At 40.6% G+C, this 72,089-nt stretch overlaps 1 pseudogene; it reads right to left on the bottom strand.

The window, feature by feature from the left end:
* Positions 1–32,058: 32,058 nt before the first annotated feature.
* Positions 32,059–32,176, bottom strand: LOC126103438 (5S ribosomal RNA; annotated as a pseudogene).
* Positions 32,177–72,089: the final 39,913 nt, after the last annotated feature.

Below are 72,089 nucleotides of genomic sequence, written 5' to 3'. Positions count from 1 at the left end.
AAACTATTTCAAAAAATAAACTGTTACTCATCTGATGGTTGACGGTGCTGTCCAAGAATTTGGTCCTTTTTATCCACACCAACTCTTCCCATGTGGTACCATTCATTTGTTCTGTACATCCATAATATACGTTTTTCAAAACAAGTTTTGCTTGGCAGTCGTCTTACGTTCACCTGAAACAGTCACTTGTTTAACATAGTTCCATGTTTCAAACATCAATCCCAGCTCATCTCCACCAAATGTAACATTCTCCTTGGATTGTTAACACTTAACTTAAATTTCATTTGCCTGGGATTCATTAATGATTGAAAACAAAAGTTCCAAGCTTCACAAAATTTATTTACATTAGTTGACAAACGAACTACACACTCCACACGTAAACAAAACACTGACTAACTCTGACTGACCTTTCGCAGCATCACTGCGTCCCTTTATATAGAATTTTAACTATAAATTTCAAAATAACACATTATTAATTTTGCGAAAATTTGATGTTACAATTAAAATTTACAAAATGTAAGGAAACTGGTGTTACATCCGAATAAGGTATAAAATGCAATATCGAATGACATAATTGTTGTAGTATTATCTGTAGTTTTCCATAAGAAAATCAATCTGAACTTTAATTACAATAATATCTCTTATATTATTTTAGTTATGTAATTAATTACAGTTTGGATTTGGTTACTAACATTCAGTGACAGTACAGAACTCGTGCTCTATCCAATTACGTATGTAGAATTCACAAATAAGGCCTCAAATTCTGGAAATTGAGAAGTTTTTTGATGCAAACAACTGGAGAGTTAATTAGAAATGTAATTACAAAGAACATTAATTGCTAAGAAGGACATAAAAATAGATAAAAAATGAAAATACATCACTTGGTAATAACTTTTAAGCTGTTTCTCAAGATAATGATGTTTTCTGTGTTAACTCATTAATCAAGTGTAATTATGGTAATTCCATATGATCATTACATTTCATGGTAATTAGAGGTGTTAGTTATTTATGCCAACATTTCCACAGCCTCTTAACATTTGTCACTATATTTTTATTACTTCAGTTTCTCAATTAGATATTTGATTTAGCATTTGTACATAATGACAACAATCTATTGACAATTACAACAGTATGCGTCCTTCCAGAATATTCTATATGTTTTCACAAAAATATTCAGTGCTTAGCAAATTGGATTAATTCATACCAATAAAGGTACACATACAAGGCCTTAGGAAGCACTTAATCATCCGATAACAACCCGGATGCATATAAAAAGATGGTATCAGACACTTCATATTAATGTTGTGGGAGGCTGTATCGTTATAATGCGACAGGCATTTACATATACTGACGTTTGTTCGGGAGTCGTGGTGTGTGGGACAGACATTGCACACCCTTTCCTCTTGTTCAAAAATTCTTGAACGCCTGATGTAGAGCTGTTGCTCCATTGCAGTTTGTGAGGCACAACTTGACATGCTTTGGTCGCACCTCCACTGCTTACCATTGGCTGCTCACAATTGACTGGTCAATTGCAGATATGTTGTTTACAGTGGTTTGTTCCAGCTGCCACCACAGTTACTACACTGATGTTGCTTGTATGCCAGTAATAAGTTCACTCTCAGAACTTGAGTGCATACTGTACATTCATTTTCTCTCGAGTTTTTAAAAGTCCTGCGGGGTATCTGTAAGGCAGGCAGTGGGATAGCTGGGTGTCTCATGCATGCTTATTAGATTGAGATCTGTGAATGTTATTGGCCATTCATATTCTTCATGTAATGTACTGCTCCAAATATTTAGCAACTTGATATGCCCTTTTTCTTCTCTTAATGGATGACTATAAATGCTCCAAGAGGACCATGGTATCTTGGAAAATAGTTCCTTCATCAAGTTTCTGTGCAAATCGTCTAACATGTTATTTTCTTACTCAAATTTCTGTACAAATTATGTCATGGGTGGTACACAAGTGTTTATAAAAGCTCATCCATCAGGAGAGAGGCAGCCCATGCTGATAAATTGGTGACCAATACAAACACACGTGCGCGGTGAGAGCACACTCACACACGAGTATCAAGATACAGCAATCAACTTCCATAGGTCATGAGAGCACATTCAGTGTAAATTAAATTTTCTGCGATGCTAAGTAGGTACAAAAATCAGTGGTATTTTGGGACATGAACATTTCACAAAGGCATCAGTAAATCACAATTTCAGGTGCAGGTTGCTCAGCAACTGCTACAAGTACACAGTTTATGTAACACTTTGCCATGCGGTTACTGCTGGCTACAGCAGGTGACTCTGTTGTTGAAGGCAGCGACCTCTTGGCGGTAGTATGTTAACATGGCACATCTGTTTTGTACTCTCTCATGAGTGTATTGGTTATTGTTCATCATTGTCCTGCATTAACATCATTTATGGTTTCAACTGAAACAATTAGAAGTGTTATTCATCCAGGAATGTTAGCAATATGACTAGTGGCAAATATAAATGCTCTCTTATTCTACAAAACATTCTGTGTGAGATGTGAGTTATTCCAACTCGTAAGTGCTTGGGAAAGGATGAAAATTCAACCATATTATACTGTTCACCTATTTTGACTCTCTTACCAATTTGCATGTTGTATGCTGCTACAGTTCATTAAGTAAAGGAATCTCTGCTGATTTCACTAACTATACATAAGAAGTTTAACACAGTTATTCCATAATTTCAGTTTAGAGCCTTCACCTTAATATCTAATTTGTACAGTAGGGCAGAATTATTGTCTATTGTATGCTACAGGTTTCTAGAATGTCTTAGTCCTTAATTATCTTATGCTGAGATGTACACTAGTTTGTTTCTCTTCAAGTCTTCTTAGTCCTGAGTTATGTTATTCTTTCTGTAGTTATGAGCAGTTTGAGATGCTATTTGCAGGCAACAAAACAAAGCATTTAATGATACTGTTGTTTGGAAATCATTTACAATGGTGGTGCTATTGAAAAAAAATCCTGTAGATGCTATACTCATGTTGTTTGTCAGAAGATGGTTTGATATTATTAGCTCATGGCATTGAAATGGTGTACATAGGGAGTACAAGACAATGTAGCAGCATAAGGACCAAGTGAACTGCAGGCATCATGACTGAAGATGTCCTGCTTTTTTTAAAAAAAGTGAGTAAATGTAGTAGTCACAGTCAAGCTACAGTAGCCCATTACAAACAGTATTGTAAGGTGCTTAAAAATGTTATTAGGAAGGCAAAGAGTGTGTGGTATGCAAATAGAATAGCTAATTCACAGGATAAAATTAAAACTATATGGTCAGTTGTGAAGGAAGTGTCTGGTCAGCAGCACAAGGTCAACGATATAAAGTCAGTTTGCAGTAAAAATATTTCTGTTACTGATAAATCAGATATATGTACAGTATTTAACACTCATTTTCTGAGCATTGCTGGTGAAGTAAATTAAAATTTAGTTTCTACAGGAAATCATACAACTTTCTTGGCAAATGCCTTTCCGTGATTGATGTCTGAAATACTCTTCTGTGACAATACGAGAGAAGGAAAGTTGCTACTCACCATATAGCAGAGATGCTGAGTCGCGATAGGCACAATAAAAAGATTCACACAATCACAGCTTTTGGCCATTAAAGCCTTTGTCAGCAGTAGACACACACACACACACACACACACATGCATGTGTGTGTGTGTGTCTACTGCTGACAAAGGCTTTAATGGCCAAAAACTATGATTGTGTGAATCTTTTTATTGTGCCTATCACGACTCAGCATCTCCGCTCTGTGGTGAGTAACAACTTTCCTTCTCTCGTATTGTGACATTCCATCCTGGATTTTCCATTGTTTGATACTCCTCTGTGATACAGACAAGAGGGAGATTGAGTCAATAATAAAATCACTGAAGACTAAGGACTCTCAAGGTTATGATGGAGTGCCTAGCAGAATATTAAAGTACTGTGCTGCACATGTTATCCCTGTATTTAGCCATATTTGTAATTTTTCCTTTAGGAATGGTCAGTTTCCTGAGCGATTAAAGTACTCGGTAGTAAAGCCACTTTATAAAAAGGGAGAAACGGATAATGTAGATAATTTTAGACCTATTTCTATGCCATCATTGTTTGCAAAAGTTGTTGAAAAGGCTTTGTATGTAAGGATAATTGATCATTTTATATCACACGATTTGCTATCAAATGTACAGTTCAGCTTTAGAAGTCGTTTAATAACTGAAAATGCTATATTCTCTTTTCTCTGTGAGGTACTGGGTGGGATAAACAAAAAGTTTCAAACGCTTGGCATATTTTTTGATTTAAGTAAGGCATTTGATTGTGATGATCACAAAATATTGCTCCAGAAGATGGACCATTACGGAATACGGGGAGTAGCTCACAATTGGTTCACCTCTTACTTTAGCAACAGGCAGCAAAAGGTCATTATTCACAATGTTGATAACAGCTGTGATGTGGGATCTGAATGGGGTACTGTCAAGTGGGGGGTGCCTCGTGTTGGGACCACTCCTGTTCCTTATTTATATAAATGACATGCCCTTTAGTATTACAGGTAACTCTAAAATATTTCTGTTTGCTGATGACACTAGCTTGGTAGTAAAGGATGTTGTGTGCAACATTGGCTCGGTTCCAAATAGTGCAGTACATGACCTCAGTTCATGGCTTGTAGAAAATAAACTAATGTTAAATCACAGTAAGACTCAGTTTTTACAGTTTCATACACACAATTCAACAAAACATGACGTTTTAATTTCACAGAATGGGAATATGATTAGTGAAACTGAACAGTTCAAATTTCTAGGTGTTCAGATAGATAGTAAGCTGCTGTGGAAAGCCCACATTCAGGATCTTGTTCAAAGACTTAATACTGCCATTTTTACTATTTGAATGGTATCAGAAGTGAGTGATACTTCGACACGAAAATTAGTCTACTTTACTTATTTTCATTCACTTATGTTGTATGGTATATACACTACCGGCCATTAAAATTGCTACATCACGAAGATGATGTGCTACAGACATGAAATTTAACCGACAGGAAGAAGATGCTGTGATATGCAAATGATTAGCTTTTCAAAGCATTCACACAATGTTGGCACCGGTGGCGACACCTACAATGTGCTGACATGAGGAAAGTTTCCAACCGATTTCTCATACACAAACAGCAGTTGACCAGCGTTGCCGGTGGCACAGTGGTTAGCACACTGGACTAGCATTCAGGAGGACGATGGTTCAATCCCACGTCTGGCCACCCTGATTTAGTTCCGTGATTTCCCTAAATCACTCTAGGCAAATGCTGGGATGGTTCCTCTGAAAGGGCACGGCTGACTTCCTTCCATGTCCTTCCCTAATCCGATGAGACTGGTGACCTCGCTGTTTGGTCTCTTCCCCCAAAAACCAACCAACCAACCAACCAGCGTTGCCTGGTGAAACATTGCTGTGATGCCTCGTGTAAGGGGGAGAAATGCATACCATCACGTTTCCGACTTTTATAAAGGTCGGATTGTAGCCTATCGTGATTGCGGTTTATCGTATTGCAACATTACTTCTCATGTTGGTCGAGATACAATGACTGTTAGCAGAATATGGAATCGGTGGGTTCAGGAGGGTGATACGGAATGCCGTGCTGGATCCCAATGGCCTTGTATCACTAGCAGTTGAGACGACAGGCATCTTATGCACATGGTTGTAACGGATCGTGCATCCACGTCTGGATCCCTTAGTCAACAGATGGGGACGTTTGCAAGACAACAACCATCTGCACGAACAGTTCGACGACATTTGCAGCAGCATGGACTATCAGCTTGGAGACCATGGCTGTGGTTACCCTTGACACTGCATCACAGTCAGGAGCGCCTGCGATGGTGTATTCAGTGATGAACCTGGGTGCATGAATGGCAAAACGTCATTTTTTTGGATGAATCCAGGTTCTGTTTACAGCATCATAATGGTCGCATCCATGTTTGGCGACATCGCGATGAACGCACATTGGAAGCATGTATTCATCATCGCCATACTGGCATATCACCCGGCATGATGGTATGGGGTGCCATTGGTTACACATCTTGGTCATCTCTTGTTCGCATTGACGGCACTTTGAACAGTGGACATTACATTTCAGATGTGTTACGACCCTTGGCTCTACCTTTCATTCGATCCCTGCGAAATCCTGCATTTCAGCAGGATAATGCATGACTACATGTTGCAGGTCCTGTATGGGCCTTTCTGGATGCAGAAAATGTTCAACTGCTGCCCTGGTCAGCACATTCTCCAGATCTCTCGCCAATTAAAAACATCTGGTCAATGGTGGCCGAGCAACTGTCTCGTCACAATACGCCAGTCACTACTCTTGATGAACTGTGGTATCGTGTTGAAACTGCATGGGCAGCTGTACCTGTACATGCCATCCAAGCTCTGTTTGACTCAATGCCCAGGCGTATCAAAGCCATTATAACAGCCACAGTTGGTTGTTCTGGGTACTGATTTTTCAGGATTTATGCACCCAAATTGTGTGAAAATGTAATCATCACATGTCAGTTCTAGTATAATATATCTGTCCCATGAATACCCGTTTATCATCTGCATTTCTTCTTGACATAGCAATTTTAATTACCAGTAGTGTATTTTGGGGTAACTGTTCCCATTCTACAAGGATATTTTTGGCCCAGAAACAGGCGGTTCGGGCAATTGGTTAATATTTGGCAGAAATCAAACCTGCATTTGGATCGGGCTTCCTTACCTATAGTGCAAAAAGATGTGCAGTATACTACTGCATCCATTTTCAATAAGCTGCCACTCGAATTCAAAAATCTTAGCAATAGTCCATGCACTTTCAAATTGAAACTGAAGAATTTCCTCATGGGTCACTCCTTCTATTCTGTCGAGGAGTTCCTTGAAAAATTATGCTGATTCTTATTGTATTGCTGATAGTGTTTACTTAAACTTATTTAGTCCCCCTTAAACATCCCAACAACCAACCAACCAACTTAAACCTATGGACTGACTTTTTTCAGGTTCATGAACATTTATTTTTATCTGTTGTTACTTTTATGTTGTAATTTCATGTACTGACACTTTCCATGACCTTGGAGGTTTGCTCCTGAATTTGGTACTATGGAATTTGATGTGTAAATAAAATAAATAAATAAATAAAATAAAGGGAAGCATTAAAAGTGGTACAAGTGCATTATGATTGAGTGCAATGTGTTGTGAATGAGCTACATACAAAATTCTGTACACAACTTTTGTTTCACAAAAGTTAACTTTGCATTTGCAAAATATGTCTATGCCGTATGTTGTGTCCATTGTAACTTCTTTCAACAAAGTCAGTCACTACCGCACATTATCTTCAATATCTGCCTCACACAGCACATGATAATTGGCTTCCATTTTGACTGTGCATAGCTCACTACTGGAATCTACCATATTTTTGCCCTTTACATCTTTATTTTTCTTTCTGTGACTATAGTGACCACCTGATGCTTATTGACTTCTTCTGCACTTATCAGTTCTTCTTGTTTTTCTCTAAATTGTTGGTTTGGATTGCTATTATTTGTTGTAGTGTTAGTCATTCAAAAGGCATTCCAGTGTAACTGACCAAAATACATATCACTTTTCTGTATTCATTATGCCATGCTCTTACTAGTACTCACATATTATGTCCTATTTTGTATACTATTGGACAGGGTAGCAATGCCTTTATATTGTTGTTCTGATCTTCTTCATGATGAGAACAGTCATTTCTCTTTACGTTTTATCTGTGTGAAAATACTTCCTTCACTTGATTTGTAGCCTCAGTTATTGTGCTTATTAATTTGCCTTTTAATCAGATCTGTCCATGTACTTCCCATTGTACAGCATTCCACTCTTTATATACAATTTCTTTATAGTGGTTCCTTTCCTTTTGATTTCCTAGGAATTTGGTAAATGCTCTACTAAAATCTAGGTTACATAGATGGCAGAAAACAAAGTGTGGAATTCCATCCCATTAATTTTTGTCCTGTATTTCACCAAGAAAGCAGTTTTGAATTCAGAATATCACATACACTCCTTTTTTAATCATGTTCCTCAATTTTATGCTTTTCATTCCACCTGATTAATAACATGAGGATTTTTCTTTGTCTCAGTCTCTGCTCTGACTGTGTACCTTTAAAGTCCTGTATAAATGCATTGATGTGCATCATTCACCTCAGAGTAAATTTGTTGAACATGCTGTTTTTAGCCCTCTGACTGCAGTGTACATTCAAAGCACAACATGAACTAGATGTGGTTGAAAAATCAGTCATATGCAGACATGTGATGGGTGTACTTGACTGCTGTAGAAATTTTGAGATTCACCCTTACTTTCCTGCAGTAACTTCTGTGTCTGTCTGATGTAACTGTTGCTGGCACTCCGTCACCACATTATGTTATCACACCATACTCATCATATTGTAATTCAATTCACTTTACATTATTTTATGATCTCTCTGATATTAGTGTTATTAACAAACACTTAGTACATTCAGTTTTGCTATAAGTCCAAAAAGAAAAAAAAATACTGATCCAAAAACAGTTGTATTGAATGAAATGACACGCTCTTTGTTTTTCCATGCTTTGAATCATACTAGAACAATTGACTCAGCAGTAAATAATTTGATTTAGTCTTGCATTTTTAGAATGTACAAATTTGCTGCACCTATGGATTTGTTTATCTGTCTATCCAATGAAAACATATCATGGCATACATGTGCAAGGATTATATAGAAAGTAAGTTCTGATCACGTTCACAGATGACATGAATTGTCACACCAAACTGCACACCCATTTTAGTTGAGGTGACTTCTGAGGCAATAATGTTGTGTTATTTCAGTGTTGTGGTAGGAATAATTTCCATTATTAGGAGAAAATGGCAGCACTAATGTTGTCTCCTGCAATTGTGAGCTGCTTGCACTTGTCACATTTCTGCACTTTCAGAAGCAAACTCTAGCATATACCCATTGCCATGTGCACCCTAAATATGGATCCAACATTATGAGCAACAGTCAGATGATGGTGCAGACAATTCATTGAATACTAATACGCCTGATGAGAAGACTGTGGTGGCCAACCACACCTGATGTTGCCAGAGCTGATGGAAAGATTGTGGCAACCAATTTCCCAGAATCAACATTTCATACTTTTGGAACACACTGGTCAATTCCCCCAAACCTCTTCCTCATTGCTATATGCTGTTATCATCTGATGGCTTGATTTTCACCAAGTATGTACAAAATAGGTATGAAGGCAACTGACCGAAAAAAAAAAAACTTAAGTTCTGGCCACAGCATTGACATTCCTGTCTTGGTAAGAAGAGAAAGGCGACCAGTGTCTCCCATATCATCAACAGCTAAACAGAAAAAAAAAATTAATGCATTGGGAGCAGAGTGGTTTACCTGTCAAAACCAAATTGAAGCAAATAATCTCTGTTAAAAAGTCACATGCATTATGTTATAAGACTGCAATGGGGTCAGCCAGATCAAGGCTTCATGCTGATTGGTACTATAAAACATTGTGAAATCCACAAAGTGCTTTTGAAACAAGATATATGGACTGCTGAGTGAAGGCATTGTGATTTCCATTATAAAGCACAACCCCATACGCCCTACATCACACACAATCAGTCACTGCAGTTCATACAGATGTTCAACCACCCTATTCCTGCTCTGAATAACTCATGCCCACAGTTGCCGCTAGTAAACTGCACATCTTGTAATCATTATAACTGCAGATCAAATAATTTTTTACTGATAGAGGATCCCTTCCATAGTGAACCCCAGTATCACCTTATACAGCAAGATAAAACAAATACAAATTTTTAAAGACCTGATGGAAAAATCTGATTCCTCTGAGAGAACTCTTCAGAGGTGGATTGTGACTAAAATATTTCACCTCCAACAGTCAGAAAACACATCATATTGCTAATTTCATGACTCTTTATCATATTAGAATTTCAAAATTGTAAGTCTGTATCAAAAGGAAATTAATCTACACAGATCTCTACATATCACTTGATCCTTGTGACTTTACTCATTCCAAAATGCAAACAAAGAAAAATAATCACAGTGAAAGTATTTTATATGCCAGATTATATGTTTTTACCAAATTTGAACTTTCTATCTTAACTCTGCGCAGGTCACAAAGAACTCTGTAACGCATGTAGTAACTTCAGAAATCCTTACTTTACCTTCTTGAAATACGGGTATGTGTGCGAGGGAGAGAAGTGAATGCTGCCTGGCTGAATGTACAGGGACTGGATGATGACAAGACAAGGCTGCCAGGCGCAACATCATGATGGTGTGGGGGAGGGAGGGGGAGGGAATGGGAAGCAGAAAAGGAGAAGAGCAGAGATGCAGAAAAGACCAGTAAGTGGGTTGGGACAGAGCAGTGCACAATGAGGGCAAACAGATGTTAATTGAGAGAAGGTGATAGCACAGACAGGCAGAAAATGTTGGGTGGAGTGTATGGGGACAGAAGCTGACCATAGGTTAAGGTCAGGATGATTTCTGTAGCAGAATGTGTCGTAAGGATAATTCCCATCTACGCAGTTCTGAAAAGCTGGTGGTGGAGAAGAGGACCCAGATGGTCTGGGTTGTGAAGCAGCTGTTGCAATCGAGCATGTTATGTTCAGTTGCATGTTGTGCCACAGGGTGGTTCACTTTGCTCTTGGCCACAGTTTGATGGTGGCCATTCATCCTAGTGGAAAGCTGGTTGGTAATCACACCAATATAAAAAGCCATGCAATGACTGCAGCAGAACTGGTATATGACACAGCTACTATCACAGGTACTCTGGTCTCTGCTAGGATACAATATACCTGTGGCAGGACTGGAATAGAAAGTGTCACAGGCTTCTCCTGTCCCATCAGAGACCGTATCACCTGTAAAAGAACCTATTATTATCCAGCTCTGCTGCAATCATTGCACAGCTTTTTATATTGGTATGACTACCAACCATTTGTCTACCAGGATAAATGGCCACCACAAAACTGTGGCCAAGAGCAAAGTGGACCACCCAGTGACACAACATGTAGCTCAACATAAAATTCTTGATTTCAATAGCTACTTCATAACCCAGATGATTTGACTCCTCCCTTGAGGTTTTTTCCTTGTTGTGAGTTGATTTTAAGTGATTGATATATTGCGAAATGCCAAGACTTTACTCATTCCCCGTAATAACAGTTACCTTCTTTTCCAAATTTCCCAGTCACCATCTTGTTTTCTCTTGGTGATGTGCTCCTGTTATGCAGTGCCATGTATTTAATTGTTGACTTCTTTTCAAATTCCAGAGAGGTGAGGGCTATAAGAGAGGTTCTACATTTAAATAACTCACTATGAAATCACAAAACATGGTTTTCGTAGATATTCTATATTCAAATAAGTTCTCAACTCACAACAGCTGATAATTAACAAAATTATGGACTATTGGGTGGAGTAGTAAATAAGTAGCTTAAGAGGAAGTCTAGTGAGTCAGCTTTGAAGGTTAAATGCGGCCTCTCAACTGTGTGATTTAAGTCACTGGTCACTGATCACTCCATTAGTGGAATCTGGTTCCACAAATATGATATGATGTTCAGTCTGCTTGGGAACCTCTGTAGACTGGTTCTAAGTGGAGAAAAAAAAAGGGGGGGGGTAATCTTCCAGTAGAAGGAGGTTGTGTAATGCCACTCCCATTTTTTGAGCAAGTCTGTGGGAGTATAGTGGTAAATCATGGCAGCAGATGCTGACAACTGGCAAGTGTGAGGTATTGGCATTACATTAATAGTAAAAGGGCCATTTATTCATTGTGAGATGAGCCAGGCTTGGCTCTGCAAAACCTGCCAGCACAGTGGTAAGACACAATTCTTACAATACAGGCAAGGGGATTTCTCTGTTGACAGGCTTTTGTGGTATTATCAAAAATGACTAGAAGCTGTACACTGGCATAAGAAGTGTGATGCTATCTGGATATAAATAGTGGCCATTTTGTAGCAGATTCATTCGCAGCCCAGCAGTACTCTTAGGATGGGGAGGCTGTGCCTGATGAATGGATGACACGTCACTACCAGCAGCAGTCATGAGTTCAGGCTTCTGTCATGTTATCAGCTTCCTGTCCTAAGACTTGGTGCCACAGTGTGGCAAGGCTATCCCAGCCCCATTACATTAGTGAGCTGTACTCCAGTTCAGGGAGCACTGGGTTGACTCCCAGGCAAGGCAGCCAGCATCCACTGCCACCGGTGCAGGCACTGCCACGCCACAACATCACCCAATGGGACACAGCCCCCCACCTGGGAGCTAGCAACCATTGCAAGAATTCTGGTTGCCTTCAAGCACCACTGATGCCGTTCGCTTGTAGCACACCTCATATAACCGGGTTGCATGCCACATACTGGACACTGGCATCAGCAGTCCTGGGCACGCGTATGTCAGCGAGCCGTCTGGGCACTAGCTGTCACCTTGCTGGCCAAGCAATCCTCACCACATGCTGAGAGGAGCATGTTCACTGCTCTGTGTTGGGAGAGCGCAAATGTCTGCATGTCTGCATGAAATAAAGTGTTTACTTTGATAGCCATGTTTCTCCCACCTCCAGCCAGCAACCCCTCCACAGTCATCTGCTGCCAGTCATACTGCACTGAAACCACCCCACTAACCCAGGGTTCAGCTGTAATACATTGATATAAAAAAGTGAGAATCAGGAATTATCAGTTTTCTGTTGCAAAAATGTGGCACTGCTATATTCACTAACAGTTTTAACAAAGAGAAGTTGCAATTTAAAATCCTCTGTTGAATATCAGCCCTTCTCTATTTACAAGTGCTTCAGTTTATTCTTAAATTATTATTGGTCTTAAAATCATATGGTAACCTATTAAAAAGAATGTATTTCTGAAGCCTTTTTATAACTTGTAAATCTGCAAAAGTTTTCCCTTCTCCATGTGTTGTAGTTCTGTACATCATTATTCATTGCATTAAGTTCTGGATTTTCACAGACATGATTCTTGCAGGATTTACATAGAGTATATGGCAAGTACTTTATATCTCCTGAAAATTGCTCTATAAGGCTCTCCCTTGTTTACCTTATCTAACACTTATCTTGCCTTTCTTTGTAGTCTAAAAAGCCCGGCTGATTAGATTGCAGGTGTCACACCTTAGGTGTTGATACCATATTGCGAATGTGATCTACCAGTTTGGAATATATTTACCTTAAAATATCATGGTTCAAGAAGGCTGAGACCCATTATACTAAATACATATTTGTAGAGACTTTCTTGCTAACATGATCTATATGCTCCTACTATGACAGGTTTTAAAATTAATAAAATTTAATGTTTATTTCTATATCTGAGTGCCAGTGAAGGTGTAAATGGAATAATGTTTACATTTAGATTATAGTGAAGCAGAAACTGTATTGTCACTGCCTTCATTTTATTTACTAGTAGCTTATTTACAGTAAGGTAAGTTGACAGAATATTGTAGCTGATTTCATTATTGTTGACAGCAGTTTTCATGTCACTGCTCCAGCTGACAAAGGATGTCCACCCACATGGCTTATGACCTTGCAATTTTGGGATTGAATTAATTATTAACATTCACAAGAACCAGAAAAGGCCTTAATAGACTTCCCTGGAGAATTTCACGTTGAAATATCACGTAGGCTGATTTAGTTTGTTTAGTCCTATTATAAGATGTCTCAACATACTGTCTCCTGTGTTTTAAATAGAAGTTAAATAGTTTTAGGGCTACTCCTCTCATCCTATAGCCTTGTAATTTATGCAATAAAATGACATTATTCACAGCATCAAAAGCTTTACTCATGTCCAAGAAAATACCTGTTATTTTTTTCTCCTTTATCCAGTTTGTGTGTTATTTCTTGTATCTTCTTCTGTCTATCCATAGTGGACATTGGTGCCCACATGACACGTTTATTCTAAAAACTGTATTATGTAGTAGTTGCTCTGCACTTTGTAATCCTCTCTACTGGTTTATGTTATCCAGCCAAGTTATTCTCCTTCACCCTTTCCTTCTTTGACCCTGGATCTTCCCTTCTATTATCAGTTGCAGAATAATATATTGATGTTTCTTGAGACATAACCCAGGTATGCACTTTTTATTGTTTCAAATTATGTTAACATTTTCGCTATTTGGGTAGTCTTGTATTTCATGTATAAAGTTTTCTGTTCCTGTTGTAGTGGACATAACTTTCCTGAAACAATATGTAGCTTGTTGACTAGATTATATTTGATGAAATGAACTCCTTTACAGAGAGGACTGCTATTTATACAAACATTGAGTATTCCAAAATATACAAGCACTAGCGAACCCAGTTATGCTTTGCAGTTGCTAAATATGTATTGGAATTGGATATATTTTCTAATCTGTGGTATCCCTGGGAATTGAGTCAGAATGCAAATTTCAGCTCCTCACTGCAGCTTTACCCACTTTGAAGGAATGGAATTTGATACTATAATTAATAGTAAAGAATACAAATGAAAAAGATGTGTTTGTTTCCATTTTTGTTTTTAAGTTTTTTTAATTTTTTATATGTAATACAATTACAAAATCTCAGAATACACAACCTTTTTTTGGCTTCTATGTGGTAAGAGTATGAACAGGTTTTCTGAACTACCAGTTCATTAAAGGACACACACAACTGACAACATGAGAAACATTCTGATCATAAATTAGTTACAGTGTATTTGAAGGTCTGACCTTGAGTCTTCTTTACTGTTACTACAAATAAAACCTTGAGTCACTTAAACTGAATGGGTAAATCAGCTGGGATTATTGGTACGTGTGGTATGAGAAAACATTTCCAACTGCTGGATCTGTGAGGATAGTAGCTTTGATGATATTATTTCACATAGTTTTAATCAGTGAATTAGTAGCATTACAAAGTTTTGGATGATTCAGATTGCATAGTAGTTTTCTAATCATAAGTTGATAAGCTGTAAATACAACTTTCCTAATATTCCAGTTCTCTGTGAAAACAAATTGTGAGGAAGAAAACAAAACTGCACATTGTTGTGTATGCAATTTTTATTTAAAGTCAGTTTTAAGTGAAAGCCTGCACATTGTTGTTAAAAAAATATATATCCTATGTCCATCCAAACATATATTAAAGTATCATGTAAAAATTTAAAGTAAATTAGTCAAGAATTTTTTGATATTTTTCTAATAACATTGCCCCTTTATATATAAGTATACATTGCAAATGTATTTTGAGAATATCTGAGAAATTATAAATACTAAATAATAAATAATACTGGTGGGGCAGTTCAAACTCGCAATCTGCAGCATGCCAGCCTGGGATGCTAACCACTATGCCATGCTGCACAAACTACAGCTCTTGACATTTCTCTCTTTCTTGGTGAAACAGCAACCTGCTGTTCTAGAAGTTCTTATTGAAACTGGTTATAGCAAACTGGACCTAGGCCTTGTAAATAATCCTTTGAATGGCTGTGTTGGCAGATCATCATGTTCTGGTCATCTTGTCACATCCTCTTCACCATGATGAGCATCGAAGGTTACTCCCTCTGAACAAAGCTTCATGATCATTGAGGAGGTGTTCAGTTTCCTGAATGAGAAGGCCGCACCACTTATCTGCATCTCATGAATATGGTAGGGCTTCATACAGAGAACATGGATGATGTCTTTGTGATTTTGTTTTCTTGATGAAGAGTCATAATCCTCATCTTAATATATGATGTATGATAAGCAGTGAAGGATTTGATACAACCCAAAGTAGTGGTGTTAATAACTTTTTCAATAGGCCCACATTCTGCATAGGCATAAAAATAGATACCAGATCTCCCAGGCTGTATCTCACGGGCCAGTGATTGGCGTTATAGCACACACGATCTTCTGCAAGGGCAGCCAGGGTCTGTACGTGAGCCAGCTGTCTTGCTTCTTTGGTCCTGGTGATGAGTAATATCATCCAGTTGAAATGGAAATAGTGTACCTATTGTTGTTTTGATCTTCTGACTGTGGAGAAAAAAATTCTGTGAATTCTGTAGCATCTTCTTTTGCCATGTTCTATACGAATGTCACTACAGGCAGTATTGTGTCTTAGTATCTCTGTTTGACATCATTGTACAATGAGAGCATATCTGCCAATATCTTATTAAAGCATTTTGAGAGGCCACTTGTCTATGGGTGATAGGCAGTTGTCATCCTGTGTCTGACATCACAATATGAAATTACCTTTGATACTAGCCTCAACAGAAAAACTTTTCCTTGATCAAAAGTGAAATGAAATGATCATATGGCTTTTATTGGCCGAGATATCTCCTTCAGGGTTTAGCCACTGTATTGCAAGTCTCTTTAGTTGATGCCACTTCGGCCACTTGTGTCACACTGATGATGAAAATGATTCTGTGATCAGAAATAATTACATAACAGGTTCATCTCTCTGAACTGACACATTCTACAAGGAATTTGCAACTTCTGGAGCTTCAGCATTTGGCATAGCTTCTGTGACAGCATAGTGGTCAAGGTAGTCAGTATAAACTATTATCCATCCATAACCCATTTGCCGAATTCAGGAACTTCCCCAAGAAATTGATTCCAGTTTTGTGGAATGTTTCTGCAGCAGGTGGAATTGATACTGGATATTCCACAGGTGATGCATCTCTTGGTGGCATTTCTTACAGGGCTCACATAGTGTCTAATGGATCAGTGAAGACCTGCTCTTGGTGGTATTTCTTACAGGGCTCACATAGTGTCTAATGGATCAGTGAAGACCTGGCCAATGACACCTGCATCTGGTTCTGTATAGAGTCTTCATGAATCTCTGGTGACAATATGTTGGAGCCATGGGCACACTTCAGGACAGCTACTCATAGATGAATTGGGATGATGAGCAACCACTTCCACCTCATTGTATCATATGTTCTCTTATACAACATCCCATTTATTAATTGAAATTCTCCTGTGTTAGATCCTCCTTCTTCAAGGCTTCTGTGATTTTCAGCCATGCTGGACCTTCCCTCTGTTCATCAACAGTGTCATTTAATGCTGTGATTACTGAGGTATCACCCACACTGCGGTATTCTGTTAGAGGATTCTTTGAAAGGCAGTCAGCATCCTTGAGTTTGGGTCCACTTTTTTGTATCACTGTAACATCACACTCCAGTGGCCTCAGTGCCCATCTCACCAGTCAAACTGAAGGTTCCTTCAGGCTAGTTAGCCATCATAGGGAATGGCGATCCATCACAACAGTGAATAATTTGCCAAATCAATATGGCTGGAGCTTGTTGATGGCCCAAACTATTGCCAGACAGTCCTTCTCAGCTTTAGAGTAGTTCCTCACAGACTAGGGGAGCATTCTGGAACCATAAGCTATCACATTTTAAGCACCTTCCTGAATTTGCACTAGAATTGCACATATCCCATAACTGCTATCACTGATTTCAGTACAGTCTCAGCATTCTCATCATGTGATGCTAGGACTAGAGAAGATGTCAGCATCTCCTTAAGGACATGGAAAGATCTTTCTTGCACCTTGTTCCAGAAAAATTTGGCATCTACATGAAGTAGTTTTGGCACAACCGACATGAGCACTGGCGAACTGGTGGATGATCCCCAGTGTTGATAAAATGTTTTACCATGGGCTGCTTTGTCTGTTTCCTCTACACTGCAGATCTGAAACCATCCAAAAATTAGTGCTGGATGCTAATTTGAAGGACTGTGTTCTGTCATTGACAGTTATTCTTGTGATATATATTCCTGTCAGTTCCTTCAGCAAAATTGCTTTTGTGTCATGGAATTTCTTCTTTAGCTGGTGGTGACAATAAGTATTTGAAATTACAGAAAAAGAAGGCAGTTGTTGACAAGCGCACGCATAGCTTGGGCATCAAAGATGATGCAGTGAGATTTCCTATCATCTCAGTAACTGTCCCCCGTGGAATTCTGTGTGGTAGAGGGAGGCATTTTTTAGGTGTGTCACAACTTAACTAATTTTCTTCACGCAGTCCTTTACTAACTTAGATTAAATATCATCCCATCTGCAAGACATTTTAACTCAAAGTTTTGAAATGGCAGCTTGGAGATCCATCTATGTAATACAATGGATGAAAAAATGATTGGCAAGTGTTTTTAATATTAAAACTGGGAGCCCAGTCACACATTTCAATTGTACTGAGCTTTGGTATGAATTACTCACACACTTCTTTTGGGTAATTTGTTACATCATTGTTTTCTTTTAACTTAATGCATTTGTGTTCATGATATGCCTTCTTCCACACTATTTATAGATTATTTCCCAGGCTGGTTTACTAATACTTTCCTTTCAGGTTAGTCAATGAGTGTGTCTATTTTTTCCCGAATAGTTTGCATTTTGTTAAAACATGTTATAATTTAGTATTTCTTAATCATACAAAACAATCTTTCATGTCCTCTTTCAGTTCAATGATTTCAGGAGGGAACTTCTCAGTTTCATGATTTATAACTTTATTTAGTTCTTTTACTGCAGGACACATTTAGTTTAAAGTTTTATTGAATAGGTTATAGGACTTTCCCATTTCTCATTAATATCAGTTGCATTGTATACTGGTTCCATTTTTCATTCTCTAATACTCTCTTCGATTACCGGTAATTATAATTGAATTTTATTTTGTATATAAACATGTCAGTTTTTATTATGTCTGCATTCCCTACATCAATTTCCATGGTAAGGTATCAGTAGTCAGATTTGTAGTTTTTTAAGGTTAAATGTACTTTCTCTTAACACGTTCCACATCATTACAAAGTGTCGTATTCATTACCTATGGGACAAGTACTAATCTAATCTAATCTAACCTCCCATGTCCATGAAAACTTAATCAGAGCATTTTTTTGTACCACACCTATAGTAATTCTTATGGAAGCTAAGTTTATGTGATTATAATTATAACACTATAATAAATCATCATAACACAGATAATTAATATTATTATTTATGTGTCTGTATTGATGTTTTCAGCAAACAACATGTATTTTTTGTTTGCTAATGCCTTCTGCAGAAGTTCTCTAGTCGATTAAAAAATCCCTCAGTACTGCTTTCAGGAAACCTATAAAGGATTGCTATAACAAGGCTGTTTTTCCCTAGTTTTAAGTTTATTGCCACAACTGCAAGTGCCATTTTGGTACTCAGGTCATCAATTAATTTCACTTTTTCAAATCTTGTGTTACTTCTGCTTTAGCAGTCTGCCCCACCATGTTGTATATTAATAACTTTGCAGACGATATTAACAGTTACATCAGACTTTTCACAGATGATGCAATTATCTGTAAAGAGGTACCCTCTGAAAGAAGCTGCACAAATATTCAGTCAGATCTTGATAAGATTTCAAAGTGGTGCGAATATTGACAACTTAGTTTCCTGTGACTATAACATAAATAAGACACAATTGAAATTAGTCAACTCGTGCAAAAACTTGGATGTAGCAATTTGTAGGGATATGAAATGGAATGATCACATTGTCTCAGTCGTATGTAAAGCAGGTGACAGATGTGGTTCAGTGGTGAAATGCTAGGGAAATTTAATCAGTTATAAGGGAGACTACCATCAAATGGGGTGATTTCACATAATTTTGAGGTTATTTTCACCATAACATGCATATATTATGTTATATAGCATTGTTTGTTGAAGAAGGGGTGAGGCGTTTGTGTAGTGAATAAAATATGCTAAAAACAGAAATTCAGAATCAGAGTCAGAATTTTTATTGTTCTATAACATACAGAGTTAAATCACAAGACTTAATGTACAGGGGACTCGTCAATAATGCAATTACAATATATGTGTATTACAGAGCAATAATTATTAATTTATAATTTACAGAGACTGTGTGTAGCCTAACAACAGTATTACTGGAAAAAGAGAGAATAACTAGTACAGTCATTTATTAGACATAAAACTTCTAAGCTTAATTAACAAAACACTAGCTTTCTTGCTCAGATTGTCGTATTAACATTAAGAATTTCTTCTAAGGAATAATAACATTTGTGTACTAACAATTGTCATAGTTTTTGTTTTATTTACCCCATCTCCATGCTGAGGATTTTTTTCTTTTTTAGAATGTTGTAAATTTTAATGTCCATGTATTCTGGTGTTTGTGCAAACAGCTTTAATCTTTGAGTGGGAAGCATGAAATTCTCCTTGTTCCTAGTACTGTATTGATGTTTAAAGTTATTGTCTATGAATAACTTGGAGTTACTGTATACAAAAATAATCAGATCATAAATGTACAAACATGGAGCACTTAATACTTTTAAATTTCTTAACAGTGGTTAACAGGATACTTTCAGTTTTGCATTAGCTATATTTCTAACAATTGATTTTTGTAATTTTATGATTCTAGTAATTTTGCTTGAGCCTCCACAAAAAAACCTTATAACTGATTCAAAGTAGCTGTGGTAAACTATTTTTCTTGTCTCCATGCTAGTTGAATATGACAGAATCTTCATTGCATATGTCAGGCTGTTTAATTTACTTGCTAAATACTTTATGTGTGAATACCAGGATAGATTTTGGTCCAAATGCATGCCTAAAAATTTAACACAGTCCACTTCTTTCAGTTCTTGGTTTCTACGACTAATGTGGAATTCTTTTATCTTAGAATTTTTAATTTTAAACAGCAGCAAATGTGTTTTCCCAATATTCAATTTTAGATCTTTCTATTTTATACAGGAGCAAATGATGGATTACACATTCAAATGTTTCCATAAGGTCACAGAATAATCCTCCAACTTTTCTTGACTTGTTTAAGCCAGAAGTGATTTTTTTCACAAAATCAAGTATGGCCACTATTGTGCACTTGCCTTTTTTGAAAGCCATATTGATTACCTGAAATTATGTTTTATTTCTCTGTATTTTTTTAAATTTGTGTGACACTTCTTTTTCAAATATTTTTGAAAAAATTGGGAGAATAGAGATTGGGCGGTAGTTCCCCATATCTTCTCTTGAGCTTTTTTCAAACAAAGGTTTATCTCTGCATACCTTAGGACATCTAGGAAGTTGCCTTCTTTGAGTGATTTATTAATTATTGAGCAAAGAGGGTGAGCTATTATCCTGGCAGCTGCTGTAACTACTGTGTGTACCTACATTTGCCTGAGACAGACAAATAAAATGGCCAAAATCACCCCATGGATTGGAATGATTGTATATACATGCATTTCTTGAATCTTTATCCAATGTTACAATGTATATGGGATGGAAATCAGATGTAATTTGAGGTTTCCTAAGAAAAAAATCTGCATTCTTCCATTTGATTTTAGTGACTTTGAACACATTTTAAGAATGTCCATCATTACAAATAAGTGACAAGGATTGTGGTAACGAATTTTATATATTAAAGGTTTTGATTGATTGATTGATTTCTTTATTAATCCATGTAAAAATTTACATTGTGAGGATTTCGTCAGCAAAATCATATACAATACAATATACCTACAATTATACATATAAAATTTGTATTTACACACATTTTTGAGGTATCTTAAATTAGTTTTATATCCTTGTGTAATTTGTAATTTTCTTATAGTACTGTACAATTTTGATTTCATATTATAATTATTTCCTCATGTATTACAATGCAGGCTACTTTAATTACACTACATGTTTTAATTCAGATAGCCCATTACTGCGTAATAACTTTTATTTAATAAAAAAAATTTTAGTTTTGTTTTGAACTGTCCGATTGTGTCAATATCTTTTATTTCTTGGGGTAATTTATTATATAATTTAACAGCATTGTACAACAAGCTCTGCTGAGTTTTAACTTTATTTTTCCTCTCTAGATGCAGATTGTATTGGTTTCTAGTTTCATAGCTGTGTACTAAAGAATTTTTCATATAGCAGTCAATATTTTTTTTTACATACATAACACTTTGAAAAATGTATTCACAGGGGACAGTAAGGATTTCCAGCTTTTGGAAATGTTCAAGGCAGTGAGCCCTACTGCCACTCTTGGTTATTATACGAATTGCTCTTTTCTGTAATTTCAAAACTATTTGAACATTTTTACTGTTGACTACCCAAAATATTATTCCATAGGTAATAACAGAGTGGATATAAGAAAAATATACAGATCTGACACATGTAGTATCACAAACTGCAGTCAGAATTCTCAGAGCATAGCATGCTGTAGCGATTCTGTTACTAAGTATTTTAATATGTTCTTCCCACTTTAACTGACTGTCAACATGCATACCAAGAAATTTTATGTAGTCTACACATTCTATAGTTTCATTGTTTAACTTAAAGTTGTTATAGTGTGGTTTTTTGCAGACATAGAAGTTAACAGCATTTGTTTTTTTAAGATTTAGTGTTAGTTTATTATTGGATGCCCACTCACATACACTGTTTAGTGTTTGTTTGGCTTTTTCTTTTAGTGCATCTGGTGATTTGTCACTGATTAGAACATTTGAGTCATCTGCAAACAATATTGTTTGTCCATGCTTGATGCTCTGTGGGAAGTCGTTTATGTAAATGAGGAATAGTACTGGGCCAAGGACACTACCCTGTGGGACACCTATATTTACATAATTTGGGTCTGAAGTATACTTTACAATATAGTTTGAGCAACTTGAAATATGTGAGATTTCAGTTATCTGTCTTCTATTTTTTAGGTATGACTGGAACCATTTGTTCACAAGTCCCCTTATTCCAAGTTCATCTAACTTATTTAACAATATGTTGTGGTCTACTGTATCAAACGCTTTAGTTAGATCAAGAAATATACCAGTTGGGTAGTTCCCTTTATCTAATGCTTCAAGAATGTGTTTTGTGAGGTGTTCTTAATTTCTAACAAGTTAAATTGCAAACTTTTAAAGTTCTAAATTGAAATAGTAAGAATAGAAACAAAGCAAAGAAATTCTGCTAAAAGATCAAAGTCAGTTTTCTTACTCAACATTCGAAATTAATTTCCAAACACTTCAATCATTGGCCATAAAGTTACAATGACCTATAAGTCTAAAGCATATCTTCTCTAAAAATAAACATCGTTCTCTTCTCAGCTGTTGCAGGAAATACTCACAAAACTTGTTCTTTTGGTATTGTGTCCTCATCAGGGACATTGGGAAACACAAAAACATTTCTGTTGTTGTGTGTGTACAAGAATTTCATACATACTTCCCGTGAACCAACGTTTGTGGCCACTCCAACATACTGCTTCGTACACTCCTTGTTCACGGATGTGTATTTATAGTCTGCAACAAGACAAGCCTCTTCTTTCATCAGTGAAACTTCATTGTCTGATGGGCCATTTTCACTTTCACTGCTGCTAGAAGCACTATCACTTGTTTTCACACTGTTTTCATATTCCTGGAAGTCATGGCCCATAACTGATTTCCCAGGAGGAATGTCTAATTTGCAGCCATGAGAATTTGCAAGCATATTTGGAGGATATCAAATTTCTTTGAGTACTTCTTCAAACCTGGAAGTTCATGCCTCTGCATTACTTTACCAGCCCTCCTTATCATTAGGCAGTTTCTGTAAGACAAGACCTTTATCAAATGGTGTGACACACACTTTTCATGTTTTCAGTAGAGTTTACTGAAATCTTAGTGTGTGCTTCAGAAGAGATGGAAAACCATCCTTGGAAATGATCCCATGAGAGTATTTTTTCCATTTAATTAATACAGCTTGCCATGCAGTTTTCATTGGTCTCAAGAAGCCTACATTCAACAACTGGAGAAGGTGGGTGTTATTACAGGGAAGAAGAAGGTATGAAATATCATTCCACTCACACTCTTCAATAACACCTACAGACCTGTGACTGGATAAGTTGTCTCAAATTGTCATTGTTGGCCCAGTTTACTTCTTCAAATAGGGCAAAGTGACTGTGTAAAGAACTAGTCTTCAAATATCAGTAGATCAAACCATCCACTCTTACTCCTATTGAAATAGGTTTCCTATGAACCATCTTCTTGCCACCCGGAGTTGGCTTTTTATTGGAGAAACACATTTTAACTGTAACTTTGCTCTCTTTTCTGTGAGCTCTTTTAATATTTTCACTTACATGAATGGAGATATCTTCTGAAGGTTGCTCGAGGAATGAATGCACCCTTCTTCTTATGGTAAACTGCTAGAAAATTTCTTCTCTTTTCAGCCACAGTTATGAAGGTAGTCTTTTGCTAAATATTTAATATCAAGTATAGTGAAAGGAAATCCTCAATGTACACCGCTCAAAGATATTTTGGTTCTAAATTTCTTCTTTATTCCCATTTAGTACCGGCTGTTTTCCCAATTTTTTCGGATGTATTTCCCATACTTTATTTGGTAGTCAATCTAGGTATGCCACACAAGTCACTCATTTTTCTGTATGATAATTTTCTGTACTAAATATCATGGCTGCCTTATCTATTAGTTCCGGATCATAATCACACTGTATTTTAGCACCTTTCTTGCTTCTATACATTTTTGACATTGTCCAAAATCACCCTAGGCAGTACACAATTTTGTAAAAACTATTGGTATTTTATAATTTTACACAAAAAACTTGACAAGCTTGGACAGCAATTGTCTCAATCTCATAGTCTACTGATCTCGTTGACAACTGCAGTTATAATATTTTTCTGCTGGTCTCAACAATAGAAATCTTCCCCTTGATGATACTGAGTGAACCTTCAGCAATGAGACTCATTTGATACAAAATAAAAGTTGTGGAACACAGGAAATACAATCTCACACTTAAAATAATTCTGGTAGTGGTAGTAGTGGTTGTAGTAGTAGTAGTAGTAGTAGTAGAGATCTCTTTTTACAAGGATATAGGACATGTCAAAGTATTTACAATTTTAGACCAATTTTAAAATAAGCTAATTCATATACACATACATTTACAGACTTCTAGTTAGAGACAATCATTAGATTTACTCCTGGTATACAATACTTTTTTTTACAAATAACTTATTAAATAATGTAATGCCACACTGTTCACTCATATCTCACTATCAGTCACTGCACACACTATACACACATTGATCGATAACACTTCACTCAACACACACACACACACACACACACACACACACACACACACACACACTGGTGACCTCTGGTCCATTTTCTGTACCACAACTTCCCATTTGCTATCCTCAAAAACTGAGTCAGCATCCCTCTATAATGAGTGAGATGTTGAGCTCAGAAAGAGGAAGAGGTGTTAGTATTGTGCAATACATAGCTTGGTGGTAAGTTTTCCTAGAAAAGGAAAAAAAAGAAGGAAAAAACATAATGTGAAAGTGTTATGTGGGAGTTACGTGGAATGTTGGATGTTTTATAATCATTGTTATTATTTATTTGTATAACATTTTTTTGCCAAACCCCTACTCTATTTTATGTAAGTAATCCTTCAATGTATAAAATGTATTGCGTAACAGGTACTTTTTAGCTGCCTTTTTAAATAAGTTTACTTTTGCAATTTCTTTTATCTATTTTGGTAATTTATTGTACAGTTTTATTCCTTGGTAGAAAATGTTGTTTTGAATTTTATGTCTATTTTTTCTTGGCAAACGTAAGTTGGCTGTAGCTCTTGTTTGATAGTCATGGACAGAACTATTTGTGTAGTAATTACCAATGTTATTTTTGATGTGTACAACTGACTGGTAAATGTATTCACACAGAGCAGTTAAAATCCCCAGTGTTTTGAACAGATCTTTTCAATGAGCTCAGCTGCCATTTTTGGTTATGCTTCTTACTGCTCTTTTCTGGAGTTTGAAAATTGTGTTCATATTTTGTGCATTTGATCCCCAAAAAAGAATGCCGTAGCTAAGAATTGAGTGTACAAACGAATAGCATGTAACAAAAGACACTGCATGTTACATAATGATGATAGGATTCTTAGGGCATAACATGCTGATTACATTCTGTTTGCAAGTACCGGTACCTTTGTGTGTTCACACCACTTCAACTGAGAATCAATATTCATTCCTAGAAATTTTGCATTTGTTACACAGTCTATAGAGATTCCATCTACATTTAATTTAACATTGTAATTTTCCCTCTTCAAACTGAAATTCATGGCATTAGTTTTCTTTATGTTCAATGTCACTTTATAACTTATTAACCAACTGTAAACTTCCTTGAGAGCTTCATTTGCTTTCTCTGCAAGTAGTTCTCTTATTTCCTCAGTGACTATAATGTTGCTGTCATCAGCGAAGAGAGTTTTTTCACCATGAGTAATACTACTGGGAAAGTCATTGATGTATATCAGGATTAGTATTGGTCCTAATATGCTACCTTGCAGAACCCCTATATTAATGTACACTCCTGGAAATGGAAAAAAGAACACATTGACACCGTTGTGTCAGACCCACCATACTTGCTCCGGACACTGCGAGAGGGCTGTACAAGCAATGATCACACGCACGGCACAGCGGACACACCAGGAACCGCGGTGTTGGCCGTCGAATGGCGCTAGCTGCGCAGCATTTGTGCACCGCCGCCGTCAGTGTCAGCCAGTTTGCCGTGGCATACGGAGCTCCATCGCAGTCTTTAACACTGGTAGCATGCCGCGACAGCGTGGACGTGAACCGTATGTGCAGTTGACGGACTTTGAGCGAGGGCGTATAGTGGGCATGCGGGAGGCCGGGTGGACGTACCGCCGAATTGCTCAACACGTGGGGCGTGAGGTCTCCACAGTACATCGATGTTGTCGCCAGTGGTCGGCGGAAGGTGCACGTGCCCGTCGACCTGGGACCGGACCGCAGCGATGCACGGATGCACACCAAGACCGTAGGATCCTACGCAGTGCCGTAGGGGACCACACCGCCACTTCCCAGCAAATTAGGGACACTGTTGCTCCTGGGGTATCGGCGAGGACCATTCGCAACCGTCTCCATGAAGCTGGGCTATGGTCCCGCACACCGTTAGGCCGTCTTCCGCTCACGCCCCAACATCGTGCAGCCCGCCTCCAGTGGTGTCGCGACAGGCGTGAATGGAGGGACGAATGGAGACGTGTCGTCTTCAGCGATGAGAGTCGCTTCTGCCTTGGTGCCAATGATGGTCGTATGCGTGTTTGGCGCCGTGCAGGTGAGCGCCACAATCAGGACTGCATACGACCGAGGCACACAGGGCCAACACCCGGCATCATGGTGTGGGGAGCGATCTCCTACACTGGCCGTACACCACTGGTGATCGTCGAGGGGACACTGAATAGTGCACGGTACATCCAAACCGTCATCGAACCCATCGTTCTACCATTCCTAGACCGGCAAGGGAACTTGCTGTTCCAACAGGACAATGCACGTCCGCATGTATCCCGGGCCACCCAACGTGCTCTAGAAGGTGTAAGTCAACTACCCTGGCCAGCAAGATCTCCGGATCTGTCCCTCATTGAGCATGTTTGGGACTGGATGAAGTGTCGTCTCACGCGGTCTGCACGTCCAGCACGAACGCTGGTCCAACTGAGGCGCCAGGTGGAAATGGCATGGCAAGCCGTTCCACAGGACTACATCCAGCATCTCTACGATCGTCTCCATGGGAGAATAGCAGCCTGCATTGCTGCGAAAGGTGGATATACACTGTACTAGTGCCGACATTGTGCATGTTCTGTTGCCTGTGTCTATGTGCCTGTGGTTCTGTCCGTGTGATCATGTGATGTATCTGACCCCAGGAATGTGTCAATAAAGTTTCCCCTTCCTGGGACAATGAATTCACGGTGTTCTTATTTCAATTTCCAGGAGTGTATTTTGGTTCTGATAAGTGGCGTGTGGGAGTGAAAATTAATGACAATTTGTTGCTATGCAGAAGGAAAGAGCAAATAAAACAGACTGTTCAAAATCTCCCCAGTGTCCAAAATGACCTAGTTTCACAATACATACAAGACACTTATGTGATCCATCCCAGAATATTGCTCAAATGTGGGACCTATACCAAACAGGACTAACAGGGGATACTGAATGGACACAGAAAAGGGCAGCATGACTGATCACAGGTTTGTTTGACCCATGGGATATTGACACTAAGACACTGAAAGAACTGCAATGATGGTACTTGAAGATAGGCACAAACTATCCTGTGAAAACCTATTTGGTAAGTTTCTAGACCCAACTATAAGTGATGAAACTAGGAATATATTACAGTTGCCTATTGCTTCAATAGGAATTGTGAAAGACAAGACAAATCAGAAAGATTTAAGCAATCATTCTTCCTGTGATCCATATGTGAGTGGATCAGGAGATAGCCCTAATAACTGGTACCATACTGGCATATACTTCACAGTGATTTGCAGAGTACATATGTAGATTTCTGTATCTTTCTATAGAATGAGTTTACCAGTTTGTAGTTATTTATATGTCCATATGATTCATCTTCTTTGCAGATGAATCCACTCATTAAGAAGAAATGTAGTTAAAGTTCATTTAGGTATTGCCCAAATGCTCTGCTTTATTTATTATGTACTGAACATTCTGGTAAGTTATTTTAAATTTGTTTCCTAAATTAACACAATCACTTGTAGTCGTTAATTTTCTACCCTTTACTCTAAAAATATATACCTATTGCCTTTTTCATGAAGAATTTTGTTTATCCTGTCACACAGAAGATTTTTTTCCTTTGTAATTTTGCTGCATTCTATGTTTAGTATATAAACATCTGTCCATTTTGCTTATATCTACTATTCTACATTTTTCAAATGAAGCACACATCAGTTTCATTTTAATGTTTGTTTTTCACAACTCCTTACTGACACAAATTGTACATTTGGTTGTACCTATGAAGTTGAACTGTTTCGATTGTGTTCCAATATTTATTACCTTCTAAGAATTTTTTCAGACTTTTTAAATAATTTTGTGCCTCATTTTTTTGAATCATTGGCACTAGCTATGCATATGATATGTTCATAGTCTCTTTCACTTTCCTCTGCAGTAAAATATTTTGTACCTACTCCTACAACCAAAGGAATGAAGTATGTAGGGGAGAGGGAGGGAGGAGACCAGAGGTGATGTTCTCATTTCCATTTCTGAAATACATCACATGTCATCTATTCCTGACATTCCCAGCTTTATTAATTTTATTTATTTATTCATTCATTCAGAGATCATCTGACAATGATATAGGATTTATCAATTGAAATAAATAGCTCAGAAATATATACACACAAAGAATATATGAGTATGCTTTTATGAGGATTGGACAGGTAGTTCACCATTGCACTGAAGAAGGGACAATCCTGGTATTTGCCTGAAATTATTTAGCAAAACACAGAAAATGTAAATCAGGATGACCGGATAGAAACTTTATCCTATCAAATATGAGGTCAGTGTCTTAACAACAGCACAACCTCATTCAGTTGGAACCTGACATACAAAGTACTTTGATATACACACAATTTGCTCCAGGTAACTTACAGTTTTGCTCTTCATGCTGCACGCATCAATGATGCCCACTGGTGACTCTTGAATCACAGGCGAGTGCTACAACTCTTGAGCTAACTCCAATTCGTTTGGAAAACACTATGTCCTGTACATGCCTTTATGTCTTCCCCTCAGTTCACTTGAAAAACTGAGTCAGTATCCCCCTCCTCCATCTCCAGTGATGAGTGAGAATGACAAGGCATTTGTATCAAGCACCAGATATCTTGCCACATGATTTTATTGCAAAAGCATTGAAATGTGAAAAAGTATTATGTTATCCCCTAACATTATTAACCACTACTCTGAGTTCTATAAGTAATATTTGATAGTGTAGTAGGCATTACTAATGAAGAATAGTTGGCCTGCCTTTTTAAACAGATGTATTTTAGTAAACTTTTGCCATCTGCTTGGGCAATTTATTATACAATTTTATTCCCCAATAAAAAATGTTGTTTTGAGTTTTTGTTTATTTTTTCTTGGTAAATACAATTTGAAACTGGCTCTTGTTCCAAGTTTATGTGTAGAACTATTGGTGAAGTACATTAGTAAATGCACTCAATTGGCGCAGTAAGGTTGCCCAGTTTTTTAAACAGTTCATAGGAATGAACGTACAACTACTTCTAATTATTCTTCTCACAGCATTTTTCTGCAGTTTAAAAATTGTGTCCATGTTTTGCATCTTTGATCCCCAGAAAAGAATCCTGTAGCTAAGAACTGCGTGTATGTAGGAACAGTATGCCACCAGTCGATATTGGCTGCTACAAAAAAATGACAGAACACTAAGAGCAAAAAATATCAATGGCATTCTTTTTGGCAACATTTTTATGTGTTCGTTCCATGTTAATTGACAATTAATATTCATCCCTAAAACTTCAAGTTTGTTACAAAAACTATACATTTATCATCTCTGCTCAAAGCAACAGAATTATTTTCCCTCTTTATGCTGAAGTACTTACTTACTTTTTTTTTTTCAGTGTTAATCTATTACATACTGACCAATTGTAAATGTGGTGACATCATGCAGTTACATTTATTTATTTATTTTCTGTCCATACAACAAAAAGTTTTCGAACATTGTCAGGAAAATTTAGATTACATTACACATATACAGTAAAATATTTACATTCTTTCATAACAACATATGAATCAGACACATGTCTGTACACATTATTTTTCAAAAGGGCACTACAAGTAAATTCCTCTAGAGTGTAACACAATTTAGCTTATATTTATAATAGTACAGTACACACAATATAGTGTATAATTACATTCTTTCATACCACTAATAGATCGGAGACATTGTCTATATACACTGATTTTCAAGATGGCACTACAATTTAAAGTCCTCTATGGACTAACAACACTTCTCTATTAATAATTGCTTCAGTCTACTCTTTAGCATATTTAGATTTACATTCTTGAGTTCACAGGGTAGTGCATTGTAGAAAATTGCTCCCATTCTGTGTGGGCTGTGGTCTGTTGGTCACAATTCTATGAAAATTTTCCCTACCCCGTGTATCATAGTTATGTACATTACTATTTCTCATATTAAATTCAGGATTTTGTTTCACAAACATGACTGTTTGCAGTATATACATGGAGTACACCATAAGAATTTTATATTTTCTAAAGATGTCTCTACAAGGCTCTCTCTTCTTTACCTTGGCTACCATTCTTACTGCCTTTTTTTGTAATCTAAAAAGTCTCTATATGAACTGCTGATGCCCCACCCCAAATCTCAATACCATACTGAAGGTGCGGATAAATTAACCCAAAATATATTTGCCTTAAAGTATCATGGTCCAAGAAGGCTGAGACCCGTTTCAGTAGATACACATTTCTACTGTTTTTCTTGCAAATATTATCTACATGTTCTTTCCATGATAAGTGTCCATCAACAACAATGCCCAAAAATTTATGTGAATTCGCATATGCAAGACCCAATGGATATGTAAATACAGTATCCGTTATGGCAGCATTATAACTGTGGATGAACTTCATTATTACCATTTTGTCTTTATTTACAAGAAGCTTGTTTGCTATAAGGTATGCAGACAGAATATTGAAACTGATCTCGGTACCGATAGCTGCAGACTGCATGTCACTGCCACAGCTGATGAAGGATATGTCATTGGCATAGCTAACAACCATGCAATTTTGGGGTTCAAATTAGTTATTTACATATACAAGGAACAGAAAAGGCCCTAGTATGCTTCCTTGAGGCACACCACATTGAAGTGTCCTGAAGTTTGATTTGGTTGTTAGGAGCTGCTCATTATTTTGATAAGTTAGCTTTACATAGAGTTGTGTTGCACATATTGTGTGCATGTGTTTATAAACAACCACACCGTTAAACATTTCGCACCAGCCACCAGAGGTGCTGTGTTTTATGTAAGTGTGTTTTGGTTTTGTTATTCTTTGCTTATACTTTGTATATTTTTCTATCTTCCATACATGTAGTTAGTCCATGCATAGTAATGAGACAGAGCTGATGTTTGTTCCCTGCATGTTAAGTTATTTAGAATCGCAATCTCAGAACAATCGAACAAGCTGTGTATTTTTTGGCCATCTCCTGTGGCTGGCCGCCGTGTCATCCTCAACCCATAGGCATCACTGGATGCGGATATGGAGGGGTGTGTGGTCAGCGCAGTCTCTCCCAGCTGTATGTCAGTTTCTGAGACCAGAGCCGCTACTTCTCAATCAAGTAGCTCCTCAGTTTGCCTTACAAGGGCTGAGTGCACCCCGCTTGCCAACAGCACTCGGCAGACCGGATGGTCACCCATCCAAGTGCTAGCCCAGCCCGACAGCGCTTAACTTTGGTGATCTGACGGGAACCGGTGTTACCACTGCAGCAAGGCCATTGGCTGTGTTAAATAAAGCTAACATTAATTGTTTGAGGGAGTTTATGTGTAGTCTAGCTCTGTTGTATTAAGTACACACAGGTTCTACTGGTCGAACAATAGTCTGCACAATTTGTACTGACAAAGTAGTGACCCTGACGTGATTTATTTGTGCAGTCTCATTGGATTACCGAGCATTTATGGAAGAGATTTGCAAAATGACTGATGTGAATCCCACCATGTCATGATTGGCTGTAAGACTACCACCTTCCCGGCCACATAATCCAGCTTTGTGGTTTGCACAGGTGGAGGCCAGTTTTTTCTATTCTGAAATTTTAGTGAATGCCAATTAGATCACCAGTATGCTGCAGAAGTGCAAGATATAATTACCTCACAACCAGAAGCTAGCTATTATGACTGTCTTAAAGCAGAATTCATTTGGCAAGTGTCAGCACTGCAGGAAGAGTGATTCCATCAGGTTCTCACTCAGTAAGCTATTGGCAACAGAAAACCTTCACAGTACTTGTGGGACCTAATGAGCAGAGTAGACATAGAAGCCATTCCAGATGGCTTGCTGCCCACAACATGGAGCTGTTGTTTGCCACTTCCTGTCAAAGCAGTTATAGTGTTCCAGTCTGACACGCCATTGGACGTAGTAGCAGAGTTAGTAAATAAAATCAAGGATGCGATGACAACAGCTGCTGTGAGCACAATTACTGCACAGTGAGATAGCGTGATGCCAACTGTCTCACATGCAGATTATGATACCTTAGCACTCAAGGTAGATCTATTAATGCAAAAGATTGGTGAATTGTTATCTCAATGTGACCTGAACAATGACAGAAGCTGGAATCAATACCACCGCCACTTGTGCAGCAGAACATTGATGACCTCTTCTCCAACTGAGCCTGAGCAGAAATGTGCCTTCTGGTATCACCAAAAATTCACGGAGCAAACATGCAGATACACAACCTCCTGCACATACCCAAATGGCAGCAGCAGTCGGAAGTAGGTGCCTCGTCTGATTGCCGATCAATGTCTGCACGCCTGCTTGTTAGTTATTGGCAATCAAGCTGGAAATATTTTATAGAAACTGGATCCAATTTGTCCATTTACCCACAGATATGTTGCACAGGAAGCGACCATGCACATATTGTGTCTGACCACTGTGAACAATTTGCTCATAACAATGTGCAGCACTCTGCACTTGGAACTAGACCACAGGCTTAGCAGTGTCCAGATTTTGGCAGGTTCCACTATAATACGGGTGGCTGACAGTGACTACATGGAGTTGCTGCATGGATTTCTGTCTTTGACATGACCCCTTTGGGCACCTGAGGAGGCAAGGCACGACACTGTCCACTACACATAGATGACCAATGGTCCCACCATGTCTTGCAGACTATAACGTTTGGCACCAGCTTCTCTTGCAACTGTGAAAGCAGAGTTTGACAGTGTGGTTTGTGAAGGTGTAATGTGGCCTTCCAACAGCCCATAGTCCTCAACACTACATCTGGTACCGAAACAGGATGGTGCACGGTAGGTTTCTGATGATTACAGAGCCCTGAATGCCAGAACAATGCCTGTGAGATGTCTAGTGCAGTTGTTACATGACTACAAATATGTGTTGAGTGGTGGTGTTATTTTTAGCATCCTGGACTGCATGAACACACACACACATATCCTGGTAGCTGAACGAGACAATCCCAGATAGCAGTCAACACTGCTTTTGATTTTTTTGGAGAGCAAATTGATGACTTTTGGACTCAGGAATGACACTCAAACATGGAAGTGCTTCATTGACTCAGTGCTACAGGGCCTAACTTTTTCTTTTGCTTGTTGTTGTTGTTGTGGTCTTCAGTCCTGAGACTGGTTTGATGCAGCTTTCCATGCCACTCTATCCTGTGCAAGCTTCTTCATCTCCCAGTACCTACTGCAACCTACATCCTTCTGAATCTGCTTAGTGTATTCATCTCTTGGTCTTTTGCTTACCTGGACGAAATTTTAGTTTTTCATCATCAGCAGAGCAACATTGGCAGCATATAACAGATGTGTTTAAGCAGTTGGCATCATCCTAAACACTGCTAAATGTTTCTTTGGCTAGCTCCAAGTGGATTTCTTAGGGCATAGGATAACAGCAGAAAAATACCACCCCCACAAAAGCTATGGAGTACATATGACAGAGAACTTCTGGTTGTTTATGAGTCTGTCAAGTACTTCAGGCCTCACCTGCAAGCAGAGACTTTATTATCTACACTGACCGCAAACCGCTAACTAACACCTTTCATCAGAACAATATGAACTGTTCACCTAGGCAACACAGTCAGCTAATGTTCATCTTGCAATTCAGCATAGATGTCCAACACATCTCTGGCATTGACAATGTGGTGGCCAATTTTTTGTCTCTGGTTGGAAGCATTACTAGTACGATCGATTGTGCCAAACTCACTGCAACTCAACTATCACATCAAGAACTACAAGGACTTTTATCAGCAGGAAGATTGACATTGGATATCCAACTTCTCCAAATTACAGGGAGTATGTCAAGCCATTCATACCTATTGCCATCAGAAGGAACATCTTTATTATGCTACACAAATTGAGTCACCCTAGAATTTGATCAACAAACTGCCTAACGATGAATGGTTATGTGTGGCTGGGACTACAGAAAGACTACCAAGAATTGGTGAGGTATTGTCTTAAATGTCAATGCAGGAAGATATACTGCCACATGCAAGCACCAATAGGTAACTTTCCGATTATGTCAGCTCATTTCAGTCTTGTCCACATTGACTTTGTCAGTCCATTGTCATCATCTGACAGTCAATGTTGCATACTTACAATGATAGATCATTACACCCACTGGCTGGAAACTGCACCGGTGGGCAACGTTACAGCAGAAACTCTAGCTTTCACTTTCATATTTTATTGGGTGTCATTCTTTGGCTTCCATTACAAGTCACAACAGGTGGAGGATGGAAATTTGAATACCACCTATTTAGACAAATTGCAGAGTTTGTGGCACAGCTCTCCACAAGATGACCAGCCATCACCCAGCCAGTAACAGGGTGATTGAGAGATGGCACTCTCACTTAAGGCAGCACTAGTCTGCCACAACACTGAGTGGACTAAGGCCCTTCCCAGTGTACTACTAGGCCTCAGAAACATGTTCAAATCAGTTCTAGGCACTTCTTCCACAGAACTGGTCTATGGCGAGATGTTGAGGCTTCCAGGAGAGTTCATAAAAACAAACACTCTGTCACAACCAATGGGTGATCAAACAGAATTCCTTCACCAACTGCAGGAACACATGATCTGAATCCACCCACACCAGCCTCATAGATATGGTAGAGCTACCACCTTCATGCGTCAAGAATTGAAAATTTGTTCACATGTCATGTTATGCACAGAAGGCAGCAAACTGTCATAGCAGCCACCATATTGAGGACACTACCATGTAGTCACAAGGGGAGACAAGACAATTGACATTCCAACTAACAATAATTGACCACTGTTTCTATAAATGAGGTTAAACTGGCTTATATCTTCCAAGAAGCAACAATGTCAGAACTTCCAAGTCTATGGACTGGCCCACCAACTGCCTCATCAATGCCTTCACAGCCACCAGCGCAGATTACACCATCAGCAGACCTGCCAACACATACCTCAAGATCCGGTAGTCGCATCCACTTTCCAGCCCGCTATTTGGAATACCATACTACCCCCCCCCCCCCCCCCCCCGCCCCCCCTCCCCATGAACCATGGACCTTGCCGTTGGTGGGGAGGCTTGCATGCCTCAGCGATACAGATAGCCGTACCGTAGGTACAACCCAACCACAACGGAGGGGTATCTGTTGAGAGGCCAGACAAACGTGTGGTTCCTGAAGAGGGGCAGCAGCCTTTTCAGTAGTTGCAAGGGCAACAGTCTGGATGATTGACTGATCTGGCCTTGTAACAATAACCAAAACGGCCTTGCTGTGCTGGTACTGCGAACGGCTGAAAGCAAGGGGAAACTACGTCCGTAATTTTTCCCGAGGGCATGCAGCTTTACTGTATGATTAAATGATGATGGCGTCCTCTTGGGTAAAATATTCCGGAGGTAAAATAGTCCCCCATTCGGATCTCCGGGCGGGGACTACTCAAGAGGATGTCGTTATCAGCAGAAAGAAAACTGGCGTTCTACGGATCGGAGCGTGGAATGTCAGATCCCTTAATCGGGCAGGTAGGTTAGAAAATTTAAAAAGGGAAATGGATAGGTTAAAGTTAGATATAGTGGGAATTAGTGAAGTTCGGTGGCAGGAGGAACAAGACTTCTGGTCAGGTGACTACAGGGTTATAAACACAAAGTCAAATAGGGGTAATGCAGGAGTAGGTTTAATAATGAATAGGAAAAAAAGGAATGTGGGTAAGCTACTACAAACAGCATAGTGAACACATTATTGTGGCCAAGATAGATACGAAGCCCACACCTACTACAGTAGTACAAGTTTATATGCCAACTAGCTCTGCAGATGACGAAGAAATTGAAGAAATGTATGATGAAATAAAAGAAATTATTCAGACAGTGAAGGGAGACGAAAATTTAATAGTCATTGGTGACTGGAATTCGAGTGTACGAAAAGGGAGAGAAGGAAACGTAGTAGGTGAACATGGATTGGGGCTAAGAAATGAAAGAGGAAGCCGCCTGGTAGAATTTTGCACACAGCACAACTTAATCATAGCTAACACTTGGTTTAAGAATCATGATAGAAGATTGTATACATGGAAGAACCCTGGAGATACTAGAAGGTATCAGATAGATTATATAATGGTAAGACAGAGATTTAGGAACCAGGTTTTAAATTGTAAGACATTTCCAGGGGCAGATGTGGACTCTGACCACAATCTATTGGTTATGACCTGTAGATTAAAACTGAAGAAACTGCAAAAAGGTGGGAACTTAAGGAGATGGGACCTGGATAAACTGAAAGAACCAGAGGTTGTACAGAGTTTCAGGGAGAGCATAAGGGAACAATTGACAGGAATGGGGGAAAGAAATACAGTAGAAGAAGAATGGGTAGCTTTGAGGGATGAAGTAGTGAAGGCAGCAGAGGATCAAGTAGGTAAAAAGACGAGGGCTAGTAGAAATCCTTGGGTAACAGAAGAAATATTGAATTTAATTGATGAAAGGAGAAAATATAAAAATGCAGTAAATGAAGCAGGCAAAAAGGTATACAAACGTCTCAAAAATTAGATCGACAGGAAGTGCAAAATGGCTAAGCAGGGATGGCTAGAGGACAAAAGTAAGGATGTAGAGGCGTATCTCACTAGGGGTAAGATAGATACTGCCTACAGGAAAATTAAAGAGACTTTTGGAGATAAGAGCACCATTTGTATGAACATCAAGAGCTCAGATGGAAACCCAGTTCTAAGCAAAGAAGGGAAAGCAGAAAGGTGGAAGGAGTATATAGAGGGTCTATACAAGGGCGATGCACTTGAGGACAATATTATGGAAATGGAAGAGGATGTAGATGAAGATGAAATGGGAGATACGATACTGCGTGAAGAGTTTGACAGAGCACTGAAAGCCCTGAGTCGAAACAAGGCCCCCGGAGTAGACAACATTCCATTGGAACAACTGACGGCCTTGGGAGAGCCAGTCCTGACAAAACTCTACCATCTGGTGAGCAAGATGTATGAAACAGGCGAAATACCCTCAGACTTCAAGAAGAATATAATAATTCCAATTACAAAGAAAGCAGGTGTTGACAGATGTGAAAATTACCGAACAATCAGTTTAATAAGCCACAGCTGCAAAATACTAACACGAATTCTTTACAGATGAATGGAAAAACTAGTAGAAGCCGACCTCGGGGAAGATCAGTTTGGATTCCGTAGAAATACTGGAACACGTGAGGCAATACTGACCTTACGACTTATCTTAGAAGAAAGATTAAGGAAAGGCAAACCTACGTTTCTAGCATTTGTAGACTTAGAGAAAGCTTTTGACAATGTTGATTGGAATACTCTCTTTCAAATTCTAAAGGTGGCAGGGGTAAAATACAGGGAGCGAAAGGCTATTTACAATTTGTACAGAAACCAGATGGCAGTTATAAGAGTCGAGGGACATGAAAGGGAAGCAGTGGTTGGGAAGGGAGTGAGACAGGGTTGTAGCCTCTCCCCGATGTTATTCAATCTGTATATTGAGCAAGCAGTAAAGGAAACAAAAGAAAAATTCGGGGTAGGTATTAAAATCCATGGAGAAGAAATAAAAACTTTGAGGTTCGCCGATGACATTGTAATTCTTTCAGAGACAGCAAAGGACTTGGAAGAGCAGTTGAACGGAATGGATGGTGTCTTGAAGGGAGGATATAAGATGAACATCAACAAAAACAAAACGAGAATAATGGAATGTAGTCGAATTAAGTCGGGTGATGTTGAGGGTATTAGATTAGGAAATGAGACACTTAAAGTAATAAAGGAGTTTTGCTATTTGGGGAGCAAAATAACTGATGATGGTCGAAGTAGAGAGGATATTAAATGTAGACTGGCAATGGCAAGGAAAGCGTTTCTGAAGAAGAGAAATTTGTTAACATCGAGTATAGATTTAAGTGTCAGGAAGTCATTTCTGAAAGTATTTGTATGGAGTGTAGCCATGTATGGAAGTGAAACATGGACGATAAATAGTTTGGACAAGAAGAGAATAGAAGCTTTCGAAATGTGGTGCTACAGAAGAATGCTGAAGATTAGATGGGTAGATCACATAACTAATGAGGAAGTATTGAATAGGATTGGGGAGAAGAAAAGTTTGTGGCACAACTTGACCAGAAGAAGGGATCGGTTGGTAGGACATGTTCTGAGGCATCAAGGGATCACCAATTTAGTATTGGAGGGCAGCATGGAGGGTAAAAATCGTAGGGGAAGACCAAGAGATGAATACACTAAGCAGATTCAGAAGGATGTAGGTTGCAGTAGGTACTGGGAGATGAAGAAGCTTGCACAGGATAGAGTAGCATGGAGAGCTGCATCAAACCAGTCTCAGGACTGAAGACCACAACAACAACAACATACTACTTTCATCATGGGGGCTAATGTAGCAACATTCTACTTTTGTGTAGTGTTGTATCACACATGCTGTGTGTATATGTTTAAAAACAATCATACCATCAAACATTTCATGCCAACCACCAAGGCTGCTGTGTTTTGCTTTTGTTATTCTTTGATTATGCTTTTTATATTTTTGTATCTCCCATGTATGTAGTTAGTTCATGCATAGTTACGGAATAATTCTGATGTTTGTTCCCTGCATGTTAAGTAATTTTTAATTGCAAGCTCAGGATGATCGAACAAGCCTGTGACTTAACAAATAAAGCTAATGTTAATTGTTTGAGGGAGTTTTTGTGTAGTCTGCTTCCATCGTATTAAGTACACACAGGTTCTAATGGTTGAACAACAATCTGTACAGCATGTACCAATAGAAAACATCCCCGAGGGTTTCATTTGCATTCTATAATAGCATTTCTGGCATGAGATCATAGTTTTTTGCAGTAAAATTCTTGAATAAATGCTTCACTGAGTTCTTGCCACGTTAGATTTGTCAATGTTGAGCTTTTGCCAACTGCCTCCATTGTCAACATCTGGAGATTAGATTTTAGGAGGCTGTTAGATACTTTAGTTGGCCAAACTATGTCACAGGGGTGACACAAAGTCATGGAACTTCCATGTGCTACCAGAGGTCATATTGAAGTCTATGACTGACTGAAGAGCATTGCTAGCAATACTGATTTTGTCAGATGATGAAAGACTCACATCATTTCTTTGTTACCTTCCAGTATCAAGGAACCATTTCCAGGCACCACTAAGCAAGTAGCCCATATCCCAGTTAAATCTGTTGTTACACATTCTGATTTGAATGGCTTGTTTGATGACAAAATCCCAGTAAGTGGATGCATGGGATAATATTCTCATTTCATCAAATGTAATTGTTCATAAACAAACAAACAATTAGGTTGGTTTGTATACTTGAAATACCACTGTTGATGTTGGTTTGCTATTGAATCTGTTGAGAACAACCCTATCACTGAACTGTTCACAGTAGGTTACTTTCTGCCCTACTTTTCCATTTGTAACAAAACCTATTCCCCTTATATCACTGACATGTTAAAGGGACAGAATAGGACTCAATACACTACTCTGAGGAACACCTGTATTTATGTGTGTCTTGTCTGACATTTGTTTTACCAAAAGTTAATCATCAGTAGATGTATGAATTATCTCTGCCTCTTGTATACTTTTCTACCTCTTGTACCCTTTTTTTCCAGGTAAGTCTGGAACCACTTGTTTACTATTTCTCTTACAGCTAGTGCTTCTAGCTTGTTTAGTAGTATTTTGTGGTCAACAGTGCCAAAAGCCTTAGACAAGTCTAAGGATATGCCTGTAACACAGTCATCCTTTTCAAGACGTTCTTGTATCACTTTTGTGAACACTGTAACAGGTGATATGCTACGTCTCCCACTTTGGAAACTAAACTGTGCTTTGTTATATGATCGTATTTATTCATGTAACAGCCTTGCTGCAGTGGTAACACCATTTCCCATCAGATCATTGAAGGTAAGTGCTGTCAGATTGGTTAGCACTTGGGTGGGTCTGCCGAGAGCTGTTGGCAAACAGGGTGCACTCAGCCCTTGTGAGGCCAATTGAGGAGCTACTCGACTGAGAAGTAGTGGCACCAGTCATGAAAACTGACAACAGCCAGGAGAGTGGTGTGCTGACCACATTTCCCTCTGTAACCACATCCGGTGATGCCTAAGGGCTGAGGATGATATGGCAGTTGGTCGGTACCATTGGGCCTTCAAGGCCTGTTTGGACAATGTTCGTTTGTTTTAATTCATCAGTCTATCTTTCATGATTGATTCTATTACTTTTGAGAAATCAGACAGAAGTGTAAGTGGTCTATAGTTTTCAATACTCTCTGCATTACCTTACTTTAGTAAAGCACAGCTTGTTCATATGTTAGGTACTCTGTGAAATACTTGAACTAAAGGATTCAATAACATGTTTTTTAAGGGGCTTGTATACACTCTATTCATGCTTTCAGAACATAGACTGGAAACTCATCCATGTCTGCTGACTTCTTTTTTTTTTTATAGTTTTCCTGACTTCAAGTTCTATTGTGGGAAACAACATCAATGTGCTTGGTGCATAAGTCATTCTGGGTGCTAAACACGTTTTAGGAAGATTTAATTTAACACTGCTGAAGTACCAGTGAAACAGTCTTTTACAAAATTTGTAAGTTCATGGGGATATTCTGTCACTTTACTCTCACCTTGATCTATATGTTGTTATACTTATGTCTGCTATTTCTGGTTTCATGTTTTATGACATCACACACTACTTTGCTCTTGTTTTCTGCATTATGAATTTTTTTTGTTTTCTGTATTATATATTATTTTATCACAGAATGAATGTTTTGCAGCAAGCAGTACCCTCCCATATATTTCTAATACCTGTGATAGTAACCTAACAGCTGTGGATTAGTGTAATGCTTTAGTAAACGACTGAGAAATTTAAATGTCTGGAAGGACTTTCTAAGCTGTGCAGTTATATGTTTCCCTTAGCTGCCGCTGCTGAAGTGCCTACTCTTGAAAAGGTCTCCTCAAAAATTAATTTAAACAGTGTGGTTCAGAATTTAGAGAACTTAATATCTACATTGTTTTCCATATACACTTCATCCCACATTTGATTTGCCAGAGCCCTAGAAAAAGGTATTTATTTTATGTCCCAAGAAGATCCTTCTGTAGATTTGCAGATTTGTGGGTTTTATCAGGCCTGTCTTTATCTTTATTATTTGACATTAATGATCAGAAAAGCCAAGATATCTTATAAATACTTTGCAAATTTCCCTTTTGATATGTGTAACCAAGACTGATGCTTAACTTCCAGGTATCCCTTTAGTGACCAGTGGGAACTATAGTTCCCACTTATTTGTTTTCTCTGTAAGTTCAGTGGTAACCCGTGTTCCCACTTCTGACTTGTGCTGACAGCTCTGTTAGAGTATGCTAACTACATGTAAATTGTCAACAGGTGTGCAAAAGCGGTTGTATTTCTACCTTGTTAGTCAATCAATCCAGAAGCACAGTTTCCGCGTGAAAACGAGCCACTGTTTTGACCGCTACAGCATTTTTTGTACATTGTGCTTTCCTTTTGCGTGTGAAGTGACTTGTGTCGTATGTATCTACTTTTACATTTACGAGGGAGATAGTATTCGTGTATATTTGTATTCGTGTATATTTGCTGGATTTGACTGAAAATTATGTAAATATTACAAGGTAAGTTAGTGGGGATTATTTCTCCCACTGAACTTGGGTGAAGTGCAATGCATATGGCTGCATAATCGGCATTGTAGTTATTGTTTGTTTCTTATTGTTTAGAATGCCTGGACTGATGCCAGAAGAGGTTTTCAGAACTTTTTATGCTTTACCAGAAGATGTAGAAGATTCAGATATCGATGCTGACTCTGATGATGATTTTGATTCACCAAATACTTCACAGATATGCTGGGAAAAAAATTCTAGACTTATCAGGGGAGAATTCGAATTTGCTGTCAGGTCATGTGTTGCAGCAGTGAAGTGGCAGGATAGCAAACCTGTTTGTGTACTATCAAATTAATCCAAACACATTACAACTGTTTTGAGAAGAAACAAAGATGGAAGCAGAAGTGAAGTATTCTGCCCATTGGCTGTGGCAAAGTACAATAAAATAATGGGAGGAGTGGATATATTTGATCACCTGCATGAACGGTATTCTGTAGGCCATTGTTCATGGAAGTGGTGGCACAGACTGTTTTTCTTTCTTGTAGATTTGGCACCTGTCAATTCCTGCATAGTGTGGAAGCTACAGAAGACAGAAGCAGACCAGCTAACATTTAGATTGTGCTTGGCAAGGCAGCTTATCTCTGGATTCTCAAGTCATAAGTGAAGAGGAAGGCCCATTCATTTTCAAACACCAGAAAGGGGGCAGGTCTGGAGTGCCAGATGAAGTTCGTCTGGAGAAAGTTGGAACTCATTTGCCTACAAAAGGTACAACAAACAGAAGATGCCACCAATGTAGCACCAAGAACAAAGAAAAGAGAACAAAAATAATGTGCAGCAACTATCGTGTACCTATGTGTGTAGCACCATGTTTCTCTAAGTTCCATAGTACATCACCTTAGTGAACTCAAAGGACAATATGAACAAATACAAATATAAATGTAATGTTTAACATGATTTATGTACTAAAAAAAGGATATACATTTTTTTTAATTAGCAAGAGAAGTTACTCCAGAGTTCAGTGGGAACGATAGTTCCCACAAATTTTTTTTATATTTGTAGGCTAAACTCTCACTTTCAAGATTTAAACTATGATTTTATGAATGGTTCCTTAGCCCAATAAAGTGTTCATGAAAAGTCTACAACTTATGGAAATAATTTGATCACTAAAGGGGTATGCTAGTAACAGTGTTTACCATTTGTGCCACACAAGAAGTGTTAAACATATTTAGGTAGCTATTACTAATTTTACGTGCAACACCTGTGTTAACATTCACATTTCTGCCATGTGATGGGACTTCCATATTGAAAATATTTGCTTTATCATAAGAACATAAACGGAATTTTATGGATTTTTTTTTTTTTTTACTTTACTTATTTTGTGATAGATACTCACCTCCAGGGCTGCTTCGATACTTGCTTTGGGCTGCATATGGCCCACTGGGTGCAGGTTGGGCACTCCTTCTTTATAGTGTTCTCTGTACTTCAGCCCACCATGTGTCCCAACGTAATTCTTTCCTCCCTATCGGCATGAATTTTGGTGACTTCCAAAAACTGCAGAAATGATTATTATAGCAAATTAAAATCTGTAAGAGGCTCAAAGGTATACATTTATTCAGCTTTGAGATAAATAATTCAGATATGTTATTGCTTCTGTTTAGCTCTGCACCTCATTGTATTGGTTTTCAGTTGTCGGGGTCACACTGTGTCCTGATTGTGGTGCTGCCCTCTTTTAGTGTGAAATGCTGCAGAAAACAAATTACCTATTTTTGGACATTAAAATACACACACACTGTCATTTGTTACTGCTAGTAGGCAAGAATAGCTGCTTTAAGATACGTAGCAAAATTTTGTTTACAGTTATGAGATGACTGTTTATCTACTGTAATAATTATGGTTGGGCACCAGTTCTAATCACTTTTTCTTTATGTCTAGCTAGGAATGGATCCATCTACTTCTGAGGTGTACATAAGAAGCAAACAAAAATGTAGTACACAATTAAATGAAGAGGGACTATGCTATTCTCTGAACATACTACCTAAATCATAGTGACTCCAGTGACCATGACTTCTCTCATGCATCTGACGATGATCCAGCTTCCAATCCTCAAGGTTAAAGATCCTTTTTGGGCTTAAATGTGGGTGGTGATGCCTCCTGTTCTGATGAGGTTCATGATAGCATATGTAACTCTGATAATGGTAATAACACTGATGAAAATTATAGGCCAATTTGGAAACCAATTGAACAAAATATAAAGAGTTATTTTCAGTAGGATTCAGGACTTAAAAATATTTCCACTCATTTTGATGTCACTTCTCATGGTTATAAAATATTGGTTACGTAAGACACATTTAACAATAAGGCATTGGAAACAAACTGATGCGCAGCAGAGAAACTGTCCAAAATTCCAGCAAAAAAACATCTCATCTAGCCATTTTGGTTGACACTTCTGAGAAGGAAATAGGGTAGTTTATTGGCATAATGATAGTTATGAGGTTAAATGATGTAAATTATAAAAGTCACTATACCTTGTGACTGATTTCTAGCATTATTGTCTTACTGGCACTTTGATGATAATGACGCCCCTAGAAACACAAATGACAGAACATACAAAGTACAGGTGTTAGTTGAACAGCTGGAGAGGAATCCCTGGGAAAGATATGGTAATTGATGAATCTATGATTCCTTGGAGAGGAAGATTGATTTTTAGGCAGTATATCCTAAGTAAGTCTCACAAGTGTGGTGTAAACCTGTACAAAAGGCTACACTTTTGCCTTGAATATCTATCAAGGGAAAGATGATGAAATACAAGATGGAGGTCATGCAGAGGCTATCACTATGAGAATGTGTGAGCCTCTTTTTGACAAAGGTCACATTCTATATGCCAACAATTTTTATACAAGCATTTCTCTAGCGGATAAGTAATTAGAAAAAATTATGCTTCTCTATGGAACAATTCATCCAAATAGAGCAGGACTTCCCAAGGATATAGTGGAGACAAAGCTTAAAAAGGGAGAAGCAGGTGGAGTAGAGAACAATAACTGGATGGGTAAATGGACAATAATCATTTCATCACTTCATGGACATACTGATGGTTTCGAGCAGTGATTTTCGACCTGTGGGTCATGACCCCCTGGGGGGATGCAAAGCCTTGCTTGCTCAGGGGTCATGATCACAGGAGATAGCAGTTGCAGCATGGCTGATAACATATGTTTCAAGACTATCACCTGCTATGGTATAAATGTTACACGGAAGTGACAAGGTTTTGAGAAAAACCTTGCAAATTCGCTAACGTTCAGATCTAATCAATATGAATTTAATTTAAAGCTGTTGAAGAGTACAAATATGCAAACGCTTGCAACAGTGAGAAGCAACATGATATCTTTCGATCCCTTCCCACTTCTGCAGAATGGAACTAGGCTGGCAAAAGTCACTAAGTCTTGTACAGATAGTATTTACCTCTGAGAGGTTTGCAGGGAGAGTGAAAGGACCACATCAACTTCCAGGCTGGAAACTTTGATGGTTTCATACTCTCACATGACAATACTTCGCCGCACATTACACATTGAAGTTTATTGTTCATGACAGTAAAATGATATTTCAGATAACAGTCGTCATATAGTCTCTTTTTTTATAGATATATATATTCGCTTCCGCCCCTGCCACTTGTACAAGACATGGAGGCCTGCACAGATCTTTTAAGAAACTTGTCCATTTTATGCTCGCTCAGCATGAACCACGAAGACAATAAACACATCTGTACTTGCTGGCATATTCAGACAACTGAATGTAGTGACCAAAAACATATGACTATGACCCAGTTGACCCCTTCCCACCCCCGCACCTCTACCATGACAAAGAATATATCTCTGCCCACAGAACACTGTGACCTCTTTTCACCTTGCACTTGATTTCTTGATCAGTATAATGTCAATAGAAAAAAAATTAAATACATTGCCTTTGAAATCACTGACATACTTTTATTATGGTTCTGGGGTCACCAGAATATTTTTACTTGGAAAGGGGTTGCATATTCAAAAAGACTGAAAAACAGTGGTTTAGAGGATACCAGGAAAAAGAACAGAAAAGGAAAAGTTACAATAAAACCAAAGGTGTTGCCAGAGTACAAGTAGATAAAAAAGGCATTGATCTCAGTGACCAAATATCTTTGTATTATTCACTATTGAGAAACAAGGTGAAATTGTGGAGAAAAGTTGCAATGGAACTCCTATGAGGGACCTCTTTAGTAAATACTTGGGTTCTGAATTGTAAAAAAAGCAGCTTATGGAGAAGAATTTCCAAAGTGTTAATTGTCTTGCATTTATTTTAGTATGCTGCCTGTGCCAAATCTCCATCAAGAAAGAAAGCCTATATGTTGGAAAAAAATTGAGAGATCAGCAAGAAAATTTTAGCGACACTGCATGTATGAGTTTTTTCAGAAAGGCAAAAAAGCACAACAAAAACAAGAAAATTACACCCTTATGGAATGACTACCCAGGACAGCCTAAAATGTGCATCAATTGTTTCAATGAAAAATACATCCAGATATGACTTTTTAAAACTACATTGTTTAAACAGTGCAAAGGTTATGTTAATAAGTATTTTTTATATTGTTTGCATAATACATTTCTGTGCTTTGCAAATGAAGTAGTAAGGTAAAATTCCCATCAAAAATAAAATAAAAACCAAGAGACAATAAAACCAAGAATGACTTTTTAAGATTCCAGTGTAAAATTTATGTAAAAGATTGTTTTGTGTTTTTTTTCCTGTAAAATGTGTCTGTACCAAATAAAGCAGAAGGGCAAAAATGTACAGAGAGAGGAGCAGAGAGTGGTGGCTGGAGTTTTGGGGTAATTTCTAGCTGTTCACTACTGCAGCAGCATACACAGCAAAATGTACCCTTTGCTATAGGCAGCTCAGCAAACATCTCTGGGGTGAAGTGACAGTGGCTATTGGGACACACATTTGAGCAAAGTTTTCATCTGGTCACCCCTGGGCTGATATGCGGTACAGGCAAGACTTGAAATTTTCCTCTGTTAAGGAAATTTTGCTGCAGCAAATTGCATGTTATTATGATGATAGCATTATATGCTGTACTTCACTGTTTCTACACCAACACATTGTAATTAAAGTCATCTTGTTGTTCAAACACTGTAATTCAACTTCAAGTTGATGCACTTTATTTTTAATAGATGCACATTTTGATGAAGAATGGATAATTCCAAGCAAATTTCTGTGGTGTTCATGTGCTCCAGTGTCACACATTCTGTCTTATGTGTACACACTGAAAAAATCTCTAAACTGTCTGAGATATTTTGAAGAGAGGGGAGCCTGTTGTCATGATATATTCTAAAAAAACACCTAGTCGACCCATCAAAATGTGTTTGACCATGTGTGGGCCCCCCACACCCAACTGCTATACATTCACTAATTAACTCCACCAACCTCCCTTTCCCAGTTCTATTGAAATACAGGCCATGCTTAGTGTACTCCATCTCCTGGTAGTCCCCACTGGTGCCAGTGCAATGCGCACACAGTCAGTAGTCATCAGTGCCATCTCCAGTTCCACACTGAATCACCATACAGCAGTGCCAAGATGCGACTGATCGTGCCACCAGAACAGCTCAACCACACTCATATTGATGCTACCAGTTAGAGAAGCAATCTTACTCAGGTCACTGCCTATGTTGTATGGTTTGTCCCTATCCAAGCTGTTCCCTGGCCTACACACTATCAATAACTGATCAATTTTTGTGAAATCCTTACACAAAGGCCCTAAACCCCTAATCACCTTGTTCAGCCCAGAACTTGTCTTGAAAAAGCTGGTAACCTGATACACCTTCCCTGACTTCTCCTGTAATTGAAGACCTACACCTCTGCCCTGAGTGCTGCCTAGCAGCAGTACTCTCTTATTCCTAACATTTGTGTTTTTCCTATTCTTCCTAGTGATTGGCTGAGTCTGCTGCACATTTGCTACTTCTACACCTTCTCAAGGCTCCTGTCTCCTCCTGTCCAGCAATGGGATCTGTTACTGGTAGACACAACAAAAGTATCAGCCCATTTCCTCCTTTTAGCCTTCTTTCCAAATTCAACTTCTCAACCCTGCCCCCCCCCCCCCCCCCCGCAGTACTGCCTTCCTTAATCCTCACTTCCTCACTAGCTCTATTGAAATGTGCCCGAAGGAAAAAGATCTTCCTTTCTTGCTCCTCTGTTAATCTTATCCTGCTGCAAACTCTACAGTTCCAAGACAGGGTCTCTGTGATGTCCACAGAGCTCTCCTCACTAATTCCCCCCCCCCCCCCCCCCCCCCCCAGTAAAACTATTTGTTATAGCTCCAAAAAATGCATCTCTCTACTTACTTTCTGTAGTAACAGTGTTCACGTTACGTCGCACTTCACTTAGCGTAGACCGGGACTGTGTCCTAGGCATGCCCGATGTTGACTGATTGCGCTCTGCCTGTCCTGCCGGAGTTGTTGTTGTTGTTGTTACGCCGGCAGAGGGCGCGTCCGAATTCTCGCGTGCCCTCTGGTGGACGGGACTCTACTTGCGGCAACTACTGTCCATGATGCGCCGTGCCAATGTGCGCCTCCCGCGATCTTTCTGGTGGCTACTACACTCCTCCTCCTTCGGGGGGTGAAGCCACTGTGATCCACTGCGTCGAAAGGTGGAGCGTCGGGCAGGAGCGATGACCTCCACATCCATGGGATGGCCGGAGTCGAGGGAATCTGCCAACCCTCGAGCCGGAACCTTCGAATATGGCTGGAAATGACCCACATGAAGAGGCCCCCGTCGTCCCACAACCGGAGCCTGGGACAGAACGGGCGACAAGCTGTCGAACTCCGGATCCTGTTCCACCTCAGGAGGGGCAAGACCCAGTGGCGGGGACGAAGGGGAAGGGACGACCACAGGGGAACTAGCCCCCTGCGAAACCGGGCCGGCTAGGGGGGCCAGCTCTCGCTGGGGCAGCTCGAATGATGGCGATGCCGGTGCTGGAGCCACTGGAGGCTGCCAAGGCTGAGAACCATCACAGTGCGGCAGAGTCACAGCGGGGAGAGGAGGTAACGTCCCCTGTGAAACCAATACAGGTGCCGGCAATGGGGAAGCCGGTGTCCGAGAGGGCGGAGGGTGGGTGCTCGAACGTGGACGTAGCTGATTTTGGTGACGACGTACCACCCGGTCCCCCACCTGCAAGGTATAGAGCCGGCGGCCATGTCGGTGCAGGACCACCGCCGGTATCCAACGTGGATTGCGACCAAACCCACGGGCCCAGACTGACATACCCAGGGGAAAGCCAGGTACTCCGTTTTGGGAAGACTGGCGAGGACCAGGCTGGAGGAGGTGCAGCAGAGTCCTAGGTTGACGCCCATGGAGGAGCTCTGCGGGGCTGCGGTCTCCCATTGGTGTGGTCCGGTATGCCGTCAAGAAAAACGTCAATGCTTCCTCTGCAGGAAATTCGTGCACATACTTTTTCATCTGAGTCTTAAAGGTGCGCACCATGCGCTCAGCTTCCCCATTCGATTGTGGATGGAAGGGGGGAGAGCAAACGTGCCGAATACCGAAGCGCCTACAAAAATCCTGGAAGGTCTGCGAAAGAAACTGCGGTCCATTGTCCGAGACCAGGGTGATTGGCAGACCTTCCACAGAAAAGATTTTTGCTAGTGCCTGGATTGCAACGTCTGAAGTGGTTGAGGAGCAGCGAACCACATATGGGAATCGGGAATAAGCATCAATGACAATGAGCCAAAAGCCATTGAGAAACGGCCCCGCAAAATCGATGTGAACACGTTCCCACGCCTGGGTTGCCAGCGGCCATGAAGAGAACGCTGCCCTGGGAGATGCTTGTTGGCTCGCACACTGGGAACAGGCAGCCACCAAGTGCTCAATTTCTCTGTCAATACCGGGCCAGTACACATGTCTGCGAGCCAAGGTTTTAGTACGGGAAACACCCCAGTGCCCCGCATGTAATAACTTGAGGACCTCCCGTCGTAAACTTGCAGGAACAACCATGTGAGGAGCTGTATCATCGGTAGCCAGAAGGAGAACTCCTTCCAAGACCGAGAGACGGTCTCGTAGAAGAAAATAATTACGAAGAGGCTCCGAGGCCCGGCCCGGAGGGCGGGACGACCACCCCTGCTGAATGAGGCGAACTACTTGCCGGAGAACCGGGTCAGCCGCTATTTCCCTGGCGACTCGAGAACTAGTGATCAGGAAGCCATCAACCGCCTGGCGGGACGCCACATCCAAATGAAAACACATAATCGCCTCTCGATCAAATGTAGGGTCCGGGCCCACCGGAAGACGGGAAAGAGCGTCGGCGTTGGCATGCTGGCCTGTAGGGCGAAAACGAATGGCATAATGGTACTTAGAGAGGAACAAGGCCCAGCGCTGTAGTCTGTGGGCCGCCCTATCCGGAATCTGAGAGGCGGGGCCAAATAACGATATTAACGGCTTATGGTCAGTGATTAACTGAAACTTCATGCCATACAAGAAAGGGTGAAACTTGGTAACAGCGTAGACAATGGCCAAAGCCTCTTTTTCCACCTGGGAGTAATGGGCCTACGCGGGACTAAGCATTTTCGACGCAAACGCCAGTGGTTGCTCGGAACCATCTGCGTTGCGATGGGCCAGGACCGCCCCCACCCCATACTGTGAAGCATCCGTAGCCAGGACTAACGGCTTATGGGGATCAAAAGTAGCCAAACAAGGGGCTGACGTGAGGAGGCCCTTCAACGACGTGAACGCTCGCTCGCATGCCGGCGACCAATCAAAAGGAACACCCTTGTGCAGAAGGCAGTACAGGGGGTGGGCTATAGTGGAAGCCCTGGGAATGAACCGGTGGTAATAGGCTATCTTGCCTAAAAAAGCTTGTAACTCCTTCAGCGATGTGGGCCGAGGAAGGTTGACGATACCTTGGACCAAACTTCCTAGTGGCTGGATGCCATGCCGAGAGATGGTGTAGCCCACATACTCAATGGACGGTTGGAAGAAGGTTGACTTCTGCAGGTTGCAACGCAAGCCCACAGACCTGAATTTGAGAAAGAGGGTGCGAAGGTTGTGCAAGTGGTCCGTCGTGCTGCGGCCCGTGACAATTATGTCATCCAGGTAATTAATACAATGAGGGATTGTCGACGTGACATGCTCAAGATAACTCTGGAATATCGCCGGGGCACTGGATATTCCAAAAGCCAACCGCTGGTATTGGTAAAGGCCAAACGGGGTGTTGACGACTGCCAGCCGTTTGGAGTCCTCACCAAGTGGTATCTGATGATAAGCCTCTGACAGATCGATTTTCGAAAAATAGTGGCCTCCCGCCACGGCGGAGAACAATTCATCAGCACGAGGCAAAGGATAGGTGTCCACCACCAATTGGGAATTAATGGTGGCCTTAAAATCGCCACAAAGACGTAATTTTCCAGAGGGCTTCTTGACAATAACGAGGGGCGAAGCCCACTCACTGGAAGAAATGGGAAGAACGACCCCTAGGGCTGTCAGCCGGTCTAGCTCTTCCTTTACCTGAGGGCGGAGAGCCAAGGGGATCTGCCTCGCGCGTAGAAAACGCGGGCGAGCCGACGCCTTCAACGTTAAGTGAGCTTCAAAATCTGAAACACGCCCCAGGCCCTCCTCAAAAATGTCTGGAAAGTCTGAGATCAAAGATTCTAATGAGTGATAGGGAACGTCTTTGGAGACCAACTGTATGGTGTCAGCGATAGAAAAACCGAAAGCTTGAAAGCCATCCAGGCCAAAAAGGTTAGCGGAGCTTGCATCACTGACAACAATAAAAGTAATAGGCCGAGTGACTGATTTGTAAGTCACGTCGGTAGTGAATTGACCCAGTAGGGGAATGAACTGTTTACCATAACAGCGTAGACGCCGGTAAACTGGCGCCAACGGGGGCGATCCAAGGTCGGAAGACGTTTGTGCATTCAACAACGAAACTGCCGCGCCCGTATCTACTTGCAGTTGTAACCGGCGCGACCGAACTGACACCTCGATAAAGAGTTTGCGTGCCGATGCATCGGGAGCCTGGCCCGATGAAACTTCCTGAACGTCAACGTCCATGTCCTCTGTACTTGCTTCCTTCGATTCCTTTGAGGCTGAGCGGCAAACTTTAGCAATGTGACCGTTTTTATGACATTTGCGACAAACGGCCCAACGCTGGGGGCACTTTGACCGATCGTGATGTATATAGCATGACGCACAGGACGGCAACAGGGGCCGGCGGCCGGAATTCTGTTTACGCGCCGCGCGGGAGCGGCCGTAACGGCCGGATTGTACCGCTCGCACGTCGTCCACCCCGGACACAGTGGACGCGGCCGTGCCGCCCCGAACCTCCGCGACGTCGCACCACGCTTCCAGCTGTTGACCTGCTGCGTGAGAGACTTCATACGATTGAGCAATGGACAGGACTTCCTCGAGGGAAGGGTCTTCTAACTGCAGGGCCCGTTGCCGGACCTCCCTATCAGGGGCCGAACGAACAATGACGTCGCGTACCATAACATGGGCATACGACTCCCGCGACTGCTCCGTGACAAAATGACACTTGCGACTAAGACCATGCAGGGTTGCGGCCCACGCCCGGTAAGACTGATGGGGCTGTTTCTTGCATTGATAGAACTCGACCCTAGCCGCCACAACATGCATGCGGCGGCGATAATATGAAGACAGCAATGAACACAATGCGTCAAAAGACAAGGACGAGGGTTCCTGCAACGGCGCCAGCTGCCGCAAAACTTGATACAGCGAGGGAGATATCCAAGACAAGAAGAGAGCACGACATACCTCCGCATCGGCAACATGAAACGCCTGGAAATGCTGCCGAAGGCGATGTTCATATGCGTCCCAATCCTCCGCCGTCTCGTCATACGGGGGAAAGGGAGGAGGGAACGGCGCCGGAGCAGACGGCGGTGAGAGCAACGCCGGAAGCACTTGTTTCATGGTGGCCATGAGCTCCGTCTGCTGCGCAACCAAAACCCGCACCAAATCCTCCATGCCGTGGAGAAACTGCGAAACCGGAACAACGACGCAACACGCGAAAGAACGACCCTACTCGTCGCCAATTGTGTAGTAACACTGTTCACGTTACGTCGCACTTCACTTAGCGTAGACCGGGACTGTGTCCTAGGCATGCCCGATGTTGACTGATTGCGCTCTGCCTGTCCTGCCGGAGTTGTTGTTGTTGTTACGCCGGCAGAGGGCGCGTCCGAATTCTCGCGTGCCCTCTGGTGGACGGGACTCTACTTGCGGCAACTACTGTCCATGACGCGCCATGCCAATGTGCGCCTCCCGCGATCTTTCTGGTGGCTACTACACTTTCCATAGGCAAGTCGCACAGTTTCCACTCTTGGTTAAACAAAATATATACAGCAAAGGAAAAAACTTCAAATATGTGAAACTTAAAGAATAGTCTGAGATGTATTGCACTGATTTGACTATAAAGAGTGTAAACTCCAATAATGTGTCAAGTACTCAATGAGTGTGATTTCAGTAATGTTAGATGAATGTAAACAAAATGTTTGACAGAAGTCGCATTTAACAGAAATTCAAAACAACAATGATATTTCCTAAAAGTAATACAGAGATACCAAATCTTCCCTTGTGTGACAAGAAAAAATCACTAGTGTGGCTATTCATAGCAAAAGGTGTGTATAAATACCCAACAAAATGTGCACAGTTCATTATAACTGCTAGCCAGAAGAAAAAAAATCAGGCCCAGGTAATAACTATCAGAAATTCAGTGTAAGGTAAACCTTCAACATAAGAACCACTAAATCCACTGAAAAAGATATTTAAAATGCAAACAGACAAAAAAGTACAGTCAAAAATGTATGATCAAAACCTATGTTTTGACTAGCTAGCAAGTAGTTTCTGTAACAGTGCTTTTGCAACGAACAGTGACTGAATGCCCATATACCTAATGACTGAGAAAAATGATACACTTGTTAAGGCAATGGAACTTTATTTGAGAGGAATGGAGTTCAAATCTCTGTCTTGGCATCCCACTTAGAGTTTTCTATGGTTTCTCTAAATCAGTCATGGCAAATACTGTGACAATTCCTTTGAAATTGAAATGGCTGACTCACCCTGATCATTGTCCCATCCAAGCTTAAACTCAGTCTCTAATGACTCCACTATCAATAGGTCATTAAACCCTAATCTACCTCCTTTCTTCGATTTTCTACTCACTGACACTAAAGATGAAGAGTATCTTATTGAATTCGCTACATAGCCCTTCCATCCATTCTTCCTCTGTGACAGCTTTAATGCACAAAACATACTACAGAACTTAGCATCTCCCCCAGGAACCTCAGGGTTGTGAGCCTTGAATATTTAGAAGCTCAGTGCATTCAGAATATGAAACAATGCATGAACTTCAGCATTACTAAGAATCCATACTACTCCACATATCTCTCTGTTTGCTCTGCCGCTTTAGCACACTCTTCTCAATGGTAAGCGGTCAACAAAATGCAATCTGGTGACCAACATCTACTCCGGATACACCTAGGAAATCAGTCAGTACCAGGAAGGAAGGCCCAAAACTGGATGCTTAGAGGAACTAATTTGATGCCATACACCACAACAACGACCAGGGATGGGTGGATCAGGTATGTGGTGTGATGTGATACATCTATTCCTGTTGACAGTCACTGTCAGCATGATGCTGATGTATCTGTTTCACTGTCTTCATGTTGCTTACAAAGACAGATTATTCCCTGGGGAAGTGAGAAGTACTACTCAGACATCAGGAGCAAGAGTCCTGTGGTGTGAAGGTTCAAATGCTAACTGCAAGTCATGAGGTCAAAACCTGTCAAATTATTAAAGATTGCAAGAAGAGGCTGTTTAGGGAGTTCTTGGACTAATCGATTGTACCAGCAGCTCAGCAAAAATGGGGAGCCATCAGATGTGTTTGTGAAAATATAGTAGGCTATGTATAACAGCTGTAACCACACCTGTACCCGTGGCCTAGGGGTGCCAGCACAGTAGCTCAGCGTGTTTGGTCAGAGAGCTGGTTGGCCTCTGTAATAAAAAAAAAACTGCGTAGAAGGATTAACAAACAAACCTGAGCGGATGTCATGTGACGTCCACAACGTACAAACACAATGATCAACAATGAACAAAATGAAGGGGGAAAAAAAGAGGTAGCATCTTTTATTCATAATCAAAATGTCTTCGGCCCCGGGTTCGAGTCCTGCCGCTGCTTAAATTTTAATTAATAATTAGCACTGGTGGCTGAAGACTTCCGGCATAAGAAGTCACCATTATTCTGCCAACAACCTCGTCAAAGAGGGCGGAGGAGCAGAAAGAGCACTCTCTTGTCCTTGGGGTAGGAAACTGCTCCTAAAGGCTGAAGAATCAGCAATGATCAACACAATGAGGATGCAGAAGACAATGGAAACCACTGCATTAAAGACATGTAATGTTATCCACAGGACATGTGGCCTATAATTGAAGAAGTGTCATGATGATATCTCCATTGGAAAAGATCCTGGAATAGTCCCCCATTTAGATCTCCAGGAGGGGACAGCCAAGAGGGAGGTTACCATGAGAAAAAGATTGAATAATCAACAAAAGGATAATGTTCTGTGAGTCGGGGCATGGAATCTCAGAATCTTGAACATAGTAGGGAAACTAGAAAATCTGAAAAGGGAAATGCAAAGGCTCAATCTAGATATAGTAGGAGTCAGTGAAGTGAAGTGGAAAGAAAACAAGGATTTCTGGTGTGATAAGTGTAGGGTAATATCAATAACAGCAGAAAATGGTATAACAGGAGTAGGAGTCATTATGTATAGGGAGGTAGGGCAGAGAGTATGTTACTGTGAACAGTCCAGTGACAGGGTTGTTCTTATCAGAATTGGCAACAAATCAACACCACAACACCAACAATGATAGTTCAGATATACATACCGATGTCGCAAGCTGAAGATGAAGAGATAGAGAAAGTGTATGAGGATATTGAAAGGGTGATACAGTATTTAAAGGGGGATGAAAATCTATTAGTCATGGGGGCTGGAATGCAGTTGTAGGGAAAGGAATAGAAGGAAAGGTTACAAGGGAATATGGGCTTGCGACAAGGAATGAGAGCGGAGAAAGACTAATTGAGTTCTGTAATAAGTTTCAGCTAGTGATAGCGAATACTCTGTTCAAGGATCACAAGAGGAGGAGGTATACTTGGAAAAGGCTGGGTAATATGGGAAGATTTCAGTTAGATTACATCATGGTCAGGTAGAGATTCCGAAATCAGATACTGGATTGTAAGATGTACCCAGGAGCAGATATAGACTCAGGTCACAATATAGTAGTGATGAAGAGTAGGCTGAAGTTTAAGACATTAGTCAGGAAGAATCAATATGCAAAGAAGTGGGATACGGAAGTACTAAGGAATGACGAGATACACTTGAAGTTCTCTAAGGCTGTAGATACAGAAATAAGGAATAGCTCAGTAGGCAGTACAGTTAAAGAGGAATGGACATCTCTGGGGAAGAAGAACATGGGTACAAAGAAGGTAACTGTGAAGAAACCATGGGTAACAGAAGAAATACTTCAATTGATCGATGAAAGGAGGAAGTACAAAAATGTTCCTGGAATCTCAGGAAATCAGAAATACAAGTTGCTGAGGAATGAAATAATAGGGCTTGCAAGGAAGCTAAGATGAAATGGCTGCAGGAAAAATGTGAAGACATCAATAAAGAAATGATTGTTGGAAGGGCAGACTCAGCATACATTAAAAGCAAGGATTATAACATTGAGAGTGCAACAGCAATCCCACAAATGCGGAGGAGAGAGTGAATAGGTGGAAAGAATACATTGAAGGTAGAGGGGGAAGATTTGTCTGAAGTGACAGAAGAAGAAACAGGAGTCTATTTTTGAAGAGATAGGGGACCCAGTATTAGAATCAGAATTTAAAAGAGCTTTGGAGGACTTAAGATCAAATAAGGCAGAAGGGATATATAATATTTCATCAGCATTTCTAAAATCATTGGGGAAAGTGGCAATAAAATGACTATTCACATTGGTGTGTAGAATGTATGAGTCTGGCACCATACCATCTGACTTTTGGATAAGCATCATCCACACAATTCCGAAGATGGCAAGAGCTGACAAGTGCGAGAATTATCGCACAATCAGCTTAACAGCTCATGCATCCAAGTTGCTTACAAGAATAATATACAGAAGAATGGAAAAGAAAATTGAGGATATGCTAGATGACGATCAGTTTGGCTTTAGGAAAGGTAAAGGCATGAGAGAGGCAATTATGACATTCTGGTTAATAATGGAAACAAGACTAAAGTAAAATTAAGACACGTTCATAGGATTTGTCAACCTGTAAAAAGCTTTTGACTATGTAAAATGGTGCAAGATGTTCGAAATTCTGAAAAAAATAGGGGCAAGCTATAGGGAGAAATGGGTCATATACAATATGTACAACAACCAAGAGGGAATAATAAGAGTGGATGACCAAGAACGAAGCGCTTGTATTAAAAAGGGTGTAAGACAAGGATGTAGCCTGTTACCTCTACTCTTCAATTTGTACATCAAGGAAGCAATGATGGAAATAGAAGAAAGGTTCAGGAGTGGAATTAAAAATCAAGGTGAAAAGATAGAAACTATCCTGAGTGAAAGTGAAGAAAAATTACATTATGTGATGAATAGAATGAACAGTCTAATGAGTACACAGTATGGATTGAGAGTAAATCAAAGAAAGACAAAGGTAATGAGAAGAAGTAGAAATAAGAACAGCAAGAAACTTATCAGGATTGAAGGTCATGAAGTAGATGAAGTTAAGGAATTTTGCTACCTAGGCAGTAAAATAACCAATGATGGATGGAGGAAGGAGGACATCAAAAGCAGACTAGCAATGGCAAAAAGGACATTCCTGGCCAAGAGAAGCCTACTAATATCAAATATTGGCCTTAATTTGTGGAATAAATTTCTGAGAATGTACGTCTGGAATACAGCATTGTATGGTAGTGAAACATGGACTGTGGGAAAACCGGAACAGAAGAGAATCGAAGCATTTGAGATGTGTTGCTATATACGAATGTTGAAAATTAGGTGGACTGATAAGGTAAGGAATGAGGAGGTGCTACGCAGAATTGGAGAGGAAAGGAATATGTGGAAAACACTGATAAGGAGAAGGGACAGGATGACAGGACATCTGCTAAGACATGAGGGAATGACTTCCATGGTACTAGAGGGAGCTGTAGAGGGCAAAAACTGTAGAGGAAGACAGAGATTGGAATATGTCCAGCAAATAATTGAGGACGTAAGTTGCAAATGCTACTCTGAGATGAAGAGGTTAGCACAGGAGAGGAATTCATGGTGGGCTGCATCAAACCAGTCAGAAGAATGATGGGGAAAAAAACACCCATACTTCAGCAGGGGTGTACAAAACAACATTTAGAGACATCATCCAGACAATGACAGAGTATTTCAACAAGACTGTTGCTGCAGTAGCCACCAGAAAGGTCGAGATGGGCGCACATCGGCACGGCGCGTCACGGATGGTAGTTGCCGCAAGTAGAGTCCCGTCCACTAGAGGGCACGCGAGAATTCGGCCGCGACCTTCGCCGGCGGAACAACAACAACAACAACGCAGGCAGCACGGGCCGTGGCCAGTGAGTTCACATCGGGCGTGCCTATGAGACAGTTCCCGTTCTACGCTATGTGAAGGGCGACGGAAACGTGAACCGTGTTGCTCCACAATTGGCGACGAGTAGGGTCGTTCTTTCACGTGTTGCATCGTTGTTCCGGTTTCGCAGCTTATCCACGGCATGGAGGATTTAGTGTGGGTTTTGGTTGAGCAGCAGACAGAGCTCATGGCCACCATGAAACAAGTGCTTCCGGTGTTGCTCTCCATGCCGTCTGCTCCAGCGCCGTTCCCTCCTCCCTATCCCCCGTATGACGAGACGGCGGAGGATTGGGACGCATATGAACATCGCCTTTGGCAGCATTTCCAGGCGGCAACGGGCCCTGCAGTTAGAAGACCCTTCCCTCGAGGAAGCTGGAGGAAGTCCTGTCCATTGCTCAATCATATGAAGTCTCTCACACCGCAGGTCAACAGTTAGAAGCATGATGCGACGTCGCGGCAGTTCAGGGCGGCTCGGCCGCGTCCACGTGCGAGCAGTACAATCCGTGTTTTATGGCCGCTCCCGCACAGCGCATAAACAGAGTTCCGGCCGCCGGCCCCTGTTACCATCCTGTGCGACGTGCTATATACATCATGATCGGTTAAAGTGCGCCCAGCGTTGGGCCGTTTGTCGCAAATGTAATAAAAAAGGACACATTGCTCAAGTTTGCCGATCAGCCTCAAAAGAATCAAGGAAGCAGGTACAGAGGACATGGACGTTGACATTCAGGAAGTTTCATCGGGCCAGGCTCCCGACGCATTGGCACACAAACTCTTTATTGAGGTGTCGGTTCGGTCGCGCCGATTACAACTGCAAGTAGATACGGGCGCGGCAGTTTCTTTGTTGAATGCACAAACTTACTCCGACCTTGGGTCGCCCCCATTGGCGTCAGTTTACCGGCATCTACACAGTTATGGTAAACAGTTCATTCCCCTACTGGGTGAATTCACTACCGACGTGACTTACAAATCAGTCACTCGGCCTATTACTTTTATTGTTGTCAGTGATGCAAGCTCCGCTAACCTTTTTGGCTTGGATGCCTTTCAAGCTTTCGGTTTTTCTATCGCTGACACCATACAGTTGGTCTCCGAAGACGTTCCCTACCAATCATTGGAATCTTTGATTTCTGACTTTCTGGATATCTTTGAGGAGGGCCTGGGGCGTGTTTCAGACTTTGAAGCTTACTTAACGTTGAAGGCGTCAGCTCGCCCGCGTTTTCTACGCGCAAGGCAGATCCCCTTCGCTCTCCACCCTCAGGTGAAAGAAGAGCTAGACCGGCTGACAGCCCTAGGGGGTCGTTCTTCCCATTTCTTCTAGTGAGTGGGCTTCGCCCCTTGTTATTGTCAGGAAACCCTCAGGCAAATTACGTCTTTGTGCCGATTTCAAGGCCACCATTAATTCCCAATTGGTGGTGGACACCTATCCTTTGCCTCGTGCTGATGAATTGTTCTCTGCCATGGCGGGAGGCCAATATTTTTCGAAAATCGATCTTTCGGAGGCTTATCATCAGATACCGCTTGATGAGGACTCCAAACGGCTGGCGGTTGTCAACACCCCGTTTGGCCTCTACCAATACCAGCGGTTGGCCTTTGGCATATCCAGTGCCCCGACGATATTCCAGCGTTATCTTGAGCATGTCACGTCCACAATCCCTCATTGTATTAATTACCTGGACGACATAACTGTCATGGGCCGCAGCACGAAGGAACACGTACACAACCTTCGCACACTCTTTCTCAAATTCAGGTCTGTGGGCTTGCGTTGTAACCTGCGTAAGTCAAACTTCTTCCAACCGTCCATTGAGTATGTGGGCTACACCATCTCTCGGCACGGCGTCCAGCCACTAGGAAGTTTGGTCCAAGGTATCGTCAACCTTCTACGGCCCGCTTCACTGAAGGAGTTACAAGCCTTCTTAGGCAAGATTGCCTATTACCACCGGATCACTCCCAGGTCTTCCACCATTGCCCGCCCCCTGTACTGCCTTCTGTGCAAGGGTGTTCCTTTTGATTGGTCGCCTGGTTGCGAGCGAGCGTTCACCTCGTTGAAGGGCCTCCTCATGTCAGCACCTTGTTTGGCTACTTTTGACCCCCATAAGCCGTTGGTCCTGGTTACAGATGCTTCGCAGTATGGGGTGGGGGCAGTCCTGGCCCATCGCAATGCAGATGGTTCCAAGCAGCCACTGGCGTTTGTGTCTAAAACTCTTAGTCCCGCACAGGCCCATTACTCCCAGGTGGAAAAAAGAGGCTTTGGGCAATGTCTACGCTGTTACCAAGTTTCACCCTTTCTTGTATGACATGAAGTTTCAGTTAATCACTGACCATAAGCCGTTAATATCGTTATTTGGCCCCGCCTCTGATTCCGGAAAGGGCGGTCCACAGACTACAGCGCTGGGCCTCGTTCCTCTCTAAGTACCAGTATGACATTCATTTTCGCCCTACCGGACAGCATGCCAATGCAGACACTCTTTCCCATCTTCCGGTGGGCCTGGATCCTAAGTTCGATCGAGAGAAGATTATGTGTTTTCATTTGGATGTGGCGTCCCGCCAAGCGGTTGATGGTTTCCCAATCACTAGTTCTGGGAGTCGCCAAGGAAACGGCAGCTGACCCGGTTCTCCGGCAAGTAGTTCGCCTCATTCAGCAGGGGTGGTCATCCCGACCTCCAGGCCAGGCCTCGGACCCTCTTCGTAATTATTTTGTTCTACAAGACTGCCTCTCCATCTTGGAAGGAGTTCTCCTTCTGGCTACCGATGATACAGCTCCTTGCGTGGTTGTTCCTGCAATTTTGCGAAGGGAAGTCCTCACGTTATTACATGAGGGTGCACTGGGGTGTTTCCCATACTAAAACCTTGGCTGGCAGACATGTGTACTGGCCCGGTATTGATAGAGAAATTGAGCACTTAATGGCCGCCTGTTCCCAGTGTGCAAGCCAACAGGCATCTCCCAGGTCAGCGTTCTTTTCATGGCCGCCTGCAACCCAGGCATGGGAACGTGTTCATATCGATTTTGCGGGCCCATTTCTCAAAGGCTTTTGGCTCATTGTCATTGATGCTTATTCCCGATTCCCATATGTGGTTCGCTGCTCCTCAACCCCTTCAGAAGTTGCAATCCAGGCACTAGCAAAAATCTTCTGTGGAAGGTCTGCCAGTCACCCTGGTCTCAGACAATGGACCTTAGTTTATTTCGCAGACCTTCCAGGATTTTTGTAGGCGCTTCGGTATTCGGCACGTTTGCTCTCCCCCCTTTCATCCACAATCGAATGGGGAAGCTGAGCACATGGTGCGCACATTTAAGACGCAGATAAAAAAGTATGTGCACGAATTTCCTGCGGAGGAGGTGTTGACATTCTTCCTGACTGCATACCGGCCGGACCACACCAATGGGAGAACGCAGCCCCGCAGAGCTCCTCCACGGGCGCCAACCTTGGACTCTGCTGCACCTCCTCTGGCCTGGTCCTCGCCAGTCTTCGTAAAACGGAGTACCCGGCTTTCCACTGGGTATGTCGGTCTGGGTACGTGGGTTTGATTGCAATCCACGTTGGATACCAGCAGTGGTCCTGCACCAAAATGGCCACCGGCTTTATACCTTGCAGGCGGGGGACTGGGAGGTACGTCAGCACCAAAATCAGCTACGTCCACATTTGGGCACCCACCCTCCGACCCCTTGGGCACCGGCTCCCCCACTGCCAGCACCCGTGTTGGTTTCTCAGGGGACGCTACCGCACCTCCCCCCTGTGACTCCGCCGCACTGCGATGGTTCCCAGCCTTGGCAGCCTCCAGTAGCTCCAGCACCGGCATCGCCATTGTTAGAGATGCCCCAGAGAGAGACAGCCCCCCTCGCAGGCCCGGTTTCTCAGGAGGCTTGTTCACCTGTGGTCGTCCCTTCCCCATCGTCCCCGCCACTGGGTCTTGCCTCTCCCGAGGTGGACTGAGATCTGGAGTTTGACAGCTTGTCTCCCATTCTGTCACGGGCTCTGGTGGTGGGACAACGGGGGCCTCTTCATGTGCATCACTTCGAGCTGTATTCGAAGGTTCCGGCTTGAGGGTTGGCAGATCCCCTCGACTCCAGCCTTCCGATGGACGTGGAGATCATCGCTCCTGCACGACGCTCCACCTTCTAACGCAGTGGATCACAGTGGCTTCACCCCCCAAAGGAGGAGGAGTGCAGTAGCCACCAGAAAGATTGAGGGAGGCGCATATCGGCACGGCGCATCACGGACAGTAGTTGCTGCAAGTAGAGTCCCGTCCACCAGAGGGCACGCGAGAATTCAGCCGTGACCTCTGCCGGCAGAACAGCAACAACAACAACTCAGGCAGCACGGGCCGTGGCCAGTGAATTCACATCGGGCATGCCTACGAGACAGTTCTCGTTCTACGCTATGTGAAGGGCGACGGAAACATGAACCGTGTTACTTCAGTTGCCATTACCAGCCTGGATCCAGTGCCTACAGTACTCAGGCTTATGATGCAGTGCATAGTGTAGGTCATTATGTCATACAGCATTAGTATACTTTGTTCTGATTGATTAAATTCTAAAAAATTTCATTGATTATGTATTGCTATATCTACACCATTATTTCATTACATTTATTAGTTATTTATTCGTTTGTGGGTTCATCTTCCTTTAAAAAAAGGGAGGTGCTAGGAAATCTGGTTAGAAATTTGCATGAAATTTGTTGTAAGGTAGTTGTTGATTACTATGTTGTTTAGACAACCAACAATTGTGTTTAACAGAGCCCTCAATGCAGTACATTGGATCTGTGGATTTTGTGCTATTAATGAAATTGAATTTAAATGATTTCAACATTAAATTACTTTGTATTTTCAGTTAAGTGCAGCTAAATAATTTTTACTTGCTTTCCAATAAAGTTTACACTCTCCTTTAAAAACATTTGCTGCTCAGTATGCTCACTACACAACACAGCCACCTATATTGGTGCAGTAGCTGGAGGGTTCAAATAGAATGAAACAACAAGAAGTAAAGATTAGCCTTACTCAAATGGAGTTGCATCAGATGCTGTTAAAGGAGTGGGATGTTACATATAGTGATTTCAATACTGATTTCTTGTTGGGTAGTACCAATCAAGGGCACCTACAGTTAGTGGTGTTCAGCTTGGGTTAGTTCCCCACAGCAGCACTCTCACAAGAATAAAAGTGTATAGCATAACAGTGATTTATAATTTATTCCTAAATGCAGTTGTGTTTCATCCATTAGCCCATTGTAAAAGGTTTATCTGACAATGTTGGTCAAATAGCACCAATAAAGCATCCACATCACTCAAGTTTAGCTAAAAACAAAAAGTTCTGTAGTAGTCAGTGTTGCAACCTCTGCTGTTCACCGCACCATCTCAGTTGCTGCAGTAGTGGAGGCATGAACTCAACATCCAATGACATCATGGGTTTCTGTCTGCAGCTCGGCTGGTGTCGTGCATGCTGCCTCAGGTGCTAACAGTTTAGGCAAAAGGGTAACCAGAGCACTGTCCTCAGCATCTTGGACACCACTCCAGGAAGCGCTCACTGACTCTGCACAGAACTGACGATGCTACTGATGAACAAAGGTTAGAATAACATAGGTCCCTCCTCTGAACTGGATGGTTATAGACTAGCATACTTTCACTGCAACAGGAGTAATATTTATACAGAGCTGTCCAATGAGCTTTGCTACTGTGGCCATGACATCACCTGTCCTGCTTTTATTGTCTGGTCACCCTGGTTGCAGCTGAGAGATGTCTCTAATTTGCCTTTCAGGAGCAGTGGCAGATGTATTTCGCAGATTCCATGTACTGAATAGCTACTCTTGAATCCAACTGACACCTTCTTACTCCATTCTGCATGGTCAACACAATGATAGCAGCCTCCTCTCTATGATCTCATTATATTACATCGGTACTTTAGACATCCAGCTGTTACTGTTTGTAGCAATGAACTCTGTGTTGTAGCCATATTACATGCAACATCAGCAGTCTTTCCCTGTTGTTATTCTGTTTGGCTGTTGCATACTGAGCTGCTTTTCTCACTTCTTGTGTTACCAGGAGAAGATTTCTAAAATTTTACTCTGTTGCCAGGCCTACCTATTATTTAGGGGTTCTTCAGTTCGCTTTAAGAGAACTATAAATGCGGACTCATTTATACTATCCAAGAAGAATTTATAGGATGGACAATGAGGAAAAAATTACCAAGGGCACATAGTAAATAACAAAAATGTTTCCTAAAAATATTCTTACAACAACATGTAGCCAGTTTTCCTCTACAATTATTCAGGGAAAATTACAGTGGAAGCTGAGAAAAAGGAAGACTAATACCTGGGAACGAATTATCTAGTTCTAAGAAGAGAAAACTTCATTCAATGCAAAGGAATGCTTCTAATCAAGACTTAAAGAGGCACTACAAGCATTATTGTGAAATTCTTCACTGTGTCATCAACATGGCAAAAATTGTGTATTATGCACAAAATTTCCAAGAACCAAACAAATGCAGTTTGGAGCATTATTTGGGATGAAATCAAGAAACTCAGTAAGGCAAATGAAGTTCAACTTCCAGATTACATTAGCAGCAGGAGAGATAACAATAAATTCGAATCATTACGCACTGAATTCAATGAATTCTTCCTAATGTTAACTGTTAAAAAAAAATGCTAGAAAATGCACTTTTGGAAGCAGTTCTGTTAGACTTAACTGTACTGACTACACACTGCACACTAGACATCAGTTTTGCCACATCAACTGTTAAAGCAATTATGAAAATCATTAGATCAATGAAAAGCAGAAGTTCTTCTGGTTATGATGGAATTTCAATGAAAGTGTTAAAATTTTGTGCTGGCTTTGTAGTTTTTATCTCAAGATACAGTCAATGAGTATAGTTGTATTTCTTGATTGAATGAAATATGCAGTAGTAAATCTCACTTATAAATGTGGTGGTAAGCAAATGACCTTTAATCATATAACCATCTCCCTCCTCCTCTCATTCTCATATTTTTTGTGGAGGTAGCTTACAACAAGATATTGAAGCACTTTTGTGGGAATAACCTTTCAACAACTGCTCATTTTAGTTTCCATGAAGATTCTCTATGGGGGAAGTTCATTAATTCATTCACACATTATATTCCACAAATCCCACATTCAGTGATGTGAAACAAGTTAAGTTACACATTGCTTCTGCAACCACCACTGACTACTGACTAACAACAAATTATGAATAGTGCTAATCTACCCATACTTATAATTGTGGAAATCACTTATAGATTATTTTTTATATGTATATATAACAACAAGAGAGGAAAAGCTATTTTAAGGAAAAAATACTGCTTTTTCTACTCTGGGTACTCAACTGCCATTTTTATTTAACACTTCAATCTAAACATTTACTTTACACAGTCTATTATCAGCTTTTTACACAGAGTGATTTTGCCAATTCGGCAAACTACAGGAAATGATCCCTGAGGTGATAAGTAGCTAAAAAGATAGTTTAGACATATGGTCTGAAATGTGTTCCAAGGAAAATACACCTACTTGAAGGTGGATATAAAAGATTTTTGGCAGTGTAGGCTTTAATGATTGAAAACATGAGAACACACCAGGAAGTGGGAATGTTCTGCCTGTAGTTATATTTCAGCTCCACATTTAAGAGGGCAATGAACTGGGGCACCATCATGTAGCAGTCCTTCATACCATCAAAGCCACGTCTTCCAGCAGAGGAGGCAGGGTCACCTGCAGGAAGAGCAGATATTCCTTGTATTTGAGGGACTGCAGAAGGATGACTGGTCCCATGAGATGGCTGCCAATAATCCCCGTTGAGGCTGAACCTGCCACCACACTCTGGGGATTCATTGCAACCCACAGATGGGCATTGTAAAGATCGATGATATTGCCCCTTGTGAAGATAGCCTCATTAGTGAATAGGATGGATGACAAAAACTCCAACACCTTTGTGGCTTGTGTGATAAACCAATGACAAAACCATTGCTGCAGAGGCAAATCTGAAGGTAAAAAGTCCTGCATGTGTTGTTAGTGATGTGGATAGTGGCAGCTGTTGTGGAGAATGTGCCACATGCTCATCTGTCTTAACTTATGATGGCATGCTACCTGCCTGGTGCTGATACCAAGGTCACTGTCAAAGATGTTTTCCTGCAATTCATCCCCATTTGATTAAATCAACGTGTATACTGGTGAAGTACAAGATACGTTTAATGCAAACATTAAATTACATGAAATTTACACTTTGATTATAAATATTCTGATAACTTTTAGGAGGAGTGGCTTGTCAGTTATTCTTTTACATTGCTTTTGAAAATCAGGCAAGTTTGTTTATATCTTTCCTAATGTATACTAGTAATGTGGTATAGACTTTTTCACCAGAATATAAAAATCAATTCTGGGCCCTTTACAGGGATATGTAATCTATAAGAAAATTATTTTTTCCTGTTAGAGTGGAAATTGGGTAATTTTTTATTTCATCCATCTCAGTTGCATTAATATACAATTCTTACTGTGGTGGTAATCAGTTTTGAGTTGACACATCCATTCTCAAACAACATACCTTGTTATTAACCATAACTAGTCATACAACATGATGCCAAAAGGCACAAATAACTCCTGCACAGGAAGTCCAACTGTAGTAAGTATTCTCACTGACATCATTCTGTGTAAGAGTAGTAGTAGTAGTAGTAGTAGTAGTAGTAGTAGTTGATTCATCCAGAGACCATTTACACTGCATGGATGTGTTTGCCACCTGTTGGACACAACCAAACTAATATTGTATTTGTGAATCCACCCTAAATTCACTTTTGTTATTAACTGCAAACAGCACTAGGAAGTATATGTATTGGCAGATAAATTTAAGAACCCCTTGGTCCATGAAGAGGATTTTACTAGACATTCTTTTATCAACTTTGCACAATATTCTCATTGTGTGATTCTGCAGAATAAATACTTTTTTGATCTTAGATGCACTGCCCAGAAGATTATGCTGTAGGACAATACTGAATGGAAGTGTCCACAGAGTACTAGCAATGCTTTCTGGAGGTCAATACTATGAAAGTTTAATAAGTGCAAATTACACACAATTGAGCCTTTTGATTAGCTTATCAACATGCTGGTGACACATCAGCAGATTATCCATCTGCATGCCTAGGAAACATGGAGTTTCATCCAATGTGTATCCATTGATCTCTACTTCTTTTAGCTGTAAATCATTTGTATTTCTTCGAATTAGACTATATGAATTTTTGTAAGATTAAGAGTTATTCTGTTAGCTGTGAACCAGTTGTAATCTTGTTCCATTGTTCCGCTGATCATTTCTGATATGCATGTCTCTTAATCTTTCTCAATGTTCTTGTATCATCAATAAACATTTTGTGATCTGAGATTTCATATTATATTATCACATAAAATCACATCTTGTGCAGCAGGCCATATTTTGCTGATTGTAAACATAGTCTACTATCAAGTAATACTCATTGTAGGCAGTGATTAAATATTACACTTTATCTGAAGCATTAACTTGTAGGCATAATTTTTGCAGCTCATAAATAATGAAAATTTGTGTAGTATAAAGTATGTTACATGATTTAGTTCTACATTTAGGTGTTTAGTCTGAATGCATGACTAGTGTGGCTGTTGCTGTGGGATAGTCAGACTGGGAATGGTATGTGTCGACTGTGGGCTGGAATTCCCATGGTGTGACCCTAGTGGGGAACTGAATGGTGAACTCGATGAGGATGTTAAATTGATTCCATATTTTTAGATTTACGGAAGGGTTTTAGCACCATTCCTCACAAGTAACTTCTAATTAAATTGCATGTGTATGAAGTGTCATCACAGTTGTAAGACTGGATTCATCGTTTCCTATCAGAAAGGTCACAGTTCATAATAACTGACAGAAAGTCATGAAGTAAAACAGAAATAATGTCTGACGTTTCCTAAGGAAGTGTTATAGGCCTTCTTTTGTTCTTGATTTATGTAAACAGACTGTACAGGATTTTTGATACCCAGGCTCAGTTCCAGGGCTAACTTAAGTCAAAAATCTGCAGGTTCACTGGCTAAAATCTCTAATTCCAATTTACAACAAAACAGTGACATAGGAATAAAGTGTTTAATAAAGGACAAACTCTGTATTTTTCATCAGGATATAATGGGTCTAAGAAGCAAAGTGGACCAGCTGTTTGTTTGCATTAATGACATTGATACATTAAACAATGCCCATATATTATGTTTTACTGAACATCATTTGACAGAAATTGAAATGGTGCGACTATATAAGTACAACCTAGCAGCTTATTATACTAGAAATACAATGGATAAAGATGGAGTAATAATTTATGTTAAAAATAATATAGTGTACAATCTGTAGATGTAAAAAATTATTGTGTTGTGTTGATCAACATTTTGAGGCTTTCTGCATTGAACCCCACATTGATACTTTGCCTGTTTATGTGATTACTGTTTACAGAGCATCCTCAGGAAAGCTTAGTCTATTTGTCAAGCACATAGAATCACTTTTAACTCACATGTTCTCAAAAAACAAAGAAATAATCACACTTGGCAAATTTAATGTAAAGTTCCTTACCTGTAGTAATGATAGAACAGATTTTGAGAATGTAATGAGCTCTTTTATGCTGAGTGCAGTTGTTGACTTTCCCACAAGGGTGACTAAGAACTGCACATGTCTGAGTGGTAATATTTTTGTAGACAATAACAGAATTGACAACATATGTGTAACACAAATCTTAAATTGTCTTTCCAACCATGATGGGCAGTTGTTAAAAAAAGCATGATGTAAGCCTGGGTAACAGGAGTAGTTTTACCAATAGCACTTTTAGACTAATTAATAGTGAGAATCTGGAAACCTTCAGCAGACATTTGCAGCAATTGCCATGGAACACAGAATATTGGGCTAAAGATGTCAATGATAAAATTTAGCATATCCCTGACTGAATTCACTAGCATTTTTGAAGCTGTATTTCCCAATGCTATTTCAGAAAACTCCAATCTGAGTGATTACAGGAGACAATGGCTCACTATTGATTGACTATATTGTGTTTTCAGTGACCACATTCTTCAAAAAATCCATTGAATGTAATGGCAAATGACCTGAATTTAATATCATCTTTCTCACTATTACTTTGTCATCAGGGAGCTGAACATCAATTACCTCACCAAGTTTATTCGTTTCATACCTAATAATGGTATATGTGCTATGCTCACATATTATGATGTTTTTGGAGAATGAAAATTTCACGTATAAAAATCTACCTGGGCTCTGAAATCATAATTTTACAAAACCTAGCTGTATTTTTTTATCCATGAGACGCACACTGCCATCGACAATATGTCCAAGTTGATGCCTCATACCTTGACTTCAGGAAAGCATTTGATATAGTTCCACACAAAATACAAGCTTACTGAGTACCAGATCAGATTTCTGCTTGGATTCAGGACTGTCACACAGACTGAACTCAATACATTATTCTTAATAGAACAAAATCTAGTAGATAATGCCAGATGCTCCAAGAGGCTATTCACAGATGATGCAGTTGTATATAGGAAGACAACAATGTAAAAAGAAATTTCAGAAAGACATGAAGAGGATAGGTGGCTGATGTAGGCTGGTTCTGAATGTAAATAAATTCAATTTTCGCCTTCCTCTACTAAACAATTACAATCTTGGCAACAAATCAGTGGACCTGAAGTGGAGTAACTACATAAAACAAATTGTCCAAAGGCAGGTACCAGGCTGAGATTCACTGGAAGAATCTTAAGAAACTGTAACTCATTCATGAAAGAAGTGGCTTACAAATACTTGTTTGAGTGATTCTTGAGTATTGCTCATGAGTCTGGAAACCTTGATTCGCAGAAAAGAGAGAGAGAGAGAGAGAGAGAGAGAGAGAGAGAGAGAGAGAGAGAGAGACCCATTGTGCATCATGGTGAAATTTCACTAATGTTGCTTCTGGAAAGAGCTACAGACTGTTAATGAAAGTACAAGCACACAGAACAGGTTTCCAGACATGTGGGAGGCTTGAAGACTTCTTAAGTAATGCAACCCAGAATGTTGTTCTCAATGGCAAGTATTCATTTGAGACAAGGGTATCATCAGGAATGCCCCCAGGAAGTGTGATAGGACTGCTGTTATGTATGTATTTTCTATATACATAAATACATGGACAGGAATCTGCTGTTGTTTGCTGATGATGTGGTGGTGTATAGGAAAGTGTTGAAGATGAGTGGCTGTAGGATAATACAAAATGTTGTTGTTGTTGTGGTCTTCAATCCTGAGACTGGTTTGGTGCAGCTCTCCATGCTACTCTATCCTGTGCAAGCTGCTTCACTCCCAGTACCTACTGCAACCTACATCCTTCTGAATCTGCTTAGTGTATTCATCTCTTGGTCTCCCTCTACGATTTTTACCCTCCACACTGCCCTCCAATACTAAATTGGTGATCCCTTGATGCCTCAGAACATGTCCTACCAACCGATCCCTTCTTCTGGTCAAGTTGTGCTACAAACTTCTCTTCTCCCCAATCCTATTCAATACTTCCTCATTAGTTATGTGATCTACCCATCTAATCTTCAGCATTCTTCTGTAGCACCACATTTCGAAAGCTTCTATTCTCTTCTCGTCCACCACAGGGTGGTGACCGGCCCGGTACCTGTGCGAACATTTACCGTTAGGGCATCTTTTGACAATGGTATGGTGCGGTTTAACGTGCCTGGGACGAAAGCACACATTACTAAATAACGCACCATCGTCTGCTTATACACTCCTGGAAATGGAAAAAAGAACACATTGACACCGGTGTGTCAGACCCACCATACTTGCTCCAGACACTGCGAGAGGGCTGTACAAGCAATGATCACACGCACGGCACAGCGGACACACCAGGAACCGCGGTGTTGGCCGTCGAATGGCGCTAGCTGCGCAGCATTTGTGCACCGCCGCCGTCAGTGTCAGCCGGTTTGCCATGGCATACGGAGCTCCATCGCAGTCTTTAACACTGGTAGCATGCCGCGACAGCGTGGACGTGAACCGTATGT

This window comes from Schistocerca cancellata, chromosome 1, assembly GCF_023864275.1.
Source record: "Schistocerca cancellata isolate TAMUIC-IGC-003103 chromosome 1, iqSchCanc2.1, whole genome shotgun sequence".
NCBI lineage: Eukaryota > Metazoa > Arthropoda > Insecta > Orthoptera > Acrididae > Schistocerca > Schistocerca cancellata.
Note: the sequence above shows the minus strand (reverse complement) of the source record. Positions and strands in the feature narration are given on the sequence as shown.